General features: G+C 48.3%; 4 protein-coding genes across 5 annotated transcripts; 2 read left to right on the top strand and 2 right to left on the bottom strand.

The window, feature by feature from the left end:
* Positions 1-3,591: 3,591 nt before the first annotated feature.
* On the top strand, positions 3,592-5,312 carry Hacd2 (3-hydroxyacyl-CoA dehydratase 2). Of its 2 annotated transcripts, none has more exons than XM_019841542.2 (5): positions 3,592-3,826; positions 3,963-4,079; positions 4,168-4,402; positions 4,483-4,584; positions 4,698-5,312. In XM_019841542.2, the coding sequence occupies exons 1-5, from the start codon at positions 3,743-3,745 to the stop codon at positions 5,261-5,263; spliced, it is 1,104 nt and encodes a 367-aa protein (XP_019697101.1). In that variant the 5' UTR covers positions 3,592-3,742; the 3' UTR covers positions 5,264-5,312. The 2 variants fall into 2 exon arrangements, with proteins under 2 accessions (XP_019697101.1, XP_011139650.1); XM_011141348.3 differs by having other exon boundaries at positions 3,593-3,826; positions 4,480-4,584.
* A 2,732-nt stretch (positions 5,313-8,044) lies between these two features.
* On the top strand, positions 8,045-9,000 carry mRpS24 (mitochondrial ribosomal protein S24). Its single transcript, XM_011141297.3, has 3 exons — positions 8,045-8,219; positions 8,351-8,531; positions 8,606-9,000. The coding sequence occupies exons 1-3, from the start codon at positions 8,193-8,195 to the stop codon at positions 8,893-8,895; spliced, it is 498 nt and encodes a 165-aa protein (XP_011139599.1). The 5' UTR covers positions 8,045-8,192; the 3' UTR covers positions 8,896-9,000.
* Positions 9,001-16,573: 7,573 nt separating this feature from the next.
* Positions 16,574-47,684, bottom strand: twin (CCR4-NOT transcription complex subunit 6-like twin). The gene is made up of 7 exons (XM_025296658.1): positions 47,615-47,684; positions 35,846-36,158; positions 30,862-31,013; positions 19,705-19,935; positions 19,352-19,529; positions 18,933-19,072; positions 16,574-18,799 (listed from the first exon to the last, which is right to left on the bottom strand). Exons 2-7 carry the CDS (start codon positions 36,142-36,144, stop codon positions 18,723-18,725), a joined length of 1,077 nt encoding a protein of 358 aa, XP_025152443.1. The 5' UTR covers positions 36,145-36,158; positions 47,615-47,684; the 3' UTR covers positions 16,574-18,722.
* Positions 20,239-21,811, bottom strand: Yip1d1 (Yip1 domain-containing 1). The gene is made up of 2 exons (XM_011141298.3): positions 21,450-21,811; positions 20,239-21,235 (listed from the first exon to the last, which is right to left on the bottom strand). The coding sequence occupies exons 1-2, from the start codon at positions 21,682-21,684 to the stop codon at positions 20,676-20,678; spliced, it is 795 nt and encodes a 264-aa protein (XP_011139600.1). The 5' UTR covers positions 21,685-21,811; the 3' UTR covers positions 20,239-20,675.
* Positions 47,685-70,719: the final 23,035 nt, after the last annotated feature.

Here is a 70,719-nt window from a genome sequence, read left to right as displayed (position 1 = left end):
TACATTTTCGACTACATGGACGACTCTCTATTCCCAGTAGAAGCGGAGATATCGACGGAGGAAGGCTGGATATCGACGGAGAAAGGCTGGAAAACTTTAAACTTCGATATCTCCTAAACGGTTAGAGATACAGGCCTCGTTCTGGCACCAAATTAAAGTCCTCTCAAAACCCTACATTTTCGACTACATGGACGACTCTCTACTCCCAGTAGAAGCGGAGATATCGACGGAGGAAGGCTGGATATCGACGGATAACGGCTGGAAAACTTTAAACTTCGATATCTCCTAAACGGTTAGGGATACAGCCCTTGTTCTGGCACCAAATTAAAGTCCTCTCAAAACCCTACATTTTGCCGTAAGTGGCGAATCTCTACTCCCAGTAGAAGCGGAGATATCAACGCAGTAATGTTGGAAAACTTCGATATCTCCTATACGGTTAGAGATACAGGCCTGGTTCTGGCACCAAAATAAAGTCCTCTCAAACCCTACATTTTCGACTACATTGACGACTCTCTACTCCCTGTAGAGGCGGAGTTCTAGATAAAACTTATCTAGAATTATAGAACTTAGAAATCTATCTAGAACTCTAAAAAAATTGTCATTTTTTACATAATGAGGGGCGTCGTGAAGTTGGCCCTCCGATTTTTAAAATGGTATTTTCTCTACTTTAAATGACGGAACTCTTTCTATAAAGGATTGCGAACTCTAGAACTCTGCAAGGGGCATTCAGAACTCTAATAATTTTTTTCAAATTTGAAGAATGAAGGGTCATCTTCGTAGAGGTGATGGAGCGAACACATTCTCTCTCTCTCTCTTTAGCTTGGCTCGTCGAACAAGTCGAGCGATGGGCGGGGTCTCAGAGGAAGTGTCATCGACGAAACGTGCAATGCTTGCGATGCTCGTGTGTTGTATGCAATACGTGCATTTTCTTAAAAAATGAAAAAAAGTTTATTGTGATACACTTATGTTGTATGCAACACGTGCATTTTCCTACAAAACGAAAAAAAAATGATTGGCGAAAAAGGACAACGCCGACCGCCAAGGAGATGCGAACCACCGATCTCAACCCCGCGAGTCCAGCGTACTTCCACCAAGCCACACGCTCTTTGAGAAGCTCGCTCCTTCATTTGGTTCATGAATTACTCGTGATTTTCAATCGCGACTTTCTTACAAACTCTTCAATGCTACGCCGTATCTTTAAGTGCAATGTTAATTTGTCATGCAAATCTATCGACACAACGAGTTTTTGTCAAAATCGATTGCTGTTGATCATCTCGTTGGATTCACGCCGAGAGTGAAACGTCAGTCTCGGCCGTGTGTCGGGAAGCACAATCTCGGCAACGTTGCGAATCAGAGCGAGATGGAGAGAACACATTCCCTCTCTCTCTCTCTTTCGCTTGGCTCGTCAAAACAAGCCGAACGGAGGGTGGGATTTCAGACGGATAGACGGGAGCAGTTTCTCTGTGTGTGTGTGCCGACTACATTCTTACATAGAAACGTACGGCAATTGAAAATGTTTAAGCATATACCCTGAGATTCTATCTGTTGCATATGACACGTGTGTGTGTGTGTGTGTGTGTGTGTGAGTGCGTATATGCACACGTACGTCACGCACACTTTCAATGCAACACATGCACACGGACACAACTGCGCTAAAAAACGCCTGCCGGAGTATAAATAAATACTAACGTAACGCTGAAATATTTTGGAAAAATAATTTTGGGTACACACAAAATATTATCTTATTATCATATATTTATATATCGATATAAATCGTATATAATCTTCATGATATTAATCATATACAATCTCAATTCTTATTTTAGTGCATGTTAACATGTTCATGTTACAAATGCATAACAATGCGCGAGACCGTGCTTGTCAAGTACGCTATTGTGGTTGTAGCACGGACATAAACCGCCTGAGAGTGGATGTAGCACGAACAGCCACCAGATGCAGGTTTTACCGTCAAGACCTAAAAGTGGATGTAGCATCGTAGTTCCCCTCTCAAAATGGATGCAGATAGCGCCCATTCCCAGTGCGAAAAATCGGTGCCGCCGAAAACGCCGTGTTGGCCGCTCTCAGCTTCCTCTCTGGTAAAAGGCGTAGGTAAGATGCACTTTAAAGCTCGTACCACATCGTCTTTTGGAGATTGAGGACTGTGAATAGGAATCTAACGCTCGACCAATCGGGACAAAACGGGTTGAAATTAAGCTCTCACCCGATTGGCGAGATAAACGATAATTTATTATGGATAGATAGATATATCTATCTATCCATCTATCTATTTATCTATCTATCCATCTATCTGTCTATCTATTTATCCATCTATATCTATCTCTATATCTATCTATCTATCTATTTATCCATCTATCTTTTTTCTTCCTATGTATCATTCTAACCTATCCTGTTCTATCCATATTTCTTGCAAATGCAAACAATTAATATTACATTAATTTTTATATTAAAATATATTTTTTATACTATAACATGCTGAATTAATAATTAATAAAATTCAATAGGTTATACTATAAAAACAAACACTTACGTAAAAAGATTATTATATTATTAAAAAGTTTGCATTTATTTTTTGACGGAGATCACCATTTTCTCGCGGTTTCCGTTGAGCAACAATATGCACGTTATCTATTCGTAAAATTAAATAATAAAGTTGTAATTGAAATATGATAATAAAACTAATTTCTTCTTTTACTAGACTAAATTTATTTTTGCTACGAAAAGAAAAATGTAACAATGGAATATCTTTTACAAAACAAATAACATTTCATTTAATTTTTAATTTAAATTTATTAGCATAAATAAATTATTCTGTCATATACTTTAATAACAAATCATTTTTAAAAAATGTATATATTGGCTAAGAGTGAATTTCTATTAACTTTTCGTCTCTCATTATAATTCTCTCTTCTTTATTTGTGCATTAATACTAAATATTCTTTATATACATATACACTATATATGTGTCATTTATTTATATATATATATTGTCATGTAATTAATATATTTAACCAAGCCGTAAGAACACGAGAAGAGAGGAGAGCGAGCAAGTGCGCGAGAGAGAAAGAACGAGCGAGAGAGAGAGAGAGAAAGAGCGAAGTATAGGAGTAGCAAGAAAAATCTCGCGGCTCACGCAGTCAATAAGCTAGACGAGCGGGAAAGAAACAGATAATATGTCGACGCTCGTCTAGTCTCCTATGTGCTACCTCGCGTGCGTGAAAAATAATTCCTCGCTTCGCACGTTCCCTTGACACGAGACGCTACCGCGTTTTTTGATGTCTCTGGAGCGTGAAAGATGAAAGAAAAGCGGAGAGATGTTCGCTTAGCGATAAGATCGCTGCTACCTCGCCTCGTGTTTACTGCCGCGCGCCGCTCAGTAGTGAGACAAAGACGGAACGATTGTCTGTCGTCTGTCTTTTTCTAATTTACTATCCATTGCATGGAAGTAGTACGGACACGAACCTAGGCGCATTTTACTTTTATCACCGTGAAAGTGCACCTAGCGGACGTAGTTTAGGCGCATTTTGGTCAGATGGCGTATCTAAAATGCGCCTAGCCGTATCCCCCGAAATACGGCCGGTGGCCGCTTTCATTCTTCTCTCTGGTAATAGTATATATATGCTGTTATAATCGATATGTTTTTAAATGGTACGAAAGGGAGGAAGCACTGTTCGAATAGTACGGGCAGCTAATATATCCATTGTCATCACATTGCTGTTTTGCAATGTCTAATACACTCACGCCCTTCGTATATTGGGCTCAGACAGAGAGTCAAGTCACATTAAAAGTAGATTTGACTGATGTAAAGGTATGATATATATATATATATATGTTTAATCTATGTATATAGAAATATTTTTTTAATTTTACAAATATTTGAAAGCATATTTCAATAAAGTAATAATTTGATATCATAACATAATCTTGGTGAAAATACTTTACAGGATCTTAATGTTGACATACAGAATAATCTGCTGAAAGTTACAGCTTATGGACAAGGAGCTAGGGGTTGGAATAACTACAGTTTCAGCCTGAATCTTCATTCACCTATCAATCCAAATGTATATATAATGATACTGCACCAAATTAATTATATATATTTTATATATGGATTTATATTAGGAAGCTTATGTGTATCATTTATTACAGGAGAGTAATTATAAAGTAATCGATCGTCAAGTTGATTTCATGTTAAAAAAGAAGTCCAATGGTTGGTGGCCAAGATTAATAAGTTACCCACAGAAGCCTTCGTGGCTTAAGATTGATTTTGATAAATGGAAGAATGAAGACATGGATGATAATGAGGACGAAAAACGAGATATTTGTTACGACTATCCTGACACATTTGAAAAATTACTCACAGAAGAATTTGGATATAAAAAAGGTATATATTGTATAAGATAGTATTATCCAAATGATATTATGATGCTGTTATCATTGTCTTTACCTCTTTCTTTTCAGAAGAATATGCAAAAGCATATCTAGTCATATATAATATCTTCCAATTTGTTGGCTTTTTCTACGTGATTGCTGTAATGGGTATACGATTTTCACGGGATGGCCCAGGTATATTTACATATATTAAATTATATGCTTTTCTAGAACATCTGTACAAAAGATCTAGTCTCCGTCTCATTGAAAAAAACCCAAAGTATATAAAATATCATATTTTTTTCCAGATTCCATGACTGACACATATATGGTAGTTGGCAATCTATTCAAGTCTATACAGCTTTTACAATTTTTAGAGGTAATGCATCCTTTATTTGGATATACAAAAAATAGCTCACTTATATCTTTTATGCAAATTGGAGGCAGAATATTTATATTATTTTGCATGATTGATGCTGAGCCCCGTATCCAGAATAAACCCATTATTTTTTACCTATTTCTTATATGGAGTATGGTAGAAATTGTCAGATATCCATATTACATTACACAGCTATTAAATATTAAAGTATCCTTCTTAACTTGGTTGAGATATACATTATGGATTCCACTGTACCCATTGGGTTTCTTATGTGAAGGTATTATAATATTTCGGAACATTCCATACTTTGAAGAGACTAAAAAATTCAGCATCTTTTTACCAAATGCTTATAACTTTACTTTTTACTTACCATCTTTTCTGAGAATTTATTTACTCCTATTTTTCTTACCTAGTTTATACACGGTAATGAGTCATATGTTACAAATGCGCAGTAGCAAACTTAGAAATTCTAACATTAAAAGGGCATATACATAAGTACATCGTGGTTAGTTTTAAACTATATAATTGTAATATTGGTGATGTTTCCCTCTTTTTAATTAAATATTAAAATAATATATTAATATAATGGTATATAAAGCTATTTCCTCTAAAACAGTAAAATATCTTATTAACTGTAGATTCGTTATTCAATTTGTAATTTTTCTCAATAAAAATATGAAAAAAAATGATTTAAAATGGTCAAATAAGCAGCTACAATAAATTTACGAACTAGACTATTTATATCCTATAAATATAAGTATTGTCGAAAAAATTCTGTTGAAGGGAGTCATATTAAAAATAAGTTTTTAACTTGCGGTTGCTTGTAAAACTCGAGAACAGATTACCAGGTATGTAAATATGAAACCGGAATTTTTGTATAGAAAATACACGTTTATTGTATAAAAATGATGAAAAATATTTTATTTGAAATATTGCCCATCGCTAGCTATACATTTTTCCGACCTGTCTGACAATTTGTGGATGCCACACCAAAAAAACTGTTGCTCTTTTGAGGCAAACCGGTCATCGAACCATTTTCGTAAGAAGTGAAGCGCTGCTCAGCAAGTGCGTGTCCCATCGATGCAAATAAGTAGTGATCGGACGGAGTCAAGTCTAGTGAGTAAGCCGCATGCGAAAGTATTTCTTAACTAAACGTCTCAATCGTTTCCTTGACCAGTTTTGCTGTGTGTGATGGTGCATTATCATGAAGCAAAATCACTTTGTGTTGCCTTTTTTGATATTCTGGTCGTTTTTCACGCAAAGCTTGATTCAAATCGATCATTTGTTGTCGGTAGCGTTCAGTATTGACGGTTTCGCCAGGTTTTAGCAGCTCATAATAGATCACACCCTTCTGATCCCACCAAACACAGAGCATTGTCTTCCGTCCATAGTGATTTGACCTTGCAGTCGATGTCGATGGTTCGCCTGGAGTTACCCATGATCTTTTACGCTTAGGATTCTCAAAATATATCCACTTTTCATCGCCAGTCACAATTCGATGGAGAAATGACTTTCTTTTGTACCTGGCGAGCAGGATTTCGCCGCAAGTGGTTTTTCGGTTTTCCTGCTCGGTCCTGTTTTCGGTTTTTCGGCTGTCTTTTATTCAGTTCATGTGGAACCCATCTTCCCATCTTCTGGATCTTTCCCATGGCTTTCAAACGTATGGCGACGGCTTCTCGTGACACATTTAATTGATTCGCGAGTTGTTGTTGCGTTTGAGCGTCATTCTCATCCAACAATACTTGCAATTCGCTGTCTTCAAACTTTTTCGGTGGTCTTCCACGTTCTACGTTTCTCACGTCAAAATCGCCATGTTTGAATTTTTTAAACCACTCAAAGCACTGTGATTTACCAAGAGCATGCTCGCCGTAAGCTTCGACAAGCATTCGATGCGATTCTGCAGCAGTTTTCTTCAAATGGTAACAGAAAATCAATGCTGTCCGCAAAGCGTAGCTTCCAGGCGCAAAATTCGACATGTTCAACGCTATTACAAACTATGCTGTTGTATGGAACTCGTATTATTGTGAGTTGAAAATCTTTGTCAGATGTCAACAAATGGAAATGGCGCCAATGACGCGGTTTGATGGTAACTACGGCTGCGTTCCGAAATTCACTGCCAGTACTGAAAATACATAGTTTGTGTCACGTATACTATAGAATTTCAGTGCTGGCAGTGAATATCGGAACGCAGCTTACATTGATAGCTAGGGCCATCTATGGGCAAATTCCGGTTTCATATTTACAGACCTGGTATTTATATCCTATAAATATAAGTATTGTCGAAAAAATTCTGTTGAAGGGAGTCATATTAAAAGTAAGTTTTTAACTTGTGGTTGCTCGTAAAACTCGAGAACAGATTATATAACTTACTATCATATTGCGGTAGTTTATTCAAATAACGTCCTTTGAACGAATATGCAATAAAAAGATGAGATAACATCACGCATATACTTGTATCTCTGCCACGCTCCCTCTGAAGCGTGGTCTACAATGGCAATAAGCAGTAAGAAGTAAGCGTAAGCGGTAAGAAATAAACTAATCACAGTCGATTATGACAAAAATAATCAACTGTGGTTGGTCCATTTCTTACTGTTTACGCTTACTTCTTACTGCTTACGGCCATTGTAGACCACGCTTTTCATTCTCGTGTCTTGCAACCTTACAGCCTTATACCTCGTCTACAAGAAGTCCAGAAGTCATAGAGTCGTAAGTCGTACAAATTGACCAATCGCGGTCGATTATTTTTCTCTTACCGGACTATGATTGGTCAATTTCTACGACTTACGACTCTACGCTTCTATTGTAGACGAGGTATTAGTGCAGCCAGTTCAGCAGTAGAAAACAAACCTTGTATTTCAGTGGTATCGAATTACACACCAATTTATGGCTGCGTTCCGATATTCACTGCCAGCACTGAAATTCTATAATATACGTGACACAAACTATATATTTTTAGCAGTGGCAGTGAATTTCAGAACGCAGCATATATAGACCTTTAAAAAGCACTTACAACAGAAAAATGGCGTGTGAGAACTATACACCCATATTCATAGACTGCGTTCCGAAATCGACTGCCAGTACTGAAAATATATAGTTTGTGTCACGCATACTATAGATTTTCTACTATAGAATACTGGCAGTGAATTTCGGAACGCAGCCATAGTCAGGCTTTATATTTATAAGACTTCCTTAAGTTTATCTTCAGATGGTTTGTAGCCAATAAAATAATCCATGGAGCATCTAAAGATGGATATAAGGAGGTCTCAAATATAAGGTCTGATTATGAATACGGATAATAGTCTTATAGTTCGGAGCCAGATATAGAACCAATCAACCAAACAACTAATGTTGCGTATCAGTAAATTGTGTATCTTTTTATATTTAGCAATTATTTGAGGAAACATCAGGGTGTCACTGCAGCAAAATGATGTCATTACAATATATGAAAAATGTATTAAAATATGACTCAGAAAATTATATCGAAAATGAGTTTTAATTTAATGTTCTATTATAACCTATCTATAACGATAAGATGCGTATTATTTTATGAATAAATGATTATTTTACGTTGGCAATTCTTAGGTTTTAACTATCGCTCAACAATCCCTCACAAGAAGACATTTCCATGCAAGTGCGATCGTCAATAAATCCCAATCTGGATGTTATAAAGTAACAGTCAAAAAAGATAGACCACTGACGTATGAAATGGCAAATCCACCTCATTATATTGCTCACAGAAAGTCTTGGAATTCTTGGAACACTTGTAAGTATGCAACAAATCTGCTTCTTCATTCCTTACCCATCTTTATGGTATGTATTATTTCTTTTTTTTTTCAGCCAACATTAAGGATGGCAACAGACCATCTGAAACAGCTGTAGAAGATTTATTCATTCGATATTTTATGAAAGGTACTTGGCACAATTTGTTTGCTAGTGAAGTCATCATTAAACGGCAGCACAATATCATTAGGATAGCTGGAATCATCACCCGTACGATAGCACCTACCAAAATATATTTCTTAACTGGTTACACAGAAGAGTTCCTAAGCTTTTGGCTACAATGTCCCATTAAATTAGAACTGGTATCAACTAATAGCCATAAAGATGTAATATTTAAATATATATAAAATATAAGTAATGTAAAAAAATTAGGGATTTGTGTACTATTGCAATATTTGTTATGGTTAATTTTGCGCAATACACAATAAATTCTGACATGATATGTAACGTGACATTGCTTTGTTATAATTTAACTGTCATGTATACTCAAGTAGACATTATTAATTAAAATATATATGATAAATATGCACATGAAGAATAAGTGTACACGTGTAACATTTGCAATTGCCAATACTTTCGACGAATGAAGGTCGCGAACGGTCTTGAAGTTTCTCACTGTGTGGAGGAGAACTGAAAGAAATGACAAAGAAGATTGCCTCGTGCTTGTTTTATTCCTTGCACTTATCTTCCATTTATTTTGCATTACTTATATAATAAATCGTTACATTCGGTCATGACTCAAACGCAGCCCATATACAATCATTGCATCTTCAATAAAAAGAGAAATTATACAGCACACCACAGAAGGAGGGAGGTTCTTTGTCCGGGTGAAAAACTGAAAGGATATTCAAAGAGCAGACTCGACGGAGCGTTCGAAACTCGTGTGATATACAGTCGTAATAATTTTACATTAATTCTCTATTAGACCGCACTCTCTCTCCTTCGTTTCTTTATTTTTTTCATTTTCGTTTCTTTTTTTTCTCTTATGCCTTTGCAACTTCTACATTTTTCGTTCAGCCATTCAATCAGGACCGTGTATAGCTGCTACATTTGTACTTTTTATTTTTCTCGTGTTTCATTGTGAATATATTTTATTCTCTATGTGAGTGTCCGATAAGAGGAAAAATGCTATTTACTTCATGTCCACGCTGATAACTCGCCTCCTCCGCCTGTTCCGTACATCGCGATCCGGATACTGTTGTTTAGCATCCGGGTATTGTTATTTAGCCCCGGTAGTGCTTGTTCGTTGTCTCGAATATTATTCAAAATGACAGACAGACAGCCGAGTATGGAAATTCTATTTGATTTATATCGACAGATGTAATCGCAGAATCGGATGCGTACCAAACTCGAGACAGAAGGATACGTATATATATATGCCGATTGCAATTAAACAATTAACAGTCGCGAATTCGATTTCGAGCGCAAACATAACAATCTCTCGTTCGTCAATCAAGAGTGTACCTTTACTTCGCACGAGGATCAAGCAATCAAATCTCGTCCACGACGAGAAATGCCGATACTACCCTTGGCACTTCCGTTGGCAGATGAGTGACAGTATATTTTTTTTCGAAGAGAAAAAGAGAGAGAGAGAGAGAGAGGAAGAGAGATAGAGAGCCTACACGAAACCTGATTGAATCCGCGAATTTTTAAGCGCTGAGATGTAATTGATCTTACGACGGACGCAACAATTGTGTTCCAAGGTCTACGACGTTTTTTTTTTGATCGCTCTTTTTATAAAAGTACAGGCTGAAATGTGCTGTGCTCGTCTTATTCTTACAATATACTAGTGTAACTGTATATCCTCTTAACTATGGAAGTCAAAGTATGACGCTGTATCACACAATACCCACGTGGAATAACAAGTCGCGAGCGCTTTCTCCTCCTTCCCCCCTCCCCCGCGCCACTCTTCGAATCAACGTGAAATTAACGCGGGCCGAGTCTTACGTCGCGCTTCCCTCGGCTATATAAAAATTTCTCGGCGCATCACCGCGATATGCTCATGGGTGATCCTCTCTCTGACTGAGGATCCTCTTGTTTCTAATCGGATGCGGGCGAGCGAATGTGCGTCGTGAGCAAAAGAATTGAAATCCCCGCCTCCTGTGACTCCGTTGATTTTCTGTCGACGAGCCGTTTTCGAATTTAAGACCGCGCATTATTACACGCCAGATTGAGCGTACAGCGTCCTCCTCATTTATGTTTATGCATACATTGTTATCCTTAAGTTACGATCCTAATCGTACATTATTAATCGAAATTATATCGAGAGTATTACGCTAAACATTTCAAGCGATAGAACACAGCGTTCACATTGTACAAGAGACTTGAAAAAAGAGAAATCATTGCTATCTCCACCATCGATTCCAAGTAAAAAGACCTACTTAACATTAAAATAATATCTAAGAGAAAGAGAACCAAGAGAAGAGACCGAACGCGTTGCTGATGCCGTCGCCGCCGCCGCCGCCGCCGTTGTCGTGTAAAGATGGTAAAAACACACACAAAAAAAAACGAGAAAAATCACTGATATTCGGAGAGAAGAGAATGCGCGAAACGCACGCACGTTACCCGAGAACCTCTCACAGAAGTTGGAAAAACGGTGCTCCCCCCGTCGCTAGAGCGCGACTGGTGGAGCAATTTAGCGGCTTGTCCCGACAACGTATAGAGATAAGGATTACGCTACTATTACACGCTACACAGAGTTTGATGAATCCTCGTTGACGCACACCGGCTGGTTCATTCGCTCGACACCTCGGATACCGGCGGGCAACATTAGTTTGCTTATCCTCGACGCGAAATCGCGAGAGAGCGAGTTCGAATTCTCGGGGAATTTCGTTTCACAGAACGGGGGCTCCTCGATCCTCCCGTCGGGGTGGTTCTTCGCGAGTAATGTTCTTTTGAACATCCTCAACATTCTTCTGACACACGCGAGACGTTACGAAGAGAGCTAATTCAATCGCGAAGTCTCTCGAGTTGTCGGAATATTATTACCGGTAAGAAGAAAAGGGAATTAATCGGTTGTGTTCAATCGAAACGTGCGAAACGCACCCCGAGGACTCCGCATGGATCCTGGCTCGAGGGATTCCCCTGGTTTTTACGGCCCATGCAGATACGATGCGATTAATTACGAAACTACACGCGTCTCACTGCGTCCCCTCCGCAAACACGTAGTCGCGGTTCTGAAAGGACAGTGCCACGAAGAAATGCGTTCTCGAAGAAGATTGGCACTTTTTCTCACACACACGCACAATTTCCTTTCCCTTCCTTTTCGTACAAAAAAATGGAATGGAGGCGTTCATGCGACACACAGTTGGCGCCGTTGATTAAATAAATCGCTGTCTTTTTACAAAATTGCCGCGACCATTACGGGTCGCGGTATCTACGGTATGACTTCTCCTACGGATATGCGCGCGAACCAAGATGGAAAATTAGTATCTGTGTTTCTTCCTTCGGTTTTTCGATATTTACAGCACGACCGAGTGCACAAAGAGAGACGTGAAGCAAAGACCTACGGGACAGAGAAAGAGAATGAGAGAAGCGAAACGAGGGAGAGAGAGAGAGAGAGAGAGAGAGAGAGAGAGAGAGAGAGAGAGAGAGAGAGAGAGAGAGAGAGAGACAGAGAGAGAGAGAGAGAGAGAGAGATAAAATGACGTATAGGCCTGTGAAGCCTACCACCGACGGTTTAAGAGCACTACGAAAGATTCCTTATTGAAAGATCCGTTGAATAATGTAAGGACAGTTCCTGGGACCGTCCCACTTATTGTCAAGCTTAGATAAGTATCTTACTCCTCGCGAGTGACGTCACTTATCGTCGTTCACGTGATTGAGAAACGAAAAGTCGCCAGAGAACTGATCGTAAAATCGGCGAACATATCGCGAACAAATTTCTTGTTAACTGACTTTTTAACTGACAGACAGAGAAAGACGGAACACACACTGTGCCAATTTCATGTTGCAGAACTGGCATGTCCTTCAGAATTTACAATTTATGTACTTGGCGTCGTGGCACTGCTACCGTGCCATTCGATATGCAATACGCTAAATAATATTTAACGCTACGCGGATGCCGCTTAATTACAGAGAGATCGCTAAGACAAACCGCTAATTCGTTAGATGATTCAATCATGAGGCGAAATCGACTGCATGATCGATCGTCTCAGGACGGGCGGCCATGTTTTCGTAAGGTGGAGCGTCTCCTTCCTCAAAACGCGCTCACGGAGAAGAGATTGACGGGATCGACGTGACAACGAACGAATCAAACGCGTTCCGCTCGAAGGGAACGGGACTTCTGGCTCTGACGGGACAAATTCTACAAATTCTGCTCCTGCAAACCAGAAAGCCCGTCTTGCTTCTGCTGTGTTTATCGTCACGTCGATTCCGCCAGTTCCCTTCGCTCCATTTTCTTCGTCTTCATCGACAAGGATCCGGCCCGTTTCCCGCCGCGTAAGACGATCGCGGCTGCAATCGACCTGTCTCTCAAGCTGTACAGCTAAAATCTACTTTAGCGCGCGTTATTTCGACACGATATGCGATATCTAGGGTCGTGTTTAATCAGGATCGTGATTATTATGTTTGTTAAAGTTACGAGTTCACGAGCGCGCCTCGCGGACGAGCCGTTGCCGCGCGACGGTATCCCGGTCTGTGAGATCTATTCTATCGTCAGGGGACATTCATAGAGTCGGGAATCACGTTTAAACGCTGCCCGTCTCACGAAAATCCTCGAGTGTCCTTCGAGCTTGAATCGCGTGAGACGCGGTAAAGTTACAAACGGGATACTCCCGACCGCAGCGGATCGCGCGAAGCGCGCTTTTCATCAGTAGAAAAAAATTATGTACAATTCTCGCTGGCCGGCGTCGCGATTCGAGAGAGAGAGAGAGAGAGAGAGAGAGAGAGAGAGAGAGGGGAGGGTGGGAGAGAAAAGGAGAGAGAAAATGAGAGAAAAGGGGAGAGTCCGGGGTAAAATTTCAGTTGGACACTTCCGAGACGGCCGCTGTAGAGACTTTTGCACACCTGGAGGTGAAAGAAAATTTTCGCTATGACGCAGCGATGATTCTCGAGTCGAACGTCAAATTAAAGGAGAGATCTGCTGTCTTTTTCTTTCTTTGCATGCTTGCCTAACTCGACGAAATCCGAATTGGAAGATCCGTCTCGAGAGAGTCGATTTGGGATTCATCAAACGCTTCCGTTACAGTACATGTGCACGATTCCCTTAACGTCGTTACTACGTGTGTATATTCGCGTGTGTGTGTGTGTATGTGAGTGCGCATGTATACATATATGACTCTGTGTGTGTGTGTGTGTTTGTGTATGCCATGCAGAAGTAAACGAGAGAACACGTTAATATAATCCTAATGTAAGATAACGTTTCTGCGTAAAATTTCTCACGACGATCCCGCGACCGACCCTCGCAATCTTCTCGCGGTGAAAAGTCTCGCGTGTCGAGAGCGCGCGATCAAATGATTCTCACTGAACTGCGACAGCGTTCCGAAAGAAGAACAGCGATCTCGGAAACGACGTGACAGCACGAGTGGTGATTCATATTGTAACGCTGCTGATTGACGCCGAATTTGCACAACCGATGTCGACTCGTTTGCATCTCAGACGCTCCTAAGAACCGTCTGACGCAACGTCGTTAAATTGACACCCACAAGTGGATGAACCGAAATGACAGTTGCATTCGAGAGCAATTCGCCAACGGGTGGAGTCTTTCGGAATTTTGTCCGCGAGAAAATAGTCCTTCCTTTTTCTTTCGCTGCAAAGCTGAAACGTCGTTTCGCGGTACCGCCGCGTTCACAAGTGGCGACCGGAATGCTCGTGAGAGTCCATAACAGAGTACATATTATCCAAATCTTCTCGAGCTTCTCCGTTCGCCTCAGACAAAGAGCTAATATATCCGTAATGTTATATACTATGGCGTAGGCTTCGCGCGCGCGAGAGCCGAAATGCATGTGAGCGCGTCATATTCGTCGCTCCAGCAACTCCACCGCCTCTCGTTCTCGTTCTCCTCGCGGACGAAGATGTACGTGTGCTAAAGTGCGAGAGAGCGCTTCATACATATGTCTCGATATACATCTTCGCGAACGATCGCAAAGGATGAGCGAGTGGATCGCGCTCGTGTCCTCTTTTCTTGTTACGTTACGCGAAAGTCGTTTTGATTTCTCGCGTCGCCGGAGAACGATCGGACAGGCTCTGCCCCGCTGTTGCATTTTCCTCACGTCGCACAATATTACACAATTAATCCTTACATTTACCCCTAAAACGCAAACGCATGTCCACGTGTCGGAAAAAAAGAATCGAATGGTGATCGACGCAAACGTATACACTCGTGTTCTGTTTGCCTTTTTCCCTTCCCTCTTCTTCTTGTCTTTCCTCTTTTTGCATCCGCTTTACGCTCCTGCTAGTAGATAAGAGATCATCACGGAAAGTGAGCTTCGCCGAATGTAAGCGATGAAAATACCCATGCGATCTCGAAGAATACTGGCATCGGCTGAGATATATTGGTGGCTTGCGCATCGTGTTATCTTTCTCTTTTTTGGCGTTTCATCCCGAGCGTTCGGTAAAAAGAAGAACAATTTTGCAAAAAAATCGCGTGTCCGAATGTTTGATTGTCCTCGATGGAGGAAGCACTTCCAGGGTGCTGCCCGAATTTGATCGCCATCAAGGTCACCGGGAGATCTCGCGTTTGTAAGTGACATAGGTACTTTCACCACGAAAATACATGTTGACACTTGCTATTTTTTAAGAGTTCAAAAAACCATATTATAAACTGTTCGCTAATTTCCTCGCTACGTGATACATCACGTAATGCTTAAAAAGAGGAGCGAGTTAAAAACGATCGTTATCATGCGCTTTCTTCTTCTTCTGTCTGTTTTGTTCTTTTCTCATTTTGCTTGTTACGGAGCCCACTTCGGACGATTTATGATTTGCGACGGCATTCGAAACGGAATCGTCGTCTCAAAGTTTCAGCTGTCGCGCTTATTCGTTTCTCGAAAATGGGGGACTAGTTAGAACCGGGCGTTGAATACAATTTTTCCTCGAGTGAATGCAATTTTTCATCGCATTAAAATATTTTACGGAGATTATTCCGAGTATATTTCTTTTGCAATAGTCGTTTTAAAATAAATAACCAAATAAACTTGCCAATATATTTCTCAATGCGTGCTTCGTCACCTAGTGACCTAGTTTGAAGCGCATTGTCCACGTTTATTGCTCACTGTATGCGTATATTACAAGAAATTCTATCGCGAATTACAGATCGTCCGCAATGTGGGCTTATAATGCAAGACAGCATAAATAAAGATTCTCTCCAAGTCCGTCATCGTCATCGTCGAAGAGAGACCGTCGTCGTGATCTCTTCTATTCGGGTTATTCGCATTTCGAAATTAGGCCCGAAGTAACCGGCAATCGATGATGACTTTGACACGTCATGTCACAAAGATGTCGGCTGGACATGTGTCGCTCGCTTACCGTGTTTAAAAACACGCTTAATATACGAAGGAATATACAAATATATTTTTATATATATGTATATGTATGTATAAGTATTTTTATACTTTATATATACATATATATAAATATGTATGTATGCATGTATATATATATATATAGATGCGAAGATGCTATTTCTTTCGCCAGAGGATATAATAATTAAAACTAATTGCCTACTTTATATTATTACAACATTTACTACACAGATGTCTTTGACAAAACTAATCACTTACTACTTGTATAATTCAGTTGACGGGACTGCACATGACACGCGCAAACCCCCGCAAAACCCCCGAATAGATATTTCCTTAAATTCTTAATTATCGATTGTGCCGTACATAAAGAGATCGTTTGCTATATTGCTATGATATTCGTAAAATATTTAAGAATTATAGTATGTGTATAAACTTACGTATATTCCCGATGTATTTCGGTGTCGTTTGTGTGTCGCGTTGGTGTTATCTCGTACTTTATGAGTGTTCTATCAATGAAAAAAAAAATGTGTGTGTGTGTGTGTGTGAGTGTGTCAGTAATCGTATCTTTTTATCATGCTACAGACATGCAAAGATCCTTTTCGTAAAAAGCAAAAAAGAAAAAAAAAGAACTATTGTGTGTCCTAGAAAATTATTTCGCGAGGAAAGAAAAGAATTTATACACATGATCGCGAGAATTGCGCGAGTACAAAGTAATTACTCTCTATATCTTTACGAGGACGTCCCACAGTTAATCCGGATAGTTTGGAAAGAAATTATGAAACAACACAACACGAAGCATCGTGTCAAGATTTGTAATATTACGCGAAGTATATTACGCGAATCGTATAGCATCTAACAAATTTTTTCACGTCTTGCCTTCAATTCTCTATCCGGAGAACAGAGTAATAAACGTACGTACGTAAATTGCAGTCAACATAAAAAACAACGTATCATTGTCATATTTACAACATACATATACAAAAAAATTATATCTCATATATCTATAGTACATTCGAATACCGATAATCGCTTCGAAAGATAAGAATCGAAGAATGAAATTATATACAGCGATATCATAAACGTATATCGAGAGCTATTCTTTCTCTCTCTTTCATTTCGCTTCGCGCACCAAAAACCGTCGGACGAGTCCATTGCAAAAGAAAGACCGAGGCGTGAGGTGTTTAACAGCGCGCTGTCTAAAGTATATTTGCACTGCGTACTAAATGTAATCATTGCGATTTCCGTAGCGCTCTGTCATACAACACAATCCCGATACTAGTCTTTCTGTAAGTGCGCGCATCCTACACGATAACTAAGATAATTAGAATCTACATTTTGGTAGTTGCGACTAATGTAACTGCACGTTTGCAAGACGATGAAGAGAGGTACGACAAAGCGAGAACTCGTAGAAAAAGAGGAAAAGAAAGGAAGAAAAAAAAAAGAGAAAAAGAAAGAGAAAAATGCGGTACGATCGCAGCGGGTCAGCGGTTCGAGCGCGGTCAATTTGTGCGCAGGTTCCCCTCTCTCGTGGCAACTGAATTAACAAGTAGTGGTGTTTCTCCTGACGCGGTAGTACAGAGCACATACATTAATAATCCGAACCGAACGGACATACCTATAAGTATGGGCGAAGATGTCGACTGATCTCGCGCGACGTTATGACGGACGTGTGTGTATGTGTGTATTTGTGTCTGGGATGATGAACATCGTTTACATTATCGTTTTACTTACAAATACACCCGCTACAATATTAACTACGCTCTCGTCTTCTTATATAACATTATCGTATTATCAATATATACGTGGCCAATAAGAACAGATTTGTACTTGCATTGAAATTGTTTAAGTCAACTCCAATCACTTCGCACAGCCCAGTATAGCATGTAGTTTTTCGTATTTTTTTCTCGTTTGCTTCGCGTTTCGTTTAAAAATACAATTTTTTTTTCTTTTGTCTCATTGGATGGCAGCATTCTTATCAAAAGGTTTAGTTTGGAGGATGTTGTAATGACATTTAGGAAGGGAGTTAGGGGAGAGGGGAGGAAGGAGGGAGGGGTTCTCTGTCTGCTAAAGGGTCTTGTGTGTGTGTGTGTGTCTCTCTCTAGCAAGACGCTAAGTTTTTCTGTTGTGTGATAAACACGTGAATAATTGTTCCAATTGCGTTTAAAATGTCGATATCACAGAGGCTTTTCTTGAATCGGAATATTCGTCGTCGTTTCCTCTTTTCCTCCTTTCGCGTTTTTTTTCATCTCTCGTTTTATATAGGAAAATAGGTATCTACATATTAGTGATGGTAAGTTAGAGAGGTCACGATGCTCTTTAGGCGTGGGAGAGTTAGCACTTTTTTAAAAATGCAATACACTATACATGGGCTAAACGCATTACAACACGGCTCCCTTCACCTGGTCGTTAGAATTGTGTATCTCGTCTGATCCGGCCGTGCACCGGATCGACAACGTGTCGATTGCCGAGCGTGCGGCAATGTATGGAGTATTTTGCGTGTACATGTATACGTGTGTAGTGGTATGTAATGTATGCGCGTACATATGTGTCTGTGTGTAATGTTCGCTATTGTAGAATAATAGTCGACTGCGAGTGATATTGCTAGAGCCAGAAGTAATAGAAGTGATGCGAATCCTTTTTCCTTCATCCTCGTCGTTCCTCGTTATTGATTTATCGTCTCTTGACGGTTACTTGGGCCTAGATCGCAGCGGCTGCTACCTGCGTGAGATCAAACCATTGCTTGTTCCTACCGTTGGTGTCATCTCTAGTTCCACTAACAGAGGAAAGTGATCTGCGGGGAGGAAAAAGTCACCATCGAAGCTATTTCTTAGTGATATATAATTCGCATTTACTGGTACAAATTCTTGCACAGCGATAGTGTAGCATCTCATCGCGGAGAAAATTCGTTTGCAGAAGGAACTTACCAGATGGTACATGAGGATGGGGACATCCTACAACCTTGTGCTCTCTAAACCACTCTTGGCTAAGCGGACCTAAGAGTCCCAGCGGTACCATGCTTTGTTTCGAGTAGAAAATGTAATCTATTATGCCTTTGAATTCAAATCTGAAAATGCGACACGGACCTTCAATTAAATAGCTCAGTGTATTACGTACGTATATGTACGCGCACATATATTGCAACGAAATTAATTCAACTTCGACGATGACACTGTTTTTATTCTCTTTTTCGTGTAATATAATAGTAAATAAATATAATAAAATAAATATAAATAAAATAAACGTATACGTGCTTTGGATAATATTTTGGATAAGTAAATGGTATGTGTAATAGAAATATACTCAAACTAAACTAAATACACCAAATTAAACGAATCGCACTTACGTATAATTGGTATAGGGCATGATGTCTTCGCTATAGGCAGATGCAAGCTTGAAGGAGTGCGTAAATTCGTTAGGTTTGTCGCAGCCAGAGATCTTTTGTAAACACGATTTGTATGCTAAGTCCTTAAAATCACGATGATCCGCCGCTACACGACCGGACGTAAGAAATTCAATCACTCCTGTAAAATTAGACGATATTGTAATGAATTGGCATATCGCTAGATAACTATGCTTGTGCGTTAGATGTATAAGTAATTATATATAAATATATAATTGAATATATATATATATATACATATTTAAACACATTAAACAATGTATAAATATTTGAGAGAAATGAAATAAGCGCGTTACCGGAATCAGGTAAGGAATTGAAGTCGCCGCAAAGCAACAGTTGAACGTTGGAAGAGTCAGGCTTGTGGCCAGGTCGGAACGACTGGCCAGCTTGGTCCAAAATGGAACGTAATTCATTGCTCAGCATCATCGTTTGTATCAGTTTTACGTCGCAGTACTCGGGATCCCAATGGATGTGTGCCGTGCAAACTAAAATCGGTTGTTGTACCTGTGCTGGATCAGATGGAACACCTACAAGAAATAATTAGAGATTGTGTTCAGACTTGTAACACAGAGCATGTCCCACAGCTCGTAGACTTAATTTCAACGTGACAGATTCTTTGTCTAATTTAGTTTCAAAATCAGTGAGTCAAGAGTTGCGGGACAGTTGCATGTCAAACAGTTGAAAAAATTTTGAGACAAATTCTAAATGAACCCACCTTGATACGGTTGGTTATAAAAAAAAATATATGAAGTAACAAAATGCAATGCTCGCAATGTTGCTTTTTGAGTATGTTTAGTGAAAGGTATTTGGGCAATAAAATCAAAACGACGTGCAAGTATCATATACTTTATTTAGAAATGTATAGCAAATAACTTAATCTAACACTTATATCGATGCTTATAGCAAATGTTTGCATTGTTTTCTTCTTTTAAATGTAAGCATATTTTTCCTGAAATATCCTTACGTAAATAATTTCGAGAATTATTTGAGATATGAGAAAATTAACCAATTATGTATCTCTCCAATCTCAGTAATACAGCTCGTTATTAATAATATAACAACGCGATATTTATTTATTATCTGTAAATTTGAATCGTGAGATCTCTTCCGCAGATAAATTAAAATTATTTGTAAACTATTATATTGAATTAGTACCAACTCGTCTATCTAAAAAAAAAAAACGTGTCTCCTATGAAAAGATTTGAGAAGTTAATTAAAACAAAATCCTATCTAAATTATAAATTTCTTTAACTTTGTATCTGCTCCCTTAAAATATAATTATCAAGGTGAATACGCCATAAAGGAGCAGACATGGATACGCTATGAGCAGCTGCTGGTCCTGCTCTCCAGACATTGTGGAGAAGAGCCTGGATGCGGACAGAGCTGCCCAAGCGACAGCCAAAATCGCAAAGACCAAACCGACCGGGCCACGCAACGTGGCGAAAACACTGAAGCCGGCCAGCACGACGACTGGCAAGAGGCAATAACCCAACACAGACGCGACAGACGACAAGGTAACGTTACTGTTGGTACTCATCAATGACTGTAAAATGTACATAAGTATACAGGAGGTCAAAGCCAGGCCATATACATAGCCAAAGTGCGCTTTCGAGCCTGCCAGTAGGAGAAATGCGGCGAGAAACAGGCAGAATGTCACTGGTCCTGCGAGATCTGAGTCCTGCAGCAGATAATTCGCATCATCAGTCTGCCCTCTCCTATGGAAGGGATTTAATACAGCCAGGGTCTTTTGCATTATCCTGTCGGGGTCGATACCAAGTTCTTCCAAGAGAGGAGGTTCATCTTCCTCGTCACCAAAGCCAGTGGTGCCTGCAAGAGCGCTGTTAATGCTTCCAACTTTCATTACACGATGATCTTGACATCGCGATCCTCGAGCAGACGTCCTGGCATATCAGAACAAAGCTTTGAGCTCGTTATTGGAGAAACAAGGGGCGCGCTGCATGCGCCACGCGAGCGATTGCGTACTCCGCCAAGTGTTTCAGCTCGAGGATCGGACAATCGCGACAAGGTAACGTGTCTCAACCTTTGCCATAGTCATCCTGCGTGAACATGTCGCCGCTATATGGACTTTGCGTGGGGTCCAGGAAGCTCTTTTGCGAGTTCGGATAATCGCCAAACGGCTGGTCGCCGTACGGTTGGAAGTCGAATTGTTGGTTAGGTTGCTCAAAACCAGGCGATTCAAAGAAATACTGACTCTGGGACTGCTGACCCTGCGGCGGTTGCGCCCAGTAATTGTCCTGGCCCGTGTATCCGGACATCCTGCTGGTGTATCAGCTTCTTATGGATACTTTAAACACTCGTGTCTCTTCTCATGTATTCAACTCAAGATTCGACACATTGAACGTCACGAATCGTTGACAGAGAAGGTTGGGTTAAATCGAGCTAATTGCTCGCTGGATAACAGCGAGCATAAAGTTACCGACGCGATGATATCTATCGGTTTGCGGATTTTGTCACAGTGGCGTTACGCGAGCGAGCAATTGCGAAGAACGCAGGACGGACGGCGGAGGCGGAAAGTGGACAAAGGCTCAAAAATTGGATCGAAAGTGCGATTAATTGCGTAGATGTGTGATTGATTAGTGAATCCGTCGGATGCAGAGACGATGCGCTGTTCATCGCACCAAAAGTTTATCCTTGAAAGGTAAAAATGCATGTAATACGTTGCCGTGACAAAAGCGCGCAAATTTACCGCAATAATGGCGGACAAAGATTTTCAACTCAGTGGTGCGATTCTATAACTCGTTATTGGAGTTAACGACACTTTCGTTATCGCGTTGCGCAGCTTTTGTATACCGTAGAACGAAACTGTCGTGAACTCCAATAACGAGTTACAGAATCGCACCACTGAAGTAGTCAGGTGTTGAAAAGGAGGTAAGAAAGAACGTACTGACGTTTTACAAGTTTCACAAGTTATATCAGACTTATGTTATATTTAAACGTCAGCTCGTAATTTCGTATGTTTTGTCTCGTTTTCAAGACATTCTGAATAAAATGAATCGTGTAATCGACGGTTAAATTAATTGCTCGTCGATTAGCGCGGACGATCGTCGAGAATAAGTTCGGCGGCAATATCTCTTTATTATCAGCATAAACGTTATTTTTGGCGATACGAGTCGCGCGTTGTTGGGTCGAAGTATAAATTCGACGCAATGACCATCGAGTACGGATTTGTCAAAATAAAGTCGTCGTGGAAATTGGCCGCGCGCGCTGACCTCGATCTCCCTCTCGTTGTTAATTGCGAGGGCGATTAAGGTGAAACGAAGCGGCGGCACGAAGTTCAATCAAGTTATCGGTACACACAATTAGGACATTCATCAGAGTTAAAGGAGTGTAAATTCCGAATCCCCCATTCGGCCGGCTCGGCCTGTAATAAGGCCCGTAAATTAGCCCCGCTGATGCTCTTCGTTGCGCAATTGCGCCTTAGATTAATGCTGTATTTATTTTCCGTGGCCGATAAATCCTCGCGGTCGGCCGAGCGAGCGAGCAAGCGAGAGAATCGCCCGACTTGGAAATACTCGGTCGCAACAAGTTGGCGTGGGACGGCGCACAAATGAAAGCTCGTTTACCGAAATGTGTCGACTCCGTATTTTCCGAAAGCGGAGATCATCCCGCACGGCATCCCGCGGAGTCTTATGGCGTACAATCTTCATTTTCTAAAATATAGATTCGAGATCTCTTCAAACGCGCGGAGAGGAGTAATGATATGATGGGCGGATCGATTCTTTGAATCCCTTATCCGAGTCGCGATCAAACTTATCGTAATTTTGCCGCAACCATCGGCATCGCAGTTACGTTTACTACGAACAATCTTCTCGCGTGCGCGCGCGGTCATTATTCTCTCTCTCTCTCTCTCTCTCTCTCTCTCTCTCTCTCTCTCTCTCTCCCTCGGCTGAATCGAGAAACGGATATATCCCTCATACTTTCCGTCGATCTCGAGGCATTTCAACAACGACCGCCCTGCGTAGGGTTCCCCGTGCCGGGCGAGTATATATGATATCTCGCAGCATGGTGATTCAGCCTTTATGGCGTATCAATTCACTCGCGACTTAAGTAATTCGCGGCACGTGGCAGGAAGTAAAGTCGCTCGCGATGGATGGAGGAGATGCTAACGGTACGATCCCGAAGGTGGTCATTCGAAATTAACGCCTGAGTGCCTGCATTACCGGAAATCGGCGGTGTTAACCCGTTCTATTAACTCTCACGACGGTATAATCGCTCCGTGGGGCGATTACTCACGCGCGATCGTACGAAAAGGTCGCGTCTCGCCGGGCGATTTATTTCCTCTCCGATTAGTGCGCGATCGCTCGACGGTGCTTTAGCGCGGGACGCGGGGCCGTAACACACATTGTCGATCCTGCGAAACGTGCGGGAAATGCGTATTAACCGGGACGAAAATGCGCTACGATCGACGCGATCGTACGACCCGAGTGAGAAATCCATTTCCAATTAGAGATTCGCTCGGGCGTAATTGGAAGAAACGAGAAAAAAAAGGAAGGAGTCGGGAAGAGCGTTTTAATTCCATTCGATTTGAATTTTTTAACATTTTAATAGCTCTCTCTCAAATTTCCCTCCCGAGCGCAATCGGATTTATCGTGAAAATCGCGTTCGTTCCCGAGGATTAAACGCGCCCGAGTCCTTCTTCGCTCCTATACGGACCGCGTGGTGATTCTCCACCACTACCACCACCACTACTTCCTCCTCCTCCTCCTCCTCCTCCTCCTCTTCCTCCTCCCCCTTCTCTTCCTGCCGCTCCTTCTCCTCCGACTCTCTCCCGGGATTATCGGACGCAAAAATCGTTATTTAATACCCCCGCGTGAGATCCGAAAGGTATACTGTCCTCTCGAACACAATATCGTAAATCCGCCGTTTAATTGCGCTCGCGAGAATCCGCTTTTACTATCGGACCTCGCAAGATTAACCCTACTCAAGCAGCTGTTTCGCCTGCGTTCTCGAACTCTCTCCCGCCGCGTTCTTCCGCGGCCGACATCTCGCGAAGGATCGCGCCCGTCGCTCGCGAGCGAGACTCGCGATCTTGCCGATGTCTGTCCGGGAAATAAAGTTACTGCTTCGTGATTTTACAAAAATAACGGAACAACATTCTGTCGAACTCGCGAGGCGACAACAACGTGCGCAACAACGAGACTCGCGGCCCGAACTGTTTATTTTGACAGTTTGAAGTATTAACTTTGCGGCGATTTCGTTGCAGCGAACTGTTCAAGAAAAATGTCCTCACATGCGTCGTCTCTCGACGTGTGGCAATACGTGTTATAATATAATAAAAACAAATCGTGTGTTATAATATAATAGAACACAAAGCGGCGGTAAGGTGCTCCTCGATGCAATCACGGAGAAGCAAGAGAGAAAAAGAGAGGAAGACATATAAGGTGGGGATAGAGAGAGAGAGAGAGAGAGAGAGAGAGAGAGAGAGAGAGAGAGAGAGAGAAACAAATCTGAATTTCTTCACAAACAATAAAGTGTTCTACAATGGAATGCTAATCCGGCGATAATGTCGTGAAACTCGGTTTCGTGTTGCGTAATGCCACGGGATTGAGAGGAATCGGTAACACGCGACGGCTGTTCGCCTTCGGCAATACGGATATTCCGGGTGTAAATCAGACCAGATTAGAATGGAGGGGTTAAGGTGCCTTCGATGGTGGTTGTACGACAATCGTACCCGCGAACCGGCAGGCGCCAGGTCGAACCATCTCGTAAATTACTGGGGGAATCAATATCGGCCTCGCTTTCCTCTTCCTTTCTCTTCTTTCTCTCTCTCTCTCTCTCTCGTTCTTTCTCTCTATTACTCTCTCTCTCTCTCTCTCTCTCTCTCTCGTTCCGGACTGCCCTCCAGACAAGAAAAACTTTTATAGGCGGCATGGTTACGATCTACGAACTGGCTTTCACGAGGGATCTGAATTAGAAACTAATTCCGCCTCGGGATAAAAATAACGGCAACAATGATAGTATAATATAACATAATAAAATAAGAATGAAGATTTCACGAGATTGAAGACCGCAATCTTGCGTCAGTCTCTCTCTCGTGGCGCATAAAGATGCAACCGTTCGCAGACCTGAAGCCACGTACGAAAAATTCTCACATTTGGCAAGAGCCGGTTATAAAAAAGTTTAAAGTAAACGGTAAAACTTGTTACTTACACACGGTACAACGATATTAACGACAATAAAGAGCCAGCTGATGTTTCACATCGTAAGAACATTTAGAGGGAAGACAAAGAGAGAGAGAGAGAGAGAGAGAGACAGAGAGACAGAGAGAGAGCGCTTGCGAGCGGCCGTGAAAGGACAAATTTATAGAAAATGTATCGGAACTCCGTGACGAACGGTAGCGTGTATACGCAGGATTTTATTAACCCGCTTGCATACTAATTAAATAAATCACCGATGAGACAGGCAAATACACAACAAAATGCTCGCGAATGATTAATGCGCGCGCACAATCGTGATAAATGCGCCGGAATTGCGGTGTCGGTGAGTTACGGCGAAGGGCGTTATCTAAAATAATTAAATGCCGCACCGCGTCGTTAAAGAACGCGAACGGATTTGTCCCGACGATTGCGCTTCGACTCGTGTCGTGCCACGGCCACTTTATGTGCTTTCTCTCTCTCTTTCTCTCTCATCATACACACGTACACACACACACACACACACTAGCTCTTTCCGACATTAATATGCATGCGAGAGCAATGCGTCCGGTCTAAAGCACGCCCGTGAATGATTACAAGCGTCATTCCGAGGAGAGTTCGTTTCGTCCTCGTGGACATTCTTTAAAAGCAATCTGTCCAATTAGACCGTTGTGACGTTTAATGAGACACCCGGTGCCGATACATCAACTCGCGAACGGATCCACAGGACGTTTCAAAACAAGATACACGCGCTTCACCAGCCCCGTTTTATAAAACGCGCGTTCGCAAATTTCACTCGAGTAAGACGCAAATTAATCCAAGAAATTTTCTTCGATTTTGTTTCTTCAAAGGGCGGACCACTCGAATTATCATTATTATCAAGACGTAACGACAAACGGTGAAATTAGATTTTTACAAAATATTCGATGAAAAATTTGTTATTAATTTATCATAAAAGATTTTGGATAATCTTTCGTAGTAAATACTCTGCATCCGAATTAATACAAGTTCGCGTATATTCGCGGAGGTTCGAATGTTCGAACATCAAAGCCCGGATTATCCGGATAATTGGTAATTTCGGATTTGGGCAAGCGGTTGATGATTCTTTTGGGGTTATCCGTTCGTCCAATGGTCCGCATACCTGAGCAGTCTCAGTTGAGACGGTCTGTAGAAGGGCGCGTGTAGGGGGCCGAGTGTAAAAATGCGAAACCTACGCTCAAAGCCGGCGCTTACTTATTATGCATACGTGCGATTATGCACTTTTCAATGCGCGGCTCAATATATCCGTGAAAAATTGGACCGAGTGACACGCGGAGGGTTGTTCAAGAGATGCTCATTCGAGATAGGATTGGCGCGCCGGCATCTCTCTGCACAGCCTGCGAATTATAAGCTTGCTAGTGAAACGAAGAGGAGAAGCGAGGACGAGGGACATGGTGAGAGAAAGAGAGAGAGAGAGAGAGAGAGAGAGAGAGAGAGGGGGGGGGGGAAGGGAAGGAAGATAAAGACCGAGTTCGCAGCTACTTTATCTGCATCAGGCGCTTCTCGCGGGAATGCGAATGCGTCTCCTCTCGCGAGACACATCACGTCGCGAGCACGATTAATTAAGCGACAAGGTGTCCCTCTTGCGTGTAACGAAGACGAGGCGCGAGGCGCGGCTTTCTCATGGTTTGCCCGCTTATCCTCGGGATTCAATTACCCGACTTGACTTTTTGCGCCACGAGCTGCTTCCGTGACGTCACAGCCGACTCGGAGGAGAGAATGACGAGACAGCGGTGGACGCGACGTCTTCATGATCGCAGCCGTCGTCGGCGGCGGGCGGCGGGCGGCGGAGCGGACGACGGAAAAAGGAGAACACGCAGTCATGCGTGCGAACACGCACGGACGAGACGCGCGGGAGGCGTTCGCACCTTCGCGGCGGGATGATTAACGCTTCCTGGCCGCTGCTTCAGATCCTCTCTGCGTGCGCGCGCTCGCGCGCGAAAGAATCGCGGATTGCGGATCGCGAGCGCGGGTCTAAACGCGGGGATAAACGATCCGCTCGCTCTCCTCGCATCTCCGCCGATCGGAGCTCGCGCGTGCATCGTTCATCGTGCCGCCAGATATCGGACTATTAGTACCGCCGATGGTACGCTATTAATCCGACCGATGGACGGCACCGCTCTCGGCTTCGCGTACTCCCGGTGTACGGATGTTTCTCGGAACGGGGCGATCTTTTTCACGGACTTGGACGGAGAGAGAGCGCGCGCGCGCGCGCGCGAGAGAGAGAGAGAGAGAGAGAGAGAGAGAGAGAGAGCACATCGAGCTCGATCCTGCACAAGGCGAAGACGCGTCTCGCAGAATCCCGCTCGCGTTCGAGCGAGGGAGATCATTAATCGCGCCCCATTGCTACGGTTACATGGATTCTAATTTCGAGATCGAGATCCAATCTCAATAGCCCTTTTCCCTTTCTCTCGTTGTGCTCGTGAGCGCATCTATCTTTGCGAGGAGACATCGATTTGCCGGCTCCTTATCGCGCGCTCGGCGCTAACTGTTGAACTTTCCGGCGTTTCAGCTTCGCGTTATAAATTACCTGCGACAAGGATAGCGAGTACGCGATGTTTTTCCCTAAAACTCCGCGGAAAGGGTTTGTCCATTAGTTGGGAAACACGAGTCGGTTAATCGGTTGATGATATTTCGCTCGTAATTTGATGCGTTTACTAATCTCCCGAGCGATCGTAACGCGGTCTTCGCAGAAGAGAAAATACAGAGGGAGAGAGGGAGAAAGAAAGATACGATTTCACCTCGATATAACACCTCATAAGAGCGCGGCCATATCTTGGTACACTCGCGGATTTATCGCGAGTGCAACCGGTAACCCCCCACCGTTCATCCCCTCTTTTCCGCCGGGGTCTCATCCCCTTCGCAGCCGTCAGACTTCCCGGTCTGCAGCGAGCGATTCTATTCTTTTCCTTTCGTTTTCTTCTCCTTTTCTTTCTCGTCTTCATGTTCCTTCCTGTTTCGTCCTTTTCTTCCATGGATCGCATGCGAGGTAAAATCGCAACATCCTGCATGCAGGATGGGGAGCGGCAAAAGAAAGAGGGAGCGGCGCGGCGCGGAGTATCAATTAGCTCGAATTACAGAAATGCGCTAAGTGCATTAAGGTTCACCGAGAGAGGAAGAGAGATAGAGAGAAAGAGAGGGGTGACGCTGGGATATTTGATCTGGGCTGTTTACCCGGCGAAATGCGGCCGGCTCAGACGGTTTACTGCGTCGTTTGGCGATTATTCATAGTCACGCGGCTGGCCCGGACCTAAGTATACACATATATATCCTGATATATGAACTTCCCGGAGCTTGACGCGACTTCAAAGCATGGAATGTAACGCGATAGCAAAGTTCGAACGGGTTTGCACCTCGCAGTCGAGTTCTCGACGTGTATTAAGCGATCTTATTCTCGCGAAAATTCTCGCGACGGAGGGAATCTGAGATGATAATTTTACGAGCACACGGGTGATCGTATAAAGATAATAAATATAAACGACGACGATATGAACGATCATTTGTGTAAAGAAGAAAAATCTTCACGGACATCGTCGGTAAGGCGCGTCGCGAGTTTATATCAAGATTCGCGTCTTGCACGCGACGATCGTCGCGGAGATCATTCGGCGATCTAACGCTTCTTACGGCGAGCCTTGGCGGTAATAACTTTCGCTAAACGAGAAGCTAACCAGGTGTTAACCGCGGCGCAGGAAGCGCGAGAGAGGCCGCCGAGAAATCGCCGGTCTCGCGAACGCGATCGATTATCCCGCGCCCGCAGCCGAGAGCGAAAAGTCCCGCCGCTTTTTCCACGACCGGTCGTTGCGCCCGCCGTGGATTAATGTAACACAGGTAATGGCTCATTAACGAGAGCACGTCCCGACGCGTCGGAGTGAGCCGTAAGAGCCGCTCGACCTTTGGACCGCCGTATAAATCTTGGGCCTGCTTCGCTCGCTCTCACCCCGCACATTCCGCGGTGCGATTTGCTATACGGGGTGTCTCGGTTTCTCGACGCTGCTCCTTCGGAAGGAACTCGAACGCATCGCGGGAAGATTCGCGATGAAACTTTCGTTCGCGAGCGAACACGTCCGAGGTGTCGAAATTACTTATAAATCTGCGCATGCGAGTGCATTTCGATCTTCCCTGTATTGTAGAGAGATGTTGTCACAGAATTATGAACAAAATTCCAAAGCGGATGGTCCCGATTCGACAAAAGCTGGCGAATTTTTCAATTTGGATCGTTCCTCTGTGAAAACACCGAGATCTCGACTTGTGTCTCAAGTATGAGCCGTAATAGCAAGAAAAATCCGGAAATTTCAGATCGTTCCACGATCGGCCGGAGAAGCGCTCTCTCTCTCTCTCTCTCTCTCTCTCTTTTTCCTCTTTCTCTCCGAAAGACTCGGCGCATTGCGCGCGAATGTCGGCTCACCCTGTGTATGCGCGCTGGATCGAAGCATCGTGCTCGATTTACTCGCTTCAATCATCGCCGCGCGCTTCCCAGGACGCCGCGGGAAAAACGTGGACTTCTGTATATTGCGCGTCCGGTAGTCCGGCAGCTTCATCGGTTACCGAGAGGCCAGCGTTAATTACTTTCGCGTTTCACAGTGTGCAAACACGCGGCTGGATACGCGACTCGTCCGTGGGCGTGTGCGAAACGAACGCTCGGTTAGAGCACATCGGAGCTCCGTCTCTCTTTCTCTCTCTCTCTCTCTCTCTCTCTCTCTCTCTGTCTGCCTTCCTTTTATTCCCGCGGATCGTTTACGTTATCTTTAATCCTCTCTCCCGTTTCTTCAGATTATCTCGAGATGCCGAGAGAGAGATAGTCGACTACTTCTTATCCCGACGTTTGGGGCGTTACGTAATGCGATTCGCGTGATTCCTTTCGCAGGATGCTCCTAAAACGCGAGCCGAGCAGAGACGAGCGCGAATTAGCCTGTCGCTTTTCCGGGACGAGAACCCGACAGTTCAAGCGAGACGACGCTCAAGTTGTCGGGCAGCCGTCGAGGTGTCCTCGTCGCGCATATTGAGAAGTTGTTCCCGATACGAACAACAACATGTGCGTTCCTTACATATTTGTCATCTCGGACAGCCGAGAGGACTCGAGAGTCGAGAATCAGATCGATGCGAAACGGGGTTAAAGGGGGCGACTGTGAGCACATACATATGTACACAGACACATTTGCAGTTCGCGCAAATTGCTTGTAAATCCGCAATTCCGCGGAGTAATATATATGTAATACAGACACGTCGAGAGGAGGTGAGATTAATTTTGCATGCACTCACCATTGTCCCAAGCGGCATCCTTAGTCCTAAGTAACGCAGCCAGCCCGATGTTGTCTTTGGGCATAACACGATTCAGCATGTTGTCCGAACCCTCCGCGTTCGCCATTGCCAATTGGTTGAATTCGACTAAATGCTCCTTAATCAGGGTGAATCTGCAAAAATAAGACAGGAATGCATTCGCGCGCGCGAAGAACCGACGACGAGTCGTTGCGTTCGCACGAAACAATTAATTAAAGCTGAAGATCGACACAAAACTGGCGCAAAGTCAATCATCTCGGGGTCATCAGGTGGAACGTCTTTGCATCGGGAGTGCATTTTTCCTCAGGGAGAGTAACGAATCGGCTGTGTCTCACACACACACACACACACACACACACACACACACACACACACACACACACACACACACACACACACACAAACACACGAGGAAGAACACACTCGACGAAAGACCGTCTTGTCCGCGTTCCACCTATGAAATTGCAAGCAGGAAAGAAGCCCGTCCCGGAGGGATTAATCGCGTCGCATCGCAGGTCGCGGCAAGAAGCGCGCATTAACTTCGACGCGACCCGTATTTCACGAATGGTGAAACTTTGTGCGCTGGGGCGAGGGGGGGAGGGAAATTCCCGGCCGTTTTTCAATCGATCGGTGGACGTGAGTCCCGATAAACGGCCGGCGGGCCACAATTTCGTCGCGGAGTGACGTGGTGGAAGGACCTGGTGTGAGCGCGCGATACGACGTGGATACGAGAGAGAGTCGCCGTCGCTCTCCTAGTCGTCGTCGCCGTGCCGGACGATTTTCGTGGTGAAGCGGCCGGTGGTACTCGTGAGAAAAGCGTATCACGTACACGCGATGTAGAATATCCGGGCTTCTCCTTTTCTCTCCTCAAGCTCGCCGTTCGCATGGCCGATATGTGCGGCACGTATGCCTTGAGAAATATATTCTTCGCCGAATACCCATTACAAGCCATCATCCCCTCTCGCCTTCTCTTTGGCCCTCGCCGCTTCTCCTGCCGGTGGGCCGTAAACAAGATTGAATCAACGTCATTCGCGGTCGCTCAAGAGGAAAGAAAGAGAGGAAGAGGGGGGAGAGAGAGAGAGAGAGAGAGAGAGAGAGAGAGAGAGAGAGAGAGAGAGAGAGAGAGAGAGAGAGAGAGAGATTCGGGTGAGCGACGAAATCACATCCACTCTCGTGGAAGCGAATGAGTTCGAAGACCTGACCGCTTATTTCGTCCGCGAACTGTCCGGACTTGAGGCTCGGGCGTATATCCTCGACTTCCAACCGCTGGAAACAGCACAGTTCGATCGCGCCCTCACGCGATTCGCTTCCTGACGAACCTCGTGTGAACTCCGCCGCGAGCCTTCGGCGAGCGAGGGAACTGCACTCGCGACTGCAATTACGTTTCTCCTCGCGAAACACGCCCCCTTCTTCTTCTTATTCTACGTCTTCGCGGGCTCGGCTCTCGTTTCACGAGGGAGTAAAACCGACGCGCTAGAAGAATGCTTATCGTCCGAATGCATCGTAGAATTTTAACGCTGCGTCGCGCTGCGAAACGCACGTGCGACGACGAACTTCGGTCGCTCTCCTTCCCCTCTCCTCGCGTCGCAACTTTTTTCTCCTTTTTATGTAGTAAGCAGCACCTCGACATCGCGATCGTATAACCTCGGCGAGGGGAGGCAATAAAGCCGGGAATGATCGAGGGGCGAGCGCCGAAGGCGGAAATTGAACGCGAGTTGAACTTTACGCTCATCGCGCGGCGAGCCGGCCGCGCCGCTGATTCGGTTCGGTCGATTTGGTCGCGTTGCGCGGCCGGATTGAAATCGATGGCCGCGTCTTTGCAAGCCATAAAAGCGACCGTAAGCTCCTTCTTTCCCCCTTCGCGCGCCTCATCGTCGTCGAGCGGAGAAATCCGTGGCGGGATAAAAGAAAAGAGAAACCACGGCGGGGAAGGTGACGGGGGGGGGGACGGGTGGGTTCGAGCGAGAGGGAGCGAGTTATGCGAATTATGCGCGACCTCGCGCGCCCCGCAGTAGTACGAGCCGTTTTTGCTCAGACGAGCGCGCGCGCCGCTCGCGAATTCCTTCCTGCGCGACAATAATTCTTACGGCCGACTCTCCCTGCGTCCCTCGTGCCGCGACAGCTGCGGCTGATCGCTTTGTAGCGAATAAATAGCCGCGTCGCCGATATTATTTTGCACAAGGGTGAGCCGCGCGCGGCGAGCGGCGACGGAAACCGCGAGACGACCAAGTCGGAGAACTTCGCGCCTAATTCCGCTCACGAGTCCGCGCACGAGATTTTTACATTTGTAAGTTAACACCGCGACCGACTTCAAACGCGGTGCCTCTCGAGCCGCCGAAACTTCAAACACGTAGCTGCCGATGCTCCGCAACCTCACGGGTCCGCGATTACCGTCTCAAGCGTTACTTCAATTTAAAAGATAAATTGATAAACGTACAAGGGTCTTCTCGGTGCGCTTTCACGCGCGATCAGATCGATATCCCTTTATCTCGATCGCGGTTTCACATAAATAAAATCGACCGACGCACTTGCTTGTTCTCTCTCTCTCCCTCCCATCCGGACGTTAATCTCGAGTTACGAACCCTCCCGATTAACACGGTGATGTTTAACGCTGCAAATGACGCGGCGGCGGGTTAAAACGACGCCGCGGTGCGTTTAACAGCGAACTCGCCGGCGCAGGGGAGGAGGAAAGGACGGGTACGCGCGCGTGCGCACACACACACACACACACACACACGCGCGCGCTCGCTCGTTCGTTCGCTCGCCGCCATCGACCTTAATATTGTCACAGAGAGACATTTACTTCGCGGGCTATTTACGACGGTGGGCTATAAAAGGGACCGTTACGCGAGCCGCGCGCCATATGCATACGGTCGCATTAATCGTCGCGCTCGATAGCCCCGGGCGCGTCGCGCGGCGGTATCGCGGACCTGCCATTACGTCGAGATACACTGAAAATAAGCATTAGTCGAAATAGATATCTCGTGCGGCGCGACCGGCGATGATTAATGCGTCATAGAAGCGGCGCGCGGGCAGCTGCGACGCTCCCGTGTATTCGCGGCGCGCCGCGCCGCGCCGCGGCGAAGGCAATTTCTGCGCGCGTATCGATGTCGCCTCTCGCAATGCGCCAATAATTCCGCGACATCGTATGAGCGAATGCATCGCCGGGGCTTCATTGAAAGCAGAAACATCGCGGCCGTGTGCGCCGGAGATGCGCCGAAGGGAAATCCAGACGCGACATATCACGGAGGAGTCGCTTCGCGTCGGTGTAAAATTCGAGCGTTGTTAACGCGCCGGGAATTAATTTGTCCCGATATGTCGAAATGTAGCAGGCGAAATTAGCGAAGAGCACCGCAACGATGCGCTGTTTTCAGCTGCCCGCGGGCATTATTTTTTGATTTTGCGCGAGGCGGAAAGAGGGGATGAGGAAAGAGGATTCATTCATCGATTCGCGATTAATTAATTCGCCGAATACGAGAAGACACGCGCTCGAGCGCGCGAGAGCGGCGCGACTGCTTTTCTATTAAACACTGGGGCCGGCGATTTACGACGCGCATTACTATCTGACGCGATATTGGATCACCATGACGTTATTACACGTCAGACACGCGCGCGACGCTTTGTTAAATTACGAGCGCGGACGCGTCTTTCATTCCCCGTTTGGAATTAAATGTCGCGCTTCGGGAGGCCGGGACTCGCCTCCCCGATATCGTCAGTGATAAGCGGAGCTCGTCGCCGGCTTTGTAATTGTCGTTTGGCAAACAGCGGCGACGGTAATCTCCGACGCAATAATCGAATACCGAAACGCGAGATCTCGCGTGCAACGCGACGCGACGCGACGCGACGCGACGGTATAATTAAAAAAATTGTCGATATCATCGTCGATATCGGGCTCGCCGTTAAAGGGAAATCAAGCTCGCGCTCGCGCCACGTCAAGATTTCACGTGAGATCGCGCGGATTATATCGTAATTACACACATCGCAACTATTAACCTAACTAAGTTATATCGTTTGAAAAATCACGGGGTTATTAAAACCGTAATCTCGGTGCAATGCGGCTGCGATGATGCTTGCGCGTGCACGCGTGTGTTTCTACGCGCGTTACGATTTTATCGAGGAATCGGCTTTCGAGAAATTTCACGGTGCATTCGCTCGCGGGGTATTCGATCGCGCGTGATCGATAACTGTATTACATCGGACAGCACTTTCCGCCGCATCGTCGTGCGCGTTTATTAGTTAAATTACCACGCCTCTTAATAAATCGATGGATTGCCGGACGAGAGAGAGAGAGAGAGAGAGAGAGAGAGAGAGAGAGAGGGAAAGAAAGAGAGAGAGAGAGAGAGAGAGAGAGAGAGAGAGAGAGAGAGAGAGAGAGAGAGAGAGAGAGAGAGAGAGAGAGAGAGAGAGAGAGAGAGAGAGAGAGAGAGAGAGACGGAGAGAAAGAAACGGAAGGGGAGAGCGTCGCGACATTCGTTTTTCTCTCTCACTCGTCCTCTCCTTTTGCAGCGTGCCAATTAGAGCGCTTGTCGAGACAACGAAATGCGCAAAGAGAAATGACAAATTAGCGCTACGTTCTACGCGCGATACACGCGTAGAAACGGCCGCGAACAATATAAAAATGCCGGTGCGCGCGTGTCAACTCCGGGCCGCTCGTTGGCGGCTGAATTATTGCGCGTGATTATATTTACCGATGAGCTTACGCTCTATATCATGCATTTATTTAATTCGCGATATATCTCCCTTTTGTGCCAACAGCCAACACAGACGATACGCGAGCGGTTTCAGTCACTGGCGCGATCGCGCGCGACAGATATCTCGCGATTGGCTCGCTTATTTTCGCCTCGCTCTGGAATATCTCGCACATGCACACATACACACACACACACACACACACACACACACATATTCATAGACACAGCCTTGCCGCACCGTATGAGCAAAGAGAAACGTAGAGGAATGCGCTTACTTGGCGGTCCTATAAAAAATAGCGCAGCCGTCGACGTATTTGCGGTCGTTCTCCGCCATCGTCTTCGCCCGGGACTTGGGCGAGAATATGCCGTCGTAGCCGTCGTGCTTGAGCTCTGGCAGGAAGAAGTTGTAGAATTGGTCCGTCTCGACCTCCTGCAGGCTGATGATGTCTGCCGCATAGTGGCGTATTTCATCCAGAATACCCTTCTTCCGGTACTCCCAGTCCAACGCCCAGCTCGGACAGTAGCCGTACATCTGTCGCGTGGCGTACTTGTCGCACAACACGTTGTAGCACATCACTGTGAAGATACCTGCAACAGCGAACCGAACGTGCCCCGCCGTGTACAGCAGCACCGTAACAGTAATTTGGATTCGCTAATGCTAACGACCGTTCGCGTTATTTCTCGCCTTTTCCCTCGCTCACTCGTCGCGCCATCGCGGGCGAGTCTCGTTCGCGGGTGAGACAGAGAAGACGGGATACGCGAGTCCTTAGACACACAGTCCGCGAAATAGCTCTTTTCCAAACAATTTTTTTGCGTAATATTTTTACGTGATACTTTTGCATACGCAGTCTGTAAAATGGTTGCGCACGATACGTGGCCTCCTTCGTGGCGGGAAGGATCGAAGAGCACCGTGGTATATTTTTTACACGCGAAGAGAAAACAATCCGAGGTGCTTGGATCACGCCAAAGTCCATTCTCTAAGGAATCGTTACCCCGCGACGAAATTCGAGATGGAGATTCCCGACCGCGAGGGAACATCCGAAGAAACGAAGAATTACATCCACGCGCCGACACGCGCTTTCGCGCGCGTTACACGACGCGCCAAGTCCCAAGTAGAATTCCGACGTCGTGTAGGTCGTCCTTAACATAAAATGTGGACTTTGCATTATAATTTATAATGCACAGCACGGAGATAAGAGTCACGCGGCAACTTGTTGCGGCGGCGCGGACAAGCGGACAAGCGGAGAATCTCACGACGAGCGGCCGGCGAGAGCAGAGTTGACGACGATCGGTCATCGCGACGATGATCGATCGCCTCTTCGCGCGATAATTAGCGATTGCTTTTACCAATACCGAAGTGAACTCTCACGTCGCGGCGGATCGGCGCGTCGCTCGATAATCGAGCGAACGAAGGAAGAAAACGGGGCGAGAGGAAGGAAACGAGGTCTCCGCGAGTCTTCAACTAGTCGCCCGCTCTCTCGCCGTCACCCGGGATCACCTCCGTCATCCTCGCGCCTCGTTATTCCGCGTCGTTCACTTCCGTTACTTCGCCGCTACTTCCAAATCAAATCCCACGCTCGTAAATTCCGTCGCGCCGCGCGTAACGCAGGCCGAGGGGGAGCGGCGCGCTCGTTTCCCGACGCGCTCGTTTCCTTTGCGATCTCGATTCACGGTTACTCTTTCTCTCTTCTCCTCCGCCCTCTCTCTCTCTCTCTCTCTCTTCCATTCTTTCTCCCGCGTCTTCGTGGCCCGACTCGACTCGGGCCTCCGTCGGCTTCCATTTTCCTCGGGTTTCCGCGGCGGGCGGAAAGCTGTTTCGCGAGAGCCTCGTCTCTCGTAAACGCCAGTATGTACGTACGTACCAATGTACGTACGTGCCAACGTAGCGTAGGGGGGGGTACATGTTGCGCGCTCAGACGACCGCGCGTGCGAAGCGAGCGGGGGGGGGGGTGGGATAAGAGGATCAGCATAAAGCGAGCTGTCTTGCCGACGTCGCCCGGCTGTCTACATAAATTCCCGACATCCTCTCGCCTGGTCTCACCTCACTTCGTGCCGTCTCGTCTCGTCTTGTCTCGTCTCGCGACGTCTTCGCCAAGTTATTCCGCCGCGCGCTATAATATCGTGATTAGTGCGCGAACGCGACGAATCAAGTGCGAAACAAGTCGCGTCGCCCGAGGGACATCCGGCCTTCCTCCTTCTCCTCCCCCTCCTCGTTGTCGACTTGCCGCCTGAAGCGGCGAAACGCACTCCGACGGTCGGTTTCGACATGCGGATGCACCGCGTCTTCTGTCTACCGTAAAACGATCCCGAGTCCCGGACGATATACTCGCGCGGACGAATATTGCGTCCGATTCTGAGTTAAATTAAAGTCTCCGTCTCGCGGCGGCGACTTACGATGTTCATCAGCAGCGATCGCCTGATCATCGACAAGCGCCGAGCAAACGGAGAAGCGGTTCTTGAAACTCCGATCAACGCGATACTCGTTGCTCCCCGCGGTTTTCATGATGCCATGGGGCGCGGGGGGGGGGGGGTAGAGGTACGCGATTTCGGGACGATTTCTCTAGCGAGAGCGACTGGTCGTGGTGCTCTCCTTCGAGAAACACATCTCGGATCTCGATGCGCTGATACGCTGGAACTAATTTGAGCCGCGGCGCTGGCCGATAGACGGCCGAGCTAAACCAGTAAATCAGCGGTTCTATTACCGCGAACGCGAACGTACCGGGGGCGGGGGCAAGCCCGGCCGCCGCCGCCGTCGTCGTCGTGTTCGCGCAGGAAGAGGGAGAGAGTATGAGAGGGGGGGGTGTAAATAATTGAACCGCGGTATCCGCCGCAATCCAATAACGCGTGTGCACGGCTGAGATTGTGGTTGCACCGATAGAGGACCGAGGCCGGTATCAATCAGTATCGATACCTTTGGGTCTGAAAAGAATTACGATAAATCGCACGAGAGGAATTGAGAATAACGCTCTCGCGCGTCGGGCGATACGCAAACGAGAGGGCAATTCGGTGGCCCAGAAAGTGAATTAAGAGCGACGGATTATTCCTTCCTTGTTGCTCCTTCTGTTTCTTTTCTCTTTTTTTCTTTTTCCTTTCGCCAGTTTTCCATCTCTCTCTCTCTCTCTCTCTCTTTGAGATTCCGAGACATTTTCGCTACGGCGGCGAACGACGCGGCGCGGTAAATAGAGAAGTGATTAAGAGCGGTGTAATAAGCAGAATGAATACGCTAATTCAACGGCGACGTGTGTCTAATGAGGTAGCAAAGCCGCTCCCGATTTTTCACGCTCGGCGCAACGACGCGCGAGATACAAAACGCGAGATAACGCGATATGTAAGACAACATTAATTATACAATATAGCCGCGCGCGGCGCTCCGCGGCGGCGCGCAGCGCGAACGCTTTTAATCTTTAATTATCCGTTCCCGACGCGCGGCGATAGAGTCGGCCGATAGGGGCTTTTTTAATCGCCGCGATAAATACGATCGTTAACGATTCGCCGATTCGTTTCCCCCGGAGCGGGGCACGAGGCACACCCGAGGGGCTGTTAACACAACGTCGACGAGTCTCCTTCGGCATTCGCCGACGTCGATCGCGTTCTTAAGAGGGCATTATTCGAGCTCGATCTCGCGTGAGATATGCGTCGTTAATGGGCGCCCCGTCGTCCCACCTCCCCCTGCTGTACTTAACTTCGACAAGACGGAGACACATGTATACATACTCGCACACATACACACACAGATACAAGTACGTCCGACTCGAGGGGTGCCTTCTTATCGAGCTCACGTCGTGAGCGTGATGCGATAAGGAAGTTGACAGTGGACTTTTCCCGCGGATTACCGCGTCGATGTTTCAACGACACCGTCGAGTGTAACCGTACAAAGAACATTTACCAGCGTGGCCGTGATAAATGAAAAGGAAGACGAAGGAAAGGAGGAGTCGCGCGGATCTGACGGTTTCGTGCGAGAGTTGCCGAGCGAACGGCGATCGGAAAAGCGGCAAGCGGCTGCTTTTTGCGAAATTGCGCTGCCGCTTTCTGCTTCTCTCTATCGCGATCGCGGTGGCGTGTCTCCTTTTCCGGGCGACTCCGTTTCCATGTAACACCAATTTCTGAGGGGATTGGCCTAATCCGCGGATTACCGGTCCAAACTGATAATGACCAAAGTTAGCGGATAGTTATAGTACACATCGCCACGATCTACGAGCATATCCCCGAGGTTGCTAAACCTGATCGCTTCTCCAAGTGCAGCGTATTTATCGGCGGCGAACTAAGTCAAACAAGTCCACAAGTCCAAGTTTCGCGCGAGCGCGACTAATATTAATTATACGTAGCCACGCTTCTCGTCCCCCCCCTCTCCCCTTACGCAGCGATTCGGCGCGATTCGTCGGCATTTACCTATCATTCGACGAAACGCTTGATCCTGATGCCCGTTATCATCTCGACAAATAGATGCGCCAAATTCCCGCGATGTATTTTCTCCGCGGATCGGACATAATTCTCACGTAATCATCGAGTATCTCGATCCAAACTTGGACCTCCGTCCTAATAACGAGATCCCCACATCTCTTTTCGTCACCGGGATCCCAACGGGAGTCGAGTGAGAATAATAGAGAAATATCTCGCGAGTAGAATTTGGCTCAGTTTTGCGACAGAGAGAGAAAGAGAGAGAGAGAGAGAGAGAGGTGGGGGGAGGGTGGAGGAGACGTCGTTCCAAGATAAACGCGTCTCAGGCCAAGGGCTTTTAATCTCGCGACCGCCAGGAGACGATCGAACAATCGGGACGAATATCCTCAGCGGTTTGGCTGAGAGCGGCGAAAGCGAGCGGTAAAAGTATTCGCGGAGTGCGCTGCGTTCGGCATTGGCGAACTTGTCGGGGATTAGGGCGATGCCGCAAGTCGTAAACTAAAGTTCGACGAGAGCGAGTGCTCGGGGCACGGTCGCCGGCAAATAGCGAATGGCTGGCGAGGGAGAGCCTCGAAGAGGCCGGCAGCCAACCTGTTAATCACTTTAATCTGCCAAGTGTTTTAGCCGCTCGGAGGAATATGCTCGAAGGAGCACTCCCGGAACTTCTCTCTCTCTCTCTCTCTCTCTCTCTCTCTCTCTCTCTCTCTCTCTCTCTCTCTCTCTCTCTCTCTCTCTCTCTCTCTTCGACCGATGTTATGGGCAAACGATAGATATACAGAGGCAAGACCGAGCGCGCCGCCGCTCTACCATGTCCGTTAATTTCAATACACCTGGAATTCTCTCGCGTTCGGCACGACCGAATAATCACAAGGGTTGTAATCGAGTCGTCGTGGGGACGAGCCCTCGGAATTTCTTGCGGTGAGATCTCACTCGCAGAGTGCCGCGGCTCAGCGAGTCACTCGAATTCGAGCGACTCCTCATTCGCGCAGGGCGAATTCGGTAATCGAGAGTGTAGACGCTGCTCTCTCTCTCTCTCTTTCCCTCTCATATTTCGCGATACTCGACTCGCCGAACGAAGGGAAGCTTGCTTTTATCTCGCGTGAAACGAGGCGTGGGCGCTGACCGCCGGAGGAAAGCAGAATGGCGGCAGTCAATGGCAGCGTGGAAGCGGCGGCTCGGCGGTCCATTCACGACTAGCTCGAGTCGTACGACTCGGCAGCATCCAGCGAGGTCAGCGATGCCGCGGCTACGCTTACGCCACGCCACGACCTATCCCAAGAGTCGCCAAACCAGTCCGAGGGAGGAGAAGAGAAGAAATCCGAACAGGTTACCTAATTTACACACACGCGAGAAGCCGCGGCTCTTTTTCTCTCTCTCCCCTCCCCCTTTCTTCCCGCCTGTCTTTCTTACTCTCGCGTGCCGGACGACGCTGTTATACCGGGTGTCCCCGCTCGACAAATGGCCGGGCTGCGACGTGAGAATTATCGAGCACGCGAGCTCGCGATATCGCGTGCTCCGCATTGAGCCTCGCCTTCCCTCGAAGTAAATTCTCGGAGTAAATTCTCCGCCGAACAAAGTGGAGAACGGCGGGATATTTATATTCGGAGGTTCCTCGCACGAGAGAGAGAGAGAGAGAGAGAGAAAGAGACATGGGATCCTCTATCGCCTGGTCGAAATCCCGCGCGATGAATGGCGCGACTCGCTCGCGTTCTCGGCGCTTCCGCCGGAAGCTCGCGCGGCGTAACTCGCCGCGCGGATCACCGCGCGAAATTTCGCCGCGGGTCGAACGGAAATTTCCAAGTCGGATCAACCGCGAAAATTCCACCGACGATAAATAAGCGACTTTGCGGCGCAACAACCTGCAGCTGCAACGCCGAAATAGTTTCGCTCGTAAATCGGTATTACCGCGATCTCCGCGGCTCGCGGCCGGGATATTTACAGCGTAAAAATCTGCCGCGAATAATTGGCGAACTTTGGCGAAATTCGAGAGACCGAGCCAGTTGTGCCCTATATACCCGATAGAGAGAAAGAGGAGGGGACGGGAGAGAGCCCCGCGGGAGCTATTCATAGATCGAAGCGCGCGTCGCGGCCGATCCCGGGCGATTTTCAAGTGTATGAATACGCGCGCAGAGACGATATAAATCAGCGGCGAGGAGCGGCGGCGAGCTCGCCTCTAAACGCGCACGTATTCCAGCAATATGGGAGGAGCAACGCGCGTCTCCGCGATATACGCGGCTTTCTTTTTGCCTCTTCAGTACACACTTATACATTCAGCGATCTAGCAACGTATATTATCGCCGGAAGCATTTTTCCCCGACTTGCACGAGCTGCACGAAGTGAACCTCGTTAAAAGAGGGAGAGAAAGGGGGAAGAAAGTTTGAGAGATGATCCCTGACAAATCGCGTGGAATAAAAATCGCTTCACGAAACTTTCGCGGCGTGGGCTGTCTTTTGTGAGAAAGCGGGAGAGAAAAAGAAAGGAAAAAATAATCGCGCTATACGGATAATCGCGCGATGGATGTTTTTTCAGCCCGCAGACCGCGCCGCGCCGCGCCGCGGAGTCCGCGCTGCGAAATTGTTGCGAGCGGTCGAATGACGACTTCTCTCTTTCCTCCTCGGCGAGAAGATCCAGAGAGAGAGAGAGAGAGAGAGAGAGAGAGAGAGAGAGAGAGAGAGAGAGAGAGAGAGAGAGAGAGAGAGGCGGACGCGCGAGAATAACGGGCCGTGTGATATTAACTAACGAATAACTAACGCCACGGCGGCGTCGTACACGCTCGTATAATGCCGCATCGACGGCGTCGGCGACGAGACGACAGTGTAATAATCGCGACGAAAGCGGCGTCGCAACGCGGCGATGATTACCGCAACGCCCGCGGCCGCAATAATAATTTCTAATAAGAATATAATCGCGCGCTCGCGCGCGTACACGCGCTCTTACGGGCATCGGAATGGTAATTGGCGCGTAATTGCTCTGTCTCGAGGAAGCCGACTCTCGGCCATGTACGGGTCCACCATAATGAGTATGATTGTCCGGGTCGTCGTGAGAGACGCGAGGAGTAATTTCGCGCGGGCCTGTCGACCGTTGCTACCGTCGTCGTCGTCGTCGTCGTCATCGTCGTCGTCGTCGCGGGCGTTACGGTATTTTACGCCACTTTGTGCTGTGCGCGAAACTTCGGCGTGCATGCATGCACGCCAAGTATTATACACGCAGCGAGAGGAGAAGATGACGAATTAAAATCATTAACCCCCCGACAGCACGCCTTGACTCCGCTCGCGTCCGACCGGTTTCTCGCGTCGCGTCGCGTCGCGTTACTCGGCCTACGTAATTGTTGAGATAAAGTATCGGCAAGATTTATATTTCCCGAAGATGAAGAGAAAAAACGAGGCGCTTCACTCGTGCTCGCGTTTTCCGGGGATATCGAGTTACCTGGGATAATTCGTAGTTAATCTTTCCGCGTTGATTAATTCCATCGCGCGCGACCGTTCATCTTCGCAAACAGGTGCGCAAGTTCAAGAACATGGTTGCTTGGAGGGGGAGGGGAGAGGGTGTCGCTGTCGAAGGTTCCACGAGTCTCATCGACGAGGAGCGAGATATCGAGCGAGGAACTTGTGAATCTCTTAACGTGAATGCATTAAAACCGTTTCGGATCGAATCGGCGCGAGAAAGGAGCGTTACGCCGAAAGTCCCCGAATATTCACTGGCGAGATAAGAAGTAAAGAAATAAATTCATCGCGAGTAATGACTTATAAACGATTAATAAATCCCCATATATACTCTCTGATATTATTTTATTTATTAATGTTCTTAATCCACACGCCTTTCGGCTTCCAGATTTCACATTTTTCTCTGCCACCTCATTTTATTGTTATTCTTATATCTTGTGTCTAATTCACCTGTAATTTATTGAACGAAATTCGCGAAAAAGTGCCGCGGTTATCGAACGTTTCGCAAATTACACGCTGATCCTGCCGAAACTTCTCGGAAGGATTCCAAGTCCGCCGGCCAAGGTGTCATCCGCGAGGTCCTCGACTCCCGGACGACGCGCGGACGCTAACGTCGGCGTCGAATTCCGCGGGAAATCGCACGTAGGCGTCGACCTATCACGAGCGCGACGGGCGGATTCCGTACAATTCCGCGCGTTCCGCAACGTGGACGCGAGCACGAGAACAATTCAGCCGGTCGCGTAGTTAACGGTGGCGATGACGCCAGCGGCCAGACCGATTCTCTACCCCCCCCCCCTCCCCGGCCTCCGCGGCCCGAATGTAACAGAGCGAATCATAACGTCGCCCGCGATAATTACGGCGATTCCCGACCGAGAAATTGGTTTTAAGCGTGCTCGCTCGCGCGTAATCGCTCGTTCGCATTCCTAAATCGCCGCATTCGTAAAGCGCCGAGTCTCGCTGCGAATGCGAATGTGTGTGCGCGGCATTGAGCGATTACAGCCCTCTCCCTGCCCCCTCCCGCCTGCAGTCGTAATCCACGGCGAGCCCGTCGTAACGACGCGGCGTTGCGCGTTACGTTTGTCAGGACGACGACGACGACGACAATGACGACGACGACGAGTCCTTTCTCTCTTTCTTTCTGCCCGTCTTCCCTCCTCTTTTTCACATAACACGCTCGCTCTCTCGCGCTCTCTCGTACAACCGGCGTCGCGCACAACATTCGATCACGGCCATTTGCTAATAACACGCCTGCGCTCTAATCCGACGCGTCCCTTCGCCGTACACCGGATTTCCCGCGAGGTATACAAGGTGCGCCGTGACGACGAAGTGCGGCAGCGAAGCCAGAGAGCGTGGATCGACCGCGACAGAATGTCGAGGGGGTGCGCTCCCTCCTCACCGACCGGCGGCTGCAATTATGCTTCTTATTTTCTTCCTCTACCCTTTTTTCTGCTCGCGAACTGTCTATGTAAACGAATAATTTTTAGCATTTCGCGTCGAAGGATCGGCAGGATCCTCCGCGACATCGAGTGCGAGTACGACGATCGACAGCAAAATGATCATCATGTAATTTTCGTGTTTTTCTTTCCTTTTTCGTAATTAGCAATACGAAAAAATTTCTTTTTTTGAAATATTATCAGGACCTGCGACCAGGTCGGCACTGCTCTGTCGATGATACTCAACGAATGAACTTCCTCGAGCTATAACTGGAGAACGGAAATATTCGTGAGCCGATCTCGAATAAACTTTCGTTTATCGGACTTTTAATTTTAACGATAATAGCGGATTATGGGGGAGATACGTGTTTCGCGTATCCGGCATCGAGTTTCTGCCCGGGAGTCTCTCTCTCTCTCTCTCTCTCTCAAAAGCGGAGAAAGGGAGGAGTCGTCTTCGAATTCGCCGGAGAACGCGTTTCTGTTCCAACTGCCGCGTGCTTTACGATACACCCAGTACGTGAGAGGCTCGCTCGCGGGAATTACACCGAGCGCGTTTTAGAAGACTGTACTTGGCAGCAGAAGCGTCCGCAATTTACCCAGAATGTAATGGGCCGCTCTCCGGAATAAAGTGTAATGTTTTCGTGTAAAAGTCAGCCGTACGCCAAATCATCAGCCATTTCCCGCAGTGCGTCTCTAAACATTAATAAACTACCAGTTACCGCGGGCGCGCGCGTGGCCAATAGAGTAGCGATTCGACGCAGTCGGGGAAAAACATTACGCGCGCGCGGTGGTTATTATAAATTATATCGTGAACGCACATATCTTTTGCCGGATTACTCGCACGCAACCCACGTCCCACATCCCACAAACAGCTGCGCGTTCGATAAACATCGGCGAAGGAACGCCAAAAATTGCATCGCCGTGCAAACAGGAAACAGAGCTCTCCGGGTTGTTTCGATTCGCGAGCAACCTAATTCTCCTCGAAGAGGAGAAGGAATAGAGGAGAAAGAGAGACAGAAATAGAGAATTTTAGAGAGAGAGAGAGAGAGAGAGGGGAGAGGAAAAAACAATGGAAAAGACGGGAGTAAATGCTTCTTCTCCGCGGCTCCTCGACGAGTGTCTCTTCTCTCTGAAGATATCGCGACACGGTAAACAATTTCGCGAACGGTATAGCTCATCAGCGAGCGACGGCGGGCTATAACGCGGGGCCATCTCGTAAATAATGAACAGCGTAAACCGTAATGAAATGATTTATCGCGTCCAGCGCCGACAATGGCTTCCTTTTGGACGGCGGCGGCGGCAGCCTCCACCGACGGCCGAGGCCAGCCGTTTGTACGCTTCTCTCCCTCTTTCACCCTTCCTGCTACCTCGCGACCACTACCGCCGCCACCGCCACCGCCACCGCCGCCTTTGCCGTCGCAATAAATCTGTCCAGATGGTGCGGTATATAGCCGTCGGCGGGATGCAACGCGCGGCGCGGTGTACGTAGGACACGCGGCGCTTCGGGGCTGCGAAACTCGTCGGCCCCGGCGACGGCGTTGACCGATGGTCAAGGTGCCCGGACATCGTCCGGGACGGCGGCTGAGGGTGAGGCACGTTAAGGCGAATTTACGCGAGCGGGATCGGCGCGAGCGTTACGCTGATATTATTTTTAATAGACGCGGCCGATCGACGCGACGGAGATCTTCCGTTCGTCTCCGTCTCCGTTTTCTTGCCCGAGGAAAGAGTGACAATCGCGAGAAATCGATTCTCCCTCGACCTGACGCACACAAGCCGGCTTAACACTCACCGGGTCTACTAGGCCCAAACGAATTTGTCGTCTACGCGTAATATCTGTGTATTCGTGCATCATGCCTGTCGGTTATTCTGTGACGGTTAGTCGCTCCCTCGAAATCATTCACAGTTACACCGACACACGAATATGTGTAACTACAGTTCTTTCCTGCAACTAGGTTATTCTTCGGACTTTTTAATCGCACGCGATATTGGTTTATTTTTTCCTGATTGCTCACAGCGGAGCGAACAAGTCCTGTCAAAGCAGTACACTCGTCACGGTGGTAGCTTTATCTATTTATGTCTAGGAAGGAACCTCGCAGTGAATGTTAAAAGACTATTACGTCCCGCTCTGTGTACCGCACGCGCTCGAATTCCGCCGAGAAAATGTCAGCGGAGCCGACGGCGCACCGGGTGCGCCAACGCGACCGCCCGCGTTCGTCCCGCGGAGAGAGGCGAGTTCGACGCGAGTTAAGTAACGACCACGGTAAATTTGATAGCGTCGTTCGCTCGCGCGGCCTCGCGGCTCGCGTGTATTTATCACCGCCGGCGTAAATCGCAATTTGTTTTACGGCGCACGCGTTCGCCGCGTCTCTCGCGTATTTTGACTCGCCGCGCCGCGCGTGCAGCATCTGCGAGGGTCTGCGCGATTGTCACGACGGTGCATTACTCACCATCGGCTACGCGACGAGCGCCCATATGTTTTCCCACGTTACCTCGAGCTCGCCCGTTACCGCAGTCCGTTAAAACGCGCGCGAGCGCGTTACGGCCGCGAGCGTGCACGTTGTAATAATAAACAGCTTGTATTGATCCAACGCGCGAGCCGCGCATTCCGAACGGGCGCTAATGACCGCCTCACTCCACCGGCTGAATTAAGTCCGTTCCGCGATTGATACCTCCGCGAATGAAAGAGAGGCCGGCGTTTCCCGTTGTCGGAGGGACGCTTTCACGCGTCGCGCGGCGAGCGACTCTCCAAGTGTCGCACGTTGGTACTTACATGTTGGTCTCGTCCTGTTGGGCCTCGTCAGCGGAATCCACGGCCTCTGCGGCGGATGGTTTGCCGTAACTGCAAAACACAAACAAACGAGTAACGTTAGATGACGCCCGCAAGAGAGGAGGCTTTCAGCCGCACGCGCCATTCTTATCGCTAAAATCCGGATGTCGCGAGGATACGAGTGGCTTGACCCTTTATATCCTGAATTAATTTGCCCAAGAGCTTCTTATCAAATTTTTGTGCTAAAAAAATTAAGTAGCTTAGTAAATTTCATGACAATTTAATGATTTTGAGGCGATACTTACAAGAACCGACAGGAATGCAGGGCAAGGCAGAAAAGTTCAAAAAAGATACGAGCGTTTGTATAGAGCGATATTTTTTAAGTAAAATATAACAGCAAAACGAGCTTCCTGTGGTTATCATCGGTGTGTCACGTTAACCGGACCCATTTTTTCCCCGCGTGTATGCAATCGCGATGCAATCGAATCTTTATAAACAACGCGGCGCGTGGAATATTCAAATTTGTCGTCCGACTCAACTGGAATACGCGCCTCGGTGATTTTTTTCGCGACTTTGCTTCTTCCGCGAGAACGAGTTCTCGGACTTGCAATTCGGCTCCACGCTGATACCGCGAAACTTCGCAATGGTCTAATCAGCGATGCGCTCGCGACCGGACGACCATCAGCAGCACGACGACGGCGACGACGATGATATCGTTGAAGCGAGGACAGCGAAGATCGCGACGAGCGAGGTCTTATTATAATCGCGATGCGATGGAGCGATGAAGGAAGTTGCGGGTCGCGCTCATTAGACTAGTTCATTACACCTGCGTCGTCTAATGGCGCTCACTTGCGGAAGAAGAAGCCGCGCGCGCGCGCGACCGGCTGATAATTAAACCGTTCAACCGAACGTCACTTGCACGGGGCCTGCGGCCCCATTAACAGGACCAAGGAACGCGCACGCTAAACGCGAGGAAAGAAGACGACGTCTGCACGTGACAGCGGGATTATACCCGGTGTCTCCTTGGCCTACGAAGCGTCCCGTCCGCTCCCCGCCTGTTCCCGCGAGACTAATGGAAGAGATGTCCCCTCCTGCTGGAAAACATTCTCGAATTTATGTCTCGAACGTGATGCACGCGTCGCGTCGGAGAGATAATGCGTCCGCATTATTGACTTTCCGACAGTTGCCAGGGGCGCTCTTCCCCCTGCGGCGGGGGAGGAGCTCCATAATTCTTCTTTTCTTCTACCTCTTCTCTGACGGATGATAGATAGATATGCAGATAAAATTTGTTATCATTCTAGATTCTTCTGATCTTCCCAGAGCCAAGATAGGAGTACAGTCTGTTCAACAAGAAAGCGTTGGTGATATTTTTATAGAAAATCATAGTAGCGCCATCTACCTTATGCCGTTTGAATCTTGAATCTTGAACTTCTTTTGCGCAGTGTACATCAAAAAGTTGCATTGAGTAGTCATTAAAAGTAAACATTATTTTTAAAAATAAGTGTAAAATATTATTTGAAGCGTTAGGAGGCGGTTTTTCTTATTAACCATTCTAAAGGATCAAAATCAACAATCGCGACAACTGCTATTAAAAAGTCAGAGGCTTTCCGTAAGGAAATGAGTAAATAAATACCGCTGGAAATGTTGACGACCTGCCAGAAAGGGGGCTGTCTCATGCAACGACTCCGAAGGAGAACAAAGCGATCTTGTGTCTTTTTCCGAGACGAATTCCAGTCTTACCCTGCGTTAAGCCCAAGTAAAACTCCGCCGAAAAGGTCAACATATTTCGCTTAATACCACCAGAAGCCGCCTGCATGAAAATGATGTGGCATCACCACATTTCGGTCCACCATGAAAAAACCATTGCTGTCAGAAAAGTTTGAAAATGGCATAACTATGATGGATTGGCCGGTATTCTCTCCAGACGCAAATCCCATCGAAAATGTGTGGTCATACCTTAAGATGAAACTTAAAGGAAAGCGTGTCTTGACTTTTAAGCAACTGTGCATAAAAATAAAAACAATATGGCATTCTTTTTACCAGAATACGCCGAAAATCTGGTAAAAAATATGCAAAAACGGTGCCAAGCAATAATTGACAATGGAAGCGACTGCATCAAATATTAGATAATTGCGCATTACTAAAAATCTTCTATTGTCGTTTAAAAAACTTGACTTTATCCTTTATTCTTTTCAGATTATCACCAACGTTTTCTTGTTGAACAGACCGTATCTTACAAAAATTATAGTGTTCATTTGATCGTTAATTTGTCAAGTACGAGAGAGAGAGAGAGAGAGAGAGAGAGGCGAGGGGTGATCCAAAGAAGCGCAGGATTTCAGTGAGAAACCTCTCAGGTTGCGTGCCAAGTCGATACTCTCCATCGCGACGGCGTGTTGTACGATGAGGAGAAGGGAAAAAAATGAGGTGATGAAATTCGACAGGGAATGCCGGAGGTTTCAAAGCGGAACAGGCCGCCCCGGTACCGACGGTTTTGCCGCGGCGCTTTCCGCGGACGTCGCTTTTTTACGATAAACCGCGCAATATCGCGGTTACAGTAAAAGATAGTCACGGTTACATCTTCGCCTCAGTTCCCTCCGTGATCAATGCGAGTGTCGCGATGGCTGATAGCGCGGAGGATCCGCGTCACTTTCGACCTCCGCGGCGGTGCCGATTCGCCGACGTATTTTTGTAACCGCGATATCCGCGGACGACTCGCCGCGGTCCTCTGATGGAGAGGGACGCTTGTCAGAAGCGGAGTTTAATAATAAGAAAATAGGTCAACGCACCGAGCATTTATATTTGACGTTCCTGAGATAGTCCGGAGTATCGCGTGATTTTCAAAAATAATCCCGTCTTGTTTCAGGGCCATACGGAGTTATTTACGGCGGGGAGGAGGGGGGGATTTAAAGTTTCGCAATCTGTTCGGCGGTGGACGCGCCGCGAGACGTCCCGCAGGAGACGAGATCTCGCGCCGATATTTCAGCGGGAGCTGATCCGTTCGCGAATAACTTATCACGCGCGTGCGCTTCTTCATTTTTCATTTCTTCCACCTCAGGACGACACTATTGTTGTCCGAGGCGGCGATACCGCCTGATGACGTACGCGCAACGATGTGGCGAACAATGGAGAAAGAAAAGCGGCACGTCGTGTAACGCGCAAAAACGCGAGAGTTGCGAATCGGTGACGTTGCACGACAGGGGCGCGAACATAAGCGGGATGCGACGTCGCGACGGCGATGTGCGATAGCGATAACACAAATACGAGGAGGAACGATCGCCGCGCGATACGTAAGACAAAATAATAATACACGCCGCGGCGCGTTGTGTATAATACGTAATAACACGTTTTTCGAATATGCGCAAGCGTGCGATTCGCAGTCACTTTCCATTGATTATCGTCATTAAGTCGCCGTATTATCGCGCGCGCGGATGATCAACTCGATCGCACCCGCCCGCCCGCCCCCCATCCACCCATCCGTCGAGATTAATCCGACGCTTTTCGAAGCTCGTAACATCGCGTTACAATCGTGCGTGCCAATCACGGTGCTGCCGGGCACGAAAGGATTAATCGGACGAGAATAACTCGCGATGGCGTGTTGAACGCGCGCAAAAACGAGAAATCGAACGTTCTCTCGCCCGCTCCCTCCCTCCCTCCTCCCACCTCTCTCTCTCTCTCTCTCTCTCTCTCTCTCTGTCGGGCATTTCGCTGTCACGACCGAAGCCGGTGGGATTTTCGAAACGTGTTACGTGTCAACGAGATGTTTGCCTTTAACCCTCAATTGCTATGATGGATCAAATGCGATTTCGGCGCGGGTACCTCGCTAAAGTAGCGCAAGGCACGGAGGGAATTCGTTTTTAGCCTCAATACGTGAGCGAGCACGCGCGCGCGTGTATGCTTTTGTGCGTGTGCGCTGTGTGTCAACCGGATGTCCGCCCGTAACCCTCAATTATCGCGATGGCTCGAACGCAATTCTGACGCAACGTCCATTAAAACACCGAAAGGAACAAAGAGCTCGTTCCCAACTCCCTGTCCTCCCTCCGACACATTTTTCACGCGGCTCAACACGTGGCTATTTTTTTCCTCGTCGCACGTCACGAGGTTTCTATAAGCGGAAAGTGAGATCAACGTCGCCTTTGGAGACCAATACATTCTCGCGCTTAACACGCGGCACGAGGGTGGCTCGAGGCACGCCGGAGATCCGAGCAGCAAACATATCGCGCGTTACGTCGGGAAATCTTCGGTGCTTTTCACTCGTTTTCCGGAGGGAAATAGATCAATATAGCGCGCGTGCACGGCGGGCTCTCTCTCTCTCTCTCTCTCTCTCTCTCTCTCTCTCTCTCTCTCTCTCTCTCGCTTGTTTTGACCAAGTTTGTCATTACCTGCGCAATACTCGGACTGTGATACGGATAACAGAGTTCGGAGATCATCGTATCAGCGTATCGATCGAGCCTGATAAAATATCCGGGGAGAGCAGAAAACGGAGGCAGGAGGCGGGACGGCGACGGCGGCGATGGCTCGACGAGGGTCGGCGACGGAGATCCTCGACGGCGAATGTCTCGGACTATCTCGAGACACGAGGGGAAGGCCGTGAAGATACCGAAGTGTGCAAAGGGAAGAGGAGAAGAGGACGGGAGAAAGAGAAAGAGAGAGAGAGAGAGAGAGGGAGAGAGAGAGAGGGAGAGAGAGAGAGGGATAGGGTCGTAGAATTGAAACTGAGAATTCTATTTCGCTCCCTCGAGAGCCGCAGGGTAGAAGATAGAGATAGCGCCCGCGGGAGCATCGGTGCGGGATAATATAGGCGACAAGAGAGAGAGAGAGAGAGAGAGAGAGAGAGAGAGAGAGAGAGAGAGGGGGGGGGGAAGAGAAAGAGAGGGAGAGAGCCGCAGCATGCAAAGCGGCGTATTTCAGCGCGTCTGACGTCGCGGCGATTTATTCGACGTTGTATTTCTGCCTTCAATGAATTTAAATGCGCGGCTTAGCAGAAGGACGAGGAGGAGAATGAGGAGGAGTAGGAGGAGGAGCAGGAAAAAGGGCGGGTCGCCCTACACGGTGACGACTCGGACGCGCGTTCCTTCGGGGAGCGTAAGCCTCTTACGGTGTAAATTACGAGATGAGCGCTTGTTCTATGAGATTGGCCCGTCAATCCGCGGATCGCGATCTACTCCGCGATTAATCGTCGAACAGTCGCGAGCGCCTCGAGCGTCTGGAACGCGAGCGGGCGCGTAGGCGCACCGAGTGCGCCGCGCGGCCCGCGTGTCTTCGTCAAAGCGAAATCAGTTTCAAAGCGAAGCTCAAAGACGAAGCTCACTCCGTCCAGGAAGCTAAAGAAGAAGAAGTTAAGTGACGGATATCATCCACGATGGTTTGATTTGGACAAAAGCGAGTTTCGAAACTCCGTTTCTTTCAAGTCGGACGCCCGACTTACATCGCGATCATTCGTGCGCCATACTTAATTGCGTGTACGCGTGTATTAATTTCGCGGCGAGTTTGTTATATCGTCTTAGATAAGATTAATCAGTTCGATCGCACCGAATATTCTCGTGATGCATAGAAATCTCATGTCTAGGAGAGATGAAAGAGAGAGAGAGAGAGAGAGAGGGAGAGGGGGAGGGGGAGGGAGGGAGGGAGGGAGAGAGAGAGAGAGAGAGAGAGAGAGAGAGAGAGAGAGAGAGAGAGAGAGAGAGAGAGCCCAACGCGCGATTATAGTTATACGATTCGCGTATATGCAGCGGCATACCGTAGGTATGCGCGGAAACAATTACGCGAGAGAGCCGTCGTCCGCATTCCGCGGGGTCTTACAAACCCAATTAAGATCTCCCGTCGAGACGCAGAGCGATATGTACGAGACGGCCCTCGTAATTTTCCCGGTACAACGTGTTCGAGCTTCTTCACTTCGTGTTCACTTCGCGTTATCGCATCGAACGCGTTTCTCCTGCGAGCTCTTGCGGGCCTCCTCGCGTTCCTAGAAGCGTCATGCCGCCGTCATGGGAAACGACGATCCGCGCTCTACGCTCTCGTTCGCCTTCATAATTAACGTCGCCGCCAATCGAGACGTCTCGATTTTGCGAATCGCGACGCGCCGTTTACAGACGTACAGACGGTAAAAGCATTCGATACGTTAGACGCGATAGAAGCGTTACGAAAAAAAAAAAGAAAAAAAAAAGAAGAGGAAGAAAAAACAGCGGCAGGAGAGCAATGACCTGCGAGAGGCCAGATTCGATTCGCGAGATGAGATCGACGGGCGAACCATTTTCCGTTTCGCGTCTGAAAACGCGGAGGTTTTGCTCCTCTATTTCCTTGCGGCTTTAATTCCTTCATTCGTCAAATTTTCCGCCTTATGTCTTATGCGTTTGTCTCTTAATAAATAACGTTATGAGGCGACATGGACAGGGGAGTAAGCCGAGATTAAAACCCGACGTCTCTGAAACGCCACTTATTCCGCGACTTCCACGCAGCAACAGCAGCAGCCGCAGCGGCAAAAGAAGAGGAAGAAAAAGAAGAAGTGGAAGAGTATAAAGAGAAGCAGAACGTTAGAGACATTACGGTGGACGTTTTTAATTTATCCGCATTTTCATTTCATTTAGAACACATTTAATCTTCTCCGCCCCGTCCCCACCTCACTCCCCCCTCCCCCAGCCGCGCGCACACGTATATTAAAATCTCCTTAATAGCGCGTCGCGTGCACGTGCGCGCGCGCTGACAATTCAGCAAAACAGAGAGTTTGTGGCCTCGTGTCTCTTTAATCTAGAAATTGCTCCATCATGAGACGCTTTTTATCAAGTCCGCGAAGCGTGTAATTCGAGCGAAAATAAAACGCCGAGGGGAGGAACGGAGAACGCGACGACTAAATCTCCGGCGTCGCGTTCCCGTTTTTTCCTTGTTTTATCGGCATTATAATTTTCCCCGTGGCCTTCACTCCCTCCCCTCCCCCCGCCCGCCCGCTCGCTCGGTCGTCTGGATGAAGTAATCGCTGCTACTGAAATTTAAGTTTCCACGGCGGTCGGTCGCGATATTATTCCCTTTGATGTGGCACGGCCGAGCCGCGGGGAAAAATTTAATGTAATTACGGCGCGGTTTATTACCGGGTCGCGCGCGAGAGCGACGATAATTCCCGCGCGGGGAGGAGGCCTACCTTTTCATCCGCGACCTGGCCCTACCCTACCCGCCTTCGTTCCTTATTTATTTTTTTCTTCTTTAATTGGAAACCAACGCGAAAATTTTTTACCCGTCCGAGACTCGTCTCGAGCGGGTTCATTTAAGTTTAACGGAAAAATTGTTGCGACGACGGTGGCCCGACGTCCACCTTAACGTCAAGGAATATTTAACCGTCGCCGTGTACGCGCGCTGTGTATACAGTTTCCCCCTCCCCCGCCCCCCCCCTATTAGTTTCAATACACTCTACAATTTTCTTTTCTTTACCTCGTGATCGCGCGCGTTGCCGCTTCTGCGTCCATCCTCAAAGAAGGAACTCCTCTCCTGAAATTCTCGCTCAAAGCGCAACATCGTGCGGCTTCGTTTTTATCGGCGGGAGCTTCTCGTCTTTATAATTCGCTCAGACGCCGCTCGCGACTCGCCCCCCTCCCTTTCGCCTTTCCCTTTTTCCGCGCTAACGTAAGAGCCTTTCAGGGTATTACAGTTAATGAACTTGACGGCGTAATTTTTCATGATCTCGTTGGCCCGATCGTTATTTAACAACAAAGAAGGGGGTCGTTGCAGAAACGCTTTCGCGCGCCAGAGAGAGAGAGAGAGAGAGAAAAGAGGTGGGAGAGCCGCGGACCGAATTAATAGAGCGGTAGCGCACGACTTCGTCAATTCGTTCCCGCTGTTAATGAATAACGAAGAAATCGGGAGTCGTGTCGTGGAGTTGCCGGCCGTCCTGGCGCGCAACTCCTGGCGTTCCCGAAGTCGATCCCGCGCGGTGGTGGTCTCCGCGCGTAATCGATTACGGCAAATTGACAGCGTTCGTTAATCACGTCTTCAATTAGGTATTTTAATTGCGCTTCCCCCGACCGGGCGTTATTCCCGCGCGTAATTATCGCGCATAAATATCTGTCGCGTGGAAGGAGGGAGAAAGTCCGTCCGTCGGGTGGCGCGCATCCTTTTCGCAGTCCGTACAAAGCAAGCGGACGTGTGCGTGCATGCGTATTTTTCTTTTTTTTTCTTTTTTGGCTCGCTCGTTCGCGAGGGAATCGATAAGAGAAAGAGAGCAGGCTATCGATACTCCGCGGCGTACTGCGACATGCGTGCCCTTAATTCCCGTTCGTTGGCGCTGACCATTCCCCGGTATACTGATCACGCGTAATTACGCGCTGTCTACCTTATTAAAGGGCTCGCGTCGTTGCTGCGATGGAAATGAATGGCCGGCCTAGCGCGTCACGTTGCAGAGAGAGAGAGAGAGAGAGAGAGAGAGGGCGAGGACGCGGAGTAATCGCAAAAATTGTCCCGCGGCCAGTGCCGTGATCGCGCGACCCGAACTTTGGACTCGAAGGGAGCCCGACGTCGATCTCGACCTCGCCAGGGAATCGCCAACTGTTCGTCCTCAGAATCAGCTTCTGATCCTTCCTCCGTCACGCTCGCAGCGTTCCCCTCGTCAGCGGAGTCTGTCCCGCTGTCGAAGTAGTAAATCGTCGAGAGGGATTTTCTCGCGGAAACGAAATACTCGCAAACAGACCGACTAAAATATCGCGATTAAAATATCGGCAATTAAAGGCGCATGTTTCCTCGAGCGCGTCGAGCATCACCGCCCCGCGGTTACTCCTCGCACGTTCGTCTCGCCATTTCTGGCTCGATAAGACGGGGGAGAGGGGGGCGGGGGGGATCAGCCGCGTTTGAATTCCGAGCGCGTGAGCGCTCGCGCACGAGCATGCGAGCCTAGTTACGAGAACTAGTTACGGCTCTGCACGCGGAATTAATATAAACGCGAGCGCGGAAGGTACGATACGATAAATTGTATCGCGTATGTAGTCCAATAAACTTTAATTGCGCGCCGATTAAAACACGGGTTCGCCGGCGTTTTTTTTTTTCTTCTTTCTTTGTTTGCCCTCTTTTTCTGTCGGTGTTCGCGGACGGTAATTACCGGCTCTCGACGGTAATTTGTGGCACGCACTCGGACATCGTGGCGAGTCCGGAATGAAACATTCCTGCGCGATAAACAGACAGACGGAAACGTTTCCCCGCTTCGTGCGGATGTCTCGGGCATGTTATAAACGACCTCTGACAAATCGCGATAAGAGTTACCCGGCCTCGATAAAACGCGCTGAATTGTTACCGAACAGCGGATTAAACAGCGGACGAGCGAGTCGAGCTCGTCGTATTCGCGTATTCATCGCGTCGCACGCCAGCCGCGTCCCGTTTTTTCTCGTTCATGAGAGATGTTACGATTTTTTCAAATTTCCCCGGCTTTTATTCCCCGGCTGAAATGCTGTGTATACGGTAGAAAAATAAAAGCACGGGAGGAAAAGGACCGAGAGAAAAGGCAGACAATTATCCCTTTGACAAATATTTGCGCGAATATTTATCGCGCCCGTCAACCTCGATACTCGCGCGAGGAGACTCGCGCTGTCAAATTCTCACACGAAGTGAGACGTCGAGACACTTTTTTCTTTTTTCTTTTCCATCCTTGTGATTTGCCTGGAGACCCGCGATTCGCCCGTCAGGCGCGAGAGCTTTCCGGCTGTATTGAAATTAATGGACGGCCAGGTGGAGTGTAGTTTCCCGGCGAGCTCCATCCTTCATAGCCGAAAGATCGGAAAAGTTGTACGTTCCACTCGCGGAAATTTATCGCGGCTCCCAACAGCTTCTGCCTCTCTCTTTTTTTTCCGCGCGACTCCTCGAGGACTCATCGTATCTGAGAGAGAGAGAGAGAGAGAGATGCCTCGTCGAGGATCTCGTTCTTATAATCGATGTGGATACAACTTTCCGAGTCTTTTCCCCAACGCCGCGATATCGACCATCGGGATAACGAGCCGCTCTCTCGTCTCCCTTCCGCCGCACAATCGCAACGATGATGATCGGCCAGACAATAATCGGCCGACTTATCGCCGGTTAAGCGGCTGAGTCGGAAAAGTTCCCGGCTGAGAATGAGGCGGCTCTTCCTGCCCGCCGGAACTATCGGAGCAACTGGGATTACTTTCGAAGCTAGATTCTCGCGCCTCTGCCCCGCCCCGTCCTCGTCGCCGACCGATCGCGATTTGTAACTTCCCCCCGAGGAAGCGTTTCAGGATGTAGAAACGTCGGATCCCAATGCGCGGGATCCTCACGTCGTTCGCTCCATTCAATTCCGCTATCTGCTTTCTGCGCTCGAGCCTGTTCCTTCAGGAGTCATCTCACGGAGGAACCGAGTCCGCGCACTTCGTCTTCGCGACGACGAACGAATCCGCCCGCGGTGAAGAGCCTCTTCTCTCATCCTCTCTTTAGCCGGTAATAATTGACGCCTTGCGCTCCGCATGAATCTGCTCGCGCTCAGCGAATTGGAGTCTACAGTTCACACTTTGCCGCATTCTTCCGACCGTCAGTTAATGCTGATGTAAGAAGGAATTTTATTCTGAATTAATAATAATAATAATAATAATAATAGTAAATTTATTATTAAAACATTTTAGTCATGTACACGATGATCAAGGTGTCAAGTGCGAGGGCAGAAATAAGAAGAGGATGATTAAGTAACAAAGTGCTGTAAACATCCAATCATAGATGCATATCGATATCAAGGTTCTCATATATCGCGACGACCGTCTCTGCAACATCGGGAAGCACTTTTGAGATCCGGAGGATCAATCGCGCTTCCTCTCTCTCTCTCTCTCTCTCTCTCTCTCTCTCTCTCGCTTCCCTCGCGACGATGACGTTCCCACATTTTCCCATTCCCGTCTCTGTGCGCGCTGCTCTTTACATATAAATTCTCCTCTGTCAGCGACGGTTTAGAGATACAACGCGCCACGAACAGTCGCGGGACCGGACTACGTCAATATTGAATCTCACGCGGGCAGCTTTTAACGTAAGTCACGTTCGCCGGGCTGCTCGAGAGCAACAGACAAATAGTTCCGTACGTCACCAGTCTTCGTTTTCTCGCTCCTTGCATCCTGCCGCCGCGCCAGCCTCTCCTCCCCCTCGCGATCCCGAGCTTTTTCGTACCCTTTGTATCAACCGCTCGCCGCGGGGCGAGGGAACGAAAAGCGCGGAAGGGAGCGTAAAGCTCCGTATTTATGAGATTACTCTCGAAAGGATCGATCCATTTTCGGAACGCGTCGCGTGGCATACCGGAGCACCTTATTATCTGAAAATCCAGGATAGGGCACTCTTTTCCGGTTAGACGTGCTTTCTCATCGATCCCGCGCGACCCCGCCTCTTTCCCCCCCCCTTCGAAGCCATGCTATTCTTATCGGCGCGTATACGTGCCGCTTTCGGCGGCGGCGGCCGCTGAAAGGTTACGCGGGCGTTTAGGTCGCGGGCGGGCGACGGAAATCGCGATAACGCGCGCGATCCGGCCTTGTCGCGCTGGAAAATTCCGAGCCGTCTCGCACAGACACGGGGGACACGGGCAGGGGGGAGAGACGTTTCCGGCGGAACTTTTCTTCGCGTTCGGTCATCTGCTTATCACGCTCGCCGTTGTGATCTCTCGTGAATGTAATTCGAGGCGCTCTCGGGCGATTTTCCACGTTTCCGAGCCGTTCTCTTAGAGTTTTGTTCGCCCTACGCTCCCTCTCTCTCTCTCTCTCTCGCATTTTTACTCGACGTCGCCTTTGTTCAGCTTCTCCGTTCCGTTCCGTCAAAAGTGCGTAGTTCCTCGGCGAGCGGCAAAAGTCGCGCGCGCTACCCTCGCGTCCTCGTCGCGTCCCGTCCGTCGACTTGCACTTAAAGCGATGAAAGCGGCTGCGGAGTCGGAATCGAAATCGGGAGGCGAATTACCACTAGCCGTCGACGACGAGCACAGCCAGCCAGCGAGGGGGGGTGGAGAGCTCGACTCGTCGAAGAAGGCACGCGCGGCCGCGTGTTTCAGGCGGATAATAATCGGAAATCAAACGGAAAACGTGCAACGGACGTGGGCCACTCGTCGATTTGGCAACGGTCGAGCGATCGAACGATTCCTTTATCTCGCGATACGACCTCCTTCGTCCGGGCCAGATTTCGCCGAGACGCCCGCCGCTATTCCGGAATCACGGATATCGCTTGGAACGAGTTCAAGCGCGGCGACTTTGTACTATTTTCATATTACGGCGCACCCTTCGTCATGCTGATCCCGCCTGTTATAATACAGCATTCCGATTCCCCCCGCCGACGGAATGTATAATATATACACAGTATTTACGCTCGCGGAATTCTAAACGTCGTACTGCACGCCGTTGCAAAATGTGCGCGCGCCAAATATTTTACCTTCGAATAAATAATGCCGAGTTACGGTATTTTTTTTTTTTTCACGACCGCGCGCGTGTCCGTGTCTGCTGCGAGGTGTCGCAAAATCCGCGAATTTCCGCCAAGTACATTCGAAAAAAAGAACGAAGAATATCGCGACGGCAGAGATTCACGCCGCGCCTCGGCTCTCTCTGAAAGCTAATAATGCATTTCCGCTCGGTGGACACAGCGTCTCCCGATATCGCGCATCCCTCTCTCTCTCTCTCTCTCTCTCTCTCTCTCTCTCTCTCTCCCTCTCGCGCGCAATGGGCCTTATCCCGAGAGATACGCCATATCTGCCACTATACCTGAGAACTGGTAATACGCCTCGGCTGTAACTCCCCCGTGAGTCGCACTAAGCCGGCGTATCGAATCCGCGGGAGTAACTGCGCGCAGGTGTAAACTCGGCTATTCCAGGTATGCCCGCCGTTAATTCCGCGCGATCTCATAACGATCTCGCTCGCTGGATGGTTCTTCGATCTGTCGCGGTTTTATCTCGTCGACTTATTGCGCCCGACGAACGGCACACCGCGACGTTTAATTCTCCCCCTCTCTCCCTTTTTCTCTCTCGTTCCTCAGGCGATCATATTCCGCGCGCTATTGCGGAAAGATTAGAACGAACGCTCGCGCTTGCGCGCGCGAGGATTAACGGTGTCCCTCGGACAATTAAGGATGCTTGGTTGCAAGTGCCAGAGGTGCGACGAACGAGTATATGTCATCGCGTGAATATTCAAAATCCACGGGGAAAGGTTCAGAGTGCCCGCGAAATATATTTGCGCGCGAACGTGGATTGAAAAGCCAACGTTATAATACATTCGCCGCAATGAGGCGAATAAAACATATTGTGCAACGATAAATTCACGCCTCGCGTTTCCGATCGACCCGATTGCCGGTCGTAGCTGCTGCATGCGCGGGCCTCGGAGGGATCTCGTTCTCTCCCTCTCCCTCCCGTTCTCTCATTCTCGAGAGAGAGAGAGAGAGAGAGACAGAGAGAGAGAAAGAGAGAGAGAGAGAGAGAGCCGAGCAGCCGTGCGGTCTACGTAATTCCTCATTCTTTTCCCTGGTGGTTTATTCAAGCCCTCTCTTCTCTCGCCGGGCGGGGGGGGGGGAGGGCGAAATCGCGTACGTCTCGCGCCTCGGTTATGCGAAATCGTAACTCCGCCTGGCAGAACGAGCGAGCGAGCGAGCGAGCGAGCTACGGGTGTAACCGGAGGCGAATGGCATTTGGCGTCATATTTCAGAATAATGCTCGAAGGCTACGGTCGGGAGGTGGAGGAGACAGAGAGAGAGGGGGGGGGCGGAGAGAGTTCGTGTACGCGCCGTACTTTCGTGTTACACACGAGGCCGGCATACTGATGCAGCCGCGCGCCTCTTCCTCAAGGCCGAGGCGGGCGTCGCGCGGAATTTAAAGGCCTATTTTTCGCGTGACGTCACACGTCTCGCGCTTTTCACACGGCCGCGGGACGTGGTCTCGGGACACCACCGTTAACGAGCTCGATTAATTCGTTATCGTGTAATGAAGCGAGCGTGTCTCGCGTATCACGTGACGGCGGATCGACGACGATGAGAGGGAGAAGAATGGGGGAATTTACGGTTCGTCCGGAATGTGAGAAGCGTTCCGCGTTTGGCGGAGGGATCGATTGGATTTTTCTTCTCGACATGCAAATAACGCGAGGAAGAAACTCGCTGCGACGCAGCGCGTCTCTACGCTCGCCGCGCGCGCGCAGCATTTTCTCCGTGAAGATACTCTCATATTTATCTAACCGCTTCCTCGTTCCCGTCTAACAACCGAGCGACATTACGTCGTCGTGAGCTGCGTATTTTCTTTCGAACAATTCGCAAACTCGTTACGACGATCCCTCGCTCTCATCGGACCAACCACTCGTTCGTTCGTTCGTTCGTTCGTTCGCTTGTGCTCGCCGCCTGCGCCGCCGGAAGCGGACGCGTAATTTGCATCATCCGGAGTAGTTTTGAAAGTTTTAACGAGAGCGAGAGAGAGAGAGAGAGAGAGAGAGAGAGAGAGAGAGAGAGAGAGAGAGAGAGAGAGAGAGAGAGAGAGAGAGAAAGAGCAACAGGGCGGCGGGGAGAGGCTGCTTGTAGTTAGCGGCGACGGACGGTCCCCGAGTCTCCTATACTTCCGCAATTGTTATACAATTTTCTCTTTCGGCCTACAATGCTCCACTTAAAGCGCCACCCTGTCCTCCCACCCTTCTTTCCTTCCCTCCTTTCTTCCAGTCTGCTTCCCTCATCGCAGAGACTAAGGATACCGTCGTTATCCCCATGTACAGGAGAGCACGCTTGAGAAGTCCCGCGGTAAAACACGCGCCGATAACTTTCTCGTTGTCGCAACTACATCCGACACGACAAAGCGAGCGAGAGAGAGAGAGAGAGAGAGAGAGAGAGAGAGAGAGAAAGAACGAGAGAAATTATTCGCGCCCGAAGGACAGAAGGGGAAGCAAAAAGAAGAGGAGGAGAATATCTCACGGGCGGCAGAAGGACAGTAAAAATATTTTCGTCATGAGCGTGGCGAAAAATAGCGACGTACACCGGCATGAATATCGACGTTTGTGGGTAAATATCCACGCGTAAACATAATTTCGCAGTCTGGTTCTCTCTCTCTCTCTCTCTCTTTGATTTTCCGCAAAAATATATTTTTCCGGAGGCTGCGTCGCCGAAGGAGCGTCGTGTCGAGCGGCGTAAGCGAGCGGTACACCAGCTATTTAAGATCGACGCTCTCGCCTCCATCGCGAATGCAGGGGGAGATCAGTATCAAATTTTCACACCGCGTTAGAGGACCGAAGGCGAATATGGCGAGAACGCGTACACAGCCGCAGCCGAGGGGAGGGAGACTCGCACCCGCACTCGCGCTATGATCGCGGACGGGGCGACTTCTGTATTCCCGGGAGCGAACATATTTTTCCTTCTCGTCCCGTCGAACCCACGTCGCGCGTTTTTGCGTGACGCTCTCGCTCGTGGCTGAATATTAAAGGACATGGAAAAAAACATTATTAAAACGGCGTCTGCAAAATGGCCGTGGCAAAACAACCGCTAAGATGTGAGAGGGGGGGGAGAGAGAGAGAGAGACGGAGAGACGGGGGGACGGAGGGAGAAAAAGAACCGAAATTCACTCCCGCGGCGAAGATCGATCTTCGCGGCGATTTCCCGAGCTGCTCGGCGCCGCTCGCGCCGCGGGCTTATCTCGCTGGCACGATAAGGCGGTTCTCGCGCGATAAGATCGCGTGATACGCGGGGCACACATTGTGCTATCTCTCGTCCGACAGGCGCGCCCTTTTTTTCCCCGCTGCACCTGCACACGCAACGCGGGGCGCGTCTCGCCGAGCGCGGCTGGCCGATCGACTTGGTATGCGCGTAATTACGTCCGATCCGGCTAAGTTGACAGGCCGGTGTAACAACTTGTTGCAAAGGCGGCGGCGGCTGATAAGCGCGTGAATTTCGCGCCGAAGTGGACGAGGCGCGGCGCGGGCGCGGCGGAGGGAACAACCGCCGCGCGCTCCTCTTCCTCGTCTTTTCCTTAAGCCGCCCTTCCCCCCTCCCTCCCTTTCTCCCCATCCGCCTGACCGGCCATTATGATGATCGATTGAGCCGCCGTACGCGCAGCGCGACTTCCACGCGGTAATTAACGGCCGCTTTTATTAACCGCGAGCGGACTTAATTCAATAGCGGCGCGCGGCATGTCGCGGCGGCGAGTGATTCTCTCTTTCTCTCGCGGGCACCGGGGGGGGCGTGGCGCGCGGATTTTTCCTCCTCGGCGCGCCGAATGCATGCCAATCATCGGCGGAGATCGGCGACTCGCTCGTCGCTGGCGCGGTTTGACTATCGACAGCATCATTGATTACACGTAATTGCCGAGCGGCCGACAATGCGACGGCGCGCGGCCGAGTACAATTGCCGGTTGTCCCTCTTTCTTTCCCTCTCCCCCTCTCCCTCCTCCACTTTCTCGCTGTCTCCCTCGTCGTCGGTGATCCTGTTGAGCCGTCGGCGGGGCCTCGCCTCGCGAGTCTCACGTTTCGTTAGCTCTGCGCGCACGCCAGCGCACGGCCCGGTGATATAATTAAGCGCCCCGACTCGCCGGCGAGAAGGTGTCGATAAAGGAGCAAACCTCGAATTAATGTCCGTCGGCGAGTCGCCGGCGATCGACGGACGAAACACATTATCTCGCGCGTCGGCAATCATTAGCGTCTGCTCGCGGCGCGATGTGCAGAGAGAGAGAGAGAGGGAGGGAGAGAGAGAGAGAGAAAGAGAGAGAGAGAGAGAGAGAGAAGGGTAAGGGAAAAAGAGGATTGAGATACAAAGGTATCGGACGACGTCCTGCGCGAGAAACGCCACGGAGACCAAGAGCCCGTTGCCGCGTCTCTCGTCCTTAAAACGTGCAATTATTCAGTCAATTAGCGCGAAACCGCGGTGTCACGGCCGACTTGGTTCGTTTGCGCAGCACCGAGTACGCGTAAGGAGGTGTCTTCGCCGCGGAGAGAGAGGGTGAGAGAGAGAGAGGGACAGAGAGAGAGAGAGAGAGAGAGAGAGAGAAGAGAGAGAGAGAGAGAGAGAAAGAGAGAGGAGAGAGACGCGGATTCCAGCGGATTGCCAGCGTTATCATTTTATTATCGCGCTTATCATCGCACGTATTACGCGTCGGCCGGCGCGATTTCGTACATGGCGGTGATTTCATTGTACACCGAGTTGAATTTGTCATTTGCCATTTCCATTTTCGGCGCGAATTATCGACGTTGTCCGGGAAATATCGGTACGGCCAGCTGTATATGCAAATTCAATGTTACGGTAATGCGCTTCGCGATAATGTACAGCAAACGCGCGGGCGATAACAGAAGCGAATGCTCGTTCATCGAGATATCAATTTTAAGGGCAACGAAGCTCGCGCATCGATAATTACGAATAACGATCGCGGACGGATTGACGAAGGATTCGCGATTCCGTCGTCTCGTTTTCATCCGCGGCTGATCTCAAAGCGACAGCTCCGCCTTCGCTAAGCCGACCGCGAGCAGCCGATCGCCGCAACTCCTTATTATGCACCGACGACTCGCTCGCTCTTTTCTCTCTCTCTCTCTCTCTCTCTCTCTCTCTCTCTCTCTCTCTCCCCCTCCAATCTCGCGGCGGCGGCCGACAGGTTTTCAAAACAAAACGCGCGCGAGTCGCTCCGCGAAACTGGGACGCGATCGGGTGCTCTTATTCCATTAAATTGCTAATGATCTTAGAGGCGGGACGACGAAACGGCCGGTATCGGGAAACCTGTCATCCTTACAGGCAGATCGAAGAGGATTCGCCGCGTTTGCCGGAGACACGACGACGACGACGACGACGAGAATCCGTGCGGCTTCGTTTGGCGGGGAATTAACCGATTTACCTGCGTCCGATCGCGCTTGCAACTACGTGCATCGACCGACATTGCTGATGTAGCTTGGCAGATGGATGAATATTTCCTGTGATATGTCGCATCGCAATTTGTACAGCGGCAATATATCGAGAACGATTCCATTCATCCGAATATTCAATAATATTTCGATAAGATATTAAAAATCGCAGAGAAAGAGAAATCAATGTGAGAATATTTAGAAAGACAATTACGACGTTCGTCTTTCTCTCTGCTAACGTGATACAAATGTTGCGCTATTGTTATTGATAAAAATTCTTACTATCGCGTTTCGTTCGTGCCGCGATGATGGGATTTCTAATTGAATTCTTCGACTAAGCTGACACACGCCAGTTCCTCGAGCGGTTGAAATTAATAACCACGACGGTAATAATAATTATTGTTACGGACGGATGGACGGAATAAGACAGCAAGAGGCATGTCAGGTGCCGGGTCTCTCCGGTTTGACGTAATCTAACGGATGAAGGTTAGTTGAGGTGAAGCCGATGCCTAGTTCGTATCCGCGGGTGGTACGTGCGGAACGCGGAAATTGCGGGCGATTTCCTTGTTCGAGCGAAAGAGCGATTTTAATCGGGCGAGTTCGGCAAACGCGCTCGCAGCTATTCTCGCGCGCGCTCTCAATACGCTAACATTGTACGCCAACGGGGGTAAATCTGTTAGAAGTACATTCACGCGCGTATGGTCTAACAGCGCGTTGATTTTCTGCTGGCATTAATATTGGGTTGGCAACTAAGTGATTGCGGATTTTAAATAAGAATGAAAATTCAAAATTTTAAATTTGCTTTTTTAAATTTTTTTCAATGCATGTATGCGATACATTGAGCTTCTCTGCAATATCACGTGTTGTGCTATGACGATCTGAATCGATAATGGCCTTGATATGGGTCTCATCGACTTCAACTGGACGGCCAGATCGTTGAGCATTTTTCAATGAAAAATCACCAGAACGAAATCTGGCAAACCAATTTTGACACTGCCTTCCTTTCAAGGCTTCATTCCCATATACGGCACATAACTTCTTGTGTGCTTGCGATGCGTTCTTGCCTTTTCGGAAATAATACAATAAAATATGTCTCAAGTGCACGTCTTGCTCTTCCATTTTTAAATTGGGATAAAAACAAAACTAAATAACTAATCGATATAATTTTTGTACTAAATGAAAGGTAGAAGTCCAAACAATAAGAAAAAAATATAGGTTAGGTACTTTGAACACGTTAAACGAAACAAAAGAAAGTGTAAAATCCATCTGTCGACAAAATCCGCAATCACTTAGTTGCCAACCCAATACATAAATTGATAAATTAAAATTTCGAGAATTAAGCCGAAAGTTAAGAATCGACAAGTGCTCTTATTAATTATCTAACGTGTCGTTAATGACACGCGTTACCAAGAAAGAGAAGGAGATCTTGTTACAAAGGATATTTTCTATTATGAAATATCCGTATATATATATATATATATATATTTCTTTCTCTGAATTATCTTCAAATATACATTGTCAAAGTATCGTTTAATAATTAAAATATGTATTATTAAAATGTGACAGTCGGAGATGTGTGGGGTGAATTTTTGACCGACCGAGACGTCTCAATGTTTTATTAAAAACGCGATTCCCGGAGGGGTGAACGGAGCATACTCGCCGCGCGGGGTCGTTTCGGGGTCATTTTCGCCAAAGGACGATCTTTTTATCGGGGTCGGACACGCGCACGCGTGATGATTAGAATGCGTGTATGAGCGTACGAAGCGCCGTCTCGAAGTGGTTCGCACGCGAGCGCTCTCGCCGCGGCGATTTTGCGCGGATTTAAAGCACGCTAGATAAAGTCCCGCGGGAACAAAGTACGACGGCGAGGTCGTCCTCGAGCCCTCGGGCTGGCTGCGAGATAAGGGCCCAACGTTACGACAGTACGTTTCTCTTCAGCCTGGAAATGCACGAGGGCCTCTCGTGTATGGCGAGCGAAAACGTGCGCGCGAGGAAAATCGCAGAAATGTGGTTTGGCATGGAAAGACTGCGCGCGAAAGAACGCGACGAAAAAGGAGGAGACGGAGGAGGCGGAAATATACGGTATTACCATGTCACGCGTGTTCACACGCTTTATCATGTTACACGAAGTGACCGATAAATCGCGGCGCAGCCGCCGCCGCGAAAGAGAAAGAAAGAGAGCGAGAGAGAGCGAGAGAGAGAGAGAGAGAGAGAGAGAGGATTATCCTTCACGAGGAAATAGAACGGACCGAAATTCGAGCGATGAATTTTCCCCCATTAAAACATTTCCTCCAGGGAAGAGCGATCCTTCAGATGCGAGAGATCAATAATACGCGTGTCCGCTTTTCAACGAAGGCCAGTGAATCTCGCCCATCAGTTGTGGTCACGACGAGACGAGATGAATTCGCCCGCCTCGGCCCGAAGATCGATCGACGCATTGACGTTCGCGCGACGGCGTATATTTGCGTAAGGAACGTGAGACACGTCGCGTCGCGTCCGTCGCGATGCGACGAGCGATTTTACAGGCATTAATGGCAGCACGCCAGCTCGCCTATGGATAATCGATACGGCCTATCATGTCGTGTTCTTGGCGCGTCGTGGGCGAAAGGAGAAAAAAAAAACAGGAAATGAAAGAGGAAACATCCGATAGTAGGCGGGGTAGTAGAGAGGTAGAGAGGTAGAAAGAGGGACCGAGAGGGAGATAGAGTGGAGAGCAGAGAGGAGAGCAAAATTCGGCGAGACCACGTCGATTTTTCCAACGGCGGGCGGGCGGGCCGGCAATAGCAAAGCGCCGGTCTCCTGCCGTTTGCAAGCAGCGTATCCAATAATTCACGTGGCAGGAGCCCGCTTTGTCGTCTCGCGAGCGCGATTTATAGCCGTCGGCCCGCGTTTTGTAAGGTAAAGTCGTTCGGCCCTTGCGCGCTCGATGCAGGGTCGAAAACGCGCTTGTGCGTTTGGCAAGCGCGCGCTTTTGGCTGATGGATGCACGGGACGAAAGATGCAACGAGGGCCGAGCTTTTCCTCGGAAGCGCGCGCGATAAACTTATTATCCGCTAATTATATTCCGTTTAACGTCTCGTGAAAGTGTCATTATTCATTTACCGCCCGCGCTGCGTCGGATCTGTTGTGTGTTCGCGGACGTTCGCGGCGCGAAAGTTGCCGCGCGCCGCTCACTTTTATTAATTGCGAATCCGTGCGTACGTGCCATGTATCGTGACCAGGTTTTATTAACATGTGGAACAGGTCGCTAGAGCGGTCTGTGAGAAGAAAGACGGAAAAAGATGCCACCGAGATGTTCAGGTGATCCGAGGCGACGGGACTTGCTTCGTGGGGAGACTCGGTGGAATCGCTGGTGGATAACTGTTACAGACATTTGCATTGCGTTGTAACGAATCTTTCATTTCCCCCGCCTCGCGCGATGAAAGTACAGACATAATTCCGCTGTGAGTCATGAGTCGGCTCGTGTGAAATTTTCGATGTCTCGCATATGAGAGAAAATATCCTACTCTCCGGTATGTACGTGCAGAAAAAAGCGAATAAAAGAGTCGTCTCTCTCTCTCTCTCTCTCTCTCGCTCTCTCTCTTTCCCTTTCTCTCTTTCGATTTGGATCAATGGGACGCGAAAATCGTCGTGCGTCCGCGGCGACGCGTACACCGAGAAAATCGTATTCTTAATTTTAAAAAAATTCCCTCTAAAGCTTTCTTCTAATCGAATATTGTAAAAAGTTCAGAATATTCCCCTCTAAAAGTCTTTTATTTAGAATAACATCTAAAATAAAGAAAATATTCTAAAATATATATATATATATATTTCGTCGCCAGTTGGTTGACGAACGCGACACTCGCGCTCGCGCATGCGTAAACTATAGTCTACGCAGCTTTTATTGCGTTGCCGTATCGTGTCCTGAACGTGTCCTGAACGTGTTTCGAAGGAAATCTAATTTAGTGATGTAGTGCTGAAACATGGAAGAAGTGAAAAAGTGGCTGCTTGAACATAATTTATCGGAATTAGTCTGCCGTTTTGAAAGTAAGTACGAATTATTGAGAAAGTATATGAGTATTACGTAACCTAGACTGAAATGATTCGTCAGAATAATAGCGAAACAACGTTGAAACGATGTCGATGTTGTTTCGACGAACCGTTTCTGACTGAGAAGTACTGACGTACACTCAAACCTGGTCGACAGTCTATCCAACAGCCGAGCGTGTGTCGCCACGTGAATACAACGTGCATTCCACGTGGACTCGACGTACGTTTTTGTGAGGCTACTACTATTTATCCATATTAGAGGGATATTCTAACTCTTATTAGAATATCTCATTAGAATATTTTCTTATACTTATATTAGAGGGAAATCCTCTCTTTTTTATAATATATATACTTGGCGCGTATTTTAGTGGCAAATACTCTATACCTTAGTTACTTTTCTATAATGTAGAATAAAATGTTTTCGGTGTAGAGGCCGTAGAGAACCGGTTTATTACGTTGATTGGTTGATTTTTGCCGCGCGTCGCGCCACGTTTTGACCCATTACGCTCCGCTGTGTGTACGCGGCTACTACAAATAACTCGGTTACTCTCGCGCGCGCGCGCGCGCACAATACACGTGTCGAATTATATCGACGCGGTGCAGCAGTCGTTATCTCGGCGGATCTCAGCGCGGGAAAATGGTCGGCCTCTATCAGATAACGCGAAGAGGGCTCCGCGCTCACGCTTCTCCGTCCTCTCTCGCTAACTCGGCCGACTTTAGCGCGCGAGCCGCGCGCGGTTGTGTATCTCATTGTTCTAATCTCGAACATCTGACCGCATCTACGTCGCGGCCGCCTCCCGTCTGGTTTATATACCGGGCATTATGTTAAGAACGTCGTTCCAACGGCGATCTACGCGGCCCCGCTTTAATATCTTATTACAGTGGATGAAGAGCTTCAATCCCTGAGAATAATTCCCGGTGGGACGCGCGCGCGCGCGCACGCGGCTCTCCCCTTTCCTTCTCCCTCCTTTCTCTCTGTGTACGCACGCGAGCGGCGCTTAGGATCGGCATTATGGCGTAAATTGCGCGCGGCTTTCTGCGGAACGGTGGACGTCCGACGTGGAGATAATTTCCGTCCTTTTATCGCGAGAGATACACTTACTTCAATTTATTTACTCGCCGGTGCCTTTATCTCAATTTATTTAATTCCAACTGACGCTTCTTGAAATCTCAACCGCTGTGAGAACAGCGCGACTGTGGGATTACTCCGAGTCGCGCGCATCTCGGCTCGGTGTCTTCGTGCGGCGCAATCCGTGAGAAGACTCAGCGTTCGCGCGGGAGAATAGATAAAAGAAGAAAAGAAAA

The sequence above is a fragment of the Harpegnathos saltator genome, unplaced genomic scaffold (assembly GCF_003227715.2).
Source record: "Harpegnathos saltator strain DR-91 unplaced genomic scaffold, Hsal_v8.6 scaffold154, whole genome shotgun sequence".
Lineage (NCBI taxonomy): Eukaryota > Metazoa > Arthropoda > Insecta > Hymenoptera > Formicidae > Harpegnathos > Harpegnathos saltator.
Note: the sequence above shows the minus strand (reverse complement) of the source record. Positions and strands in the feature narration are given on the sequence as shown.

What these genes read in the sequence shown, in the direction of transcription:
- Hacd2 (XM_011141348.3), top strand. Translation starts at nt 3,743, where the DNA reads ATGTCTAATACACTCACGCCCTTCGTATATTGGGCTCAGACAGAGAGT. An exon ending in ATTCACCTATCAATCCAAAT is followed by an intron (nt 4,080 to 4,167) that starts GTATATATAATG and finishes CATTTATTACAG; the next exon opens with GAGAGTAATTATAAAGTAAT. An exon ending in AGAATTTGGATATAAAAAAG is followed by an intron (nt 4,403 to 4,479) that starts GTATATATTGTA and finishes CTTTCTTTTCAG; the next exon opens with AAGAATATGCAAAAGCATAT.
- twin (XM_025296658.1), bottom strand. Translation starts at nt 36,144, where the DNA reads ATGTGCTACAACGTGTTGTGCGACAAGTACGCCACGCGACAGATGTAC. An exon ending in ATTTTTTATAGGACCGCCAA is followed by an intron (nt 31,014 to 35,845) that starts GTAAGCGCATTC and finishes TTATTTTTGCAG; the next exon opens with ATTCACCCTGATTAAGGAGC. An exon ending in CCATCCTCATGTACCATCTG is followed by an intron (nt 18,800 to 18,932) that starts GTAAGTTCCTTC and finishes TCCTCCCCGCAG; the next exon opens with ATCACTTTCCTCTGTTAGTG.
- Yip1d1 (XM_011141298.3), bottom strand. Translation starts at nt 21,684, where the DNA reads ATGTCCGGATACACGGGCCAGGACAATTACTGGGCGCAACCGCCGCAG. An exon ending in GCAGGATGACTATGGCAAAG is followed by an intron (nt 21,236 to 21,449) that starts GTTGAGACACGT and finishes GCGCTCTTGCAG; the next exon opens with GCACCACTGGCTTTGGTGAC.
- mRpS24 (XM_011141297.3), top strand. Translation starts at nt 8,193, where the DNA reads ATGATGTCATTACAATATATGAAAAAT. An exon ending in CATTACAATATATGAAAAAT is followed by an intron (nt 8,220 to 8,350) that starts GTATTAAAATAT and finishes GGCAATTCTTAG; the next exon opens with GTTTTAACTATCGCTCAACA. An exon ending in TTGGAATTCTTGGAACACTT is followed by an intron (nt 8,532 to 8,605) that starts GTAAGTATGCAA and finishes TTTTTTTTTCAG; the next exon opens with CCAACATTAAGGATGGCAAC.